The following is a 72089-nucleotide window of genomic DNA, read 5'->3' as shown; positions in this document are numbered from 1 at the left end:
CAACTAACATTTTCTGTCACTAAACTCTTCATACCAAAAATCTTTTCTGAGATCGCGTAAGATGGCCTCTACGAATCGACCAAGTTCCTCTAACTCCGAAGACAGCGTGACAGGAGCACACCAACCAATCAACTACCGTGGTTACTGGAGAAAATGGGGGTGGGTTCGCGACATACTCACCCTATGGAGAAGGGAAGAAGGTACTCCATATCATGAACCGAATCTACCACCTAAACTTGGAGTACTTGACCCGCTAACCGGCGAACCCGTTCGCAACACCGTTTATACCCTTTTTGCAAGAATTTTTCATCTTGAGACTACCATTAATGGAACTAGAGAAGATATCCGACCTTTACCTCACACTGATAACTAACCAGGGTTAGTAGAAGAAGTTAGAGAACTCCGATCTCGAGTATTAACTTTAGAGAGCACGGTACACAATTTGCAAGCACCAGCAATATCACCAACACCAGTAACATCACCAGCTTCAGCACCAACAGTACTAGTACCATCAATAACCCAAGTTTCAACAATCCATGCCTCACCATCTCATTCTGTACCTCGAGTATAATCATCGTTCTACGAATCGTTCTACATCAATTACCTTCGTTCGACATGACGATTATGTAATCTTTAATGTTTTAGAGATTATATATTCTCGTTCTAACGGTAAATTAAATGAGATTAATATCATATCAACTCATTAAATCTATATTACATCTGAAGAAAATATATATGTAAGTATATTTTCATAAAGATTGTAATTAAAAATTCTTTCGTACAAACTGTTAATGGTAAAAATATTTTAATGGGTAGGTAATACCAGAGGAATATTTAAGATTTCACATTAATAAGTTACACTGTACATTCTTTGAAGCTGATTCAACAGTCATTTACTATCCTACTTACATTCACCGATATACAAATCCGTTCACCACAGAATAACCATATTCATCCAATTTCATATTTGGATTTTGATTTATCAGAATTCAACAAGTGGCATAATGAAGAAAACATTTGACAAAATAAAATTTGTTAGAAACAAACAAATTAACAATGAGGAATTTTGTTAAGAATCCACGCTAACTGTTCCTAGCTAATTGTTCCTAGCTAACTGATTACATTTTATTTATCGCAATTTACATTCTCGCAATATTACTTATCGTCATTTAATTTCTGTTATTTACTTTACGCACTTTATTTATCGTTATTTAATTTCTGTTATTTATTTTTACGCACTTTAAATATCGGGACACGTATACAAGGTTTTGACATATCATATCGACGCATCTATATATATTATTTGGAATAACCATAGACACTCTATATGCAGTAATGCGGGAGTTAGCTATACAGGGTTGAGGTTGATTCTACAATAATATATATAGTTTGAGTTGTGATCGAGTCTGAGACATATACGGGTCACGAAACGTATTAATTAATTCAAATATTATATATTAAACTATATATGAATTATTGAATTGCTAAATGTGGACTATCAACTGAGGACTACCAACATTGAACAATTAAAATGAATTAAAATATTGATTATAACATATGAAACTAAACAATTCTTCAAGTTTGCCACTTGATTTCATCTTAAACCTCATTCGTATCTTGACGATTACAATTTGCGTTCAAACCTTTCATGATTCTTGAAAACACCTTAATCGAGAGGATGAATCAACCGTACTTCATCTACAGAAGAAAAGATTGATGCATATAGTTATGCACCTGAAAAACTCTCGGAAACTGAGTAAACGTTTAACACATATCTGTGGTAGTTACTTTAGCGTTGTTGTTACCCAAAATAACTTTACAATCCCTTTTCAAGATAGCCAATTTTGTCACAGCTCCAGCAAGCTAAATTTTGACTTTTCGTTCGAAACAACCTTGTTATAACTTTGATATCTATGTGTGCTCTTTATTGTTACCGGGAAACCTTTTATATTTCACCATATTACCATCAGCGTTTAATTATCTAAAAACACAATTCTCTTGAAGCCACCTTGGATTGATAACCGACGATTCAGTTATGGCTGCATTAAATGCAGAGGAAGTAGTAAAATGGTAGATGGCTTAAATGGCCAAGAGTTTGATGATAAAGAAATGGAGTGTCGGGAACGCTTGATAGAAAGTTTGATATTGAAAAACGGATTGAGCTGACCATGAAGGAGACTAAGGACAAATACAAAGACCAAACCCTATATTCAAAGAATCCAGGTAACTCTGGATCCGTCGAAATCTTTAGAGAATATCTTGCTCTGAAGTCATGTTAAAATCTTGCGGAAAATCTTTTCATCAACCTTCGAACTTAGAAATTCCAAAAATCATCATAAATATCTTCGATATTTCTGAGGATATCTTCATAAATATTCTTGTCCAAAATTATCTACCTCTTCGTGCTATCTGTATTCCATTATATTGAAAACTTCTGTAAAATCTAAGTATAAATTATGAATGAATTGTGAAGAAGTGTTGGGAACTGAAGCATGAGTTGGTATAATATAATGCGCTTGGCCAACGTGATTATATTACAGTAAGTCATGCTGAGTTTCTAATGTAACGTGATGATGATTCTCAAATCTTATCCTCATCATGTGCCATGTTACATAACTCTTTCATTCTACTAAATTTCTAAGCATATCACGGAAATATTTCTTTGATATTCCCGTTCTTCCGTAATTCCAACAGTCTGCTAATAAATCGTGCTATTACATTTACTTCCGATTAGAAGATTTCCTTAAATTTCTTGAATTTCGGAAATCAACCGTGACTACGTCAAAAGTTAAATCTCTATCTCAATCTTTTGTGACAGCTTCACTCGTACGCTTCACATAACTGAATCGTTTTATCTATATTAATCAATAATGATAAAACTCTATTTATCAACTCATATTCGTTAGGAAAACATTTTTATTGTTAGCTATGACGACCTCGATCAAATTTCGGGATGAAATTTCTTTAACGGGTAGGTACTGTCACGACCCGGAAAATTTCGACTAATTTTTAATCAAACTCTCGATACGATTTAATATTTTTGACGCGATAAGAAAAATCTGTTAGGTTGGATCTCAAATTTTGAACTGTTTCATATATTCATTTGACCTTCGACTGTTCTCGACGATTCACGAACAACTATTTATAAATATATATATATATATATATATATATATATATATATATATATATATATATATATATATATATATATATATATATATATATATATATATATATATATATATATATGATAATAATTTGAAATATTAATTGATATAATATATGATTTAATTTTAAGAAATAAATATGTAAAATTATATGCAATGTAATGAAAACTACTATTATAAATATATAGATATGTATATATATGTATATCTAAATGTTTCTTGTAAATATATCAAATTATATTAAATCTAATTGTTTAAAAATATATAATATATTTATTTTAGTAGTTAAAACTTGCTAGTTAAAACTGTTCGCATATAGAAAGAGAATATATTAAAAGTAATTGATCTCGAGCCTAATTAGTAATCGTCAGTGACACTCGGTTGACGTTTCGTTAGTTTTAATATAAATATAGTACATGTTTATGAAAGATTAAAATAAAAATTGGAGTGTAAATTGATTACGAAGATTCTAAATTTGTTAAAAATATTTTTATCCTTTTAGTTTAAATTTTAGTACTCCGTACATATAAATTGGTACATAAAATAAATAATTTTTGAACCTTTATGATCAGGTTTCAAACAGGTAATGAGTGAAATAATTAAATATATTTAATCTAAAAGTTTGGGATTTTTAGGAACACTTTTATATGACAACTGTTTAACAATGGACACGATATAGTACCCGTAAACACCGTCGGTGGATTAGTCCCAGGCTTCTTTACTGTTCTTCTTAAATTAACATGTTTTAAATTTAATATTATTTTAATCATTATTATATTACATAAATATAAATTCTTTATATATATATATATATATATATATATATATATATATATATATATATATATATATATATATATATATATATATATATATATATATATATATATATATATATATATATATATATATAAGATCATAAGCATATAGACATAAGTATACATTTCCATCTCAAACTTTCTTCACCTTCCTTCAGACACCACCACACGCCACCCACAACCACCAAACATTACCGCAGGCCACCACCTGCATACCATCGCCACCACCTTACACCCTCCAACTTCGGCAATCACCACCCTCTTCATCATATAATTAACTACCATCGATAACCCTCTTCACTTTGAAAACCACTATCACTTCGAACATCATCTGAAACCGTCACCAGTATACCCTACTATTGATCAGTAGCAGGTCGAAGACCACACAGTCACACACACACACTCGAAAGACTACTGCTGCAGTTCTACATATCAATCATGATTTAAACAAGTTATAAACCAAACACGATGTATGCTACATCTATTTTTTTTTTTTGATTTATGTCTCTATTCGATCAGACCCTATAAACCATCACCTAACATTCAGTTTATGTTTTGTTCGAGTTACATCACTACTACAGCATAATTTATATTTTTCTTTCTCTTCTTCATTCCTTTCGAACTGCTCCTGCTGCAGCCATTTTTCTGTTTAAACCGCTGGGATCAACCACCCAAAACAGCCACGCACCACCATTAAACACCACCTCCCTTCTTTCTCTCTTCTATCTCTCTTCTCACTATTCTTTTTGTTGAACCGTGAACTGCTACAGCTTATTTTAATTTTTTTCTTTTTCTCCTGTTTCTTATTTAAAACACACAAGACCACCATCTTGAACAATGTTCTACGGTTCTAACTGTTACCCTTCAATCACCAAACCAAATACCGCTACCTGTGTTGTCTGTTTTCTGTTAAATCACAACTGGAACAAAAGCTATTGCTATAATGATGTATCACGATAATAATGATACTCGATAGGGAAGATGATGAATAGTAGATACAATCATGATTAACAGTGATGACGAAACTGGAATGGTGATATGTCACGTGATGAATGAAGAAGAAGATTCTTGATGACGAGTTTCAATTACTGCAACTGTTTTCCCGTATTTCTTTCGAATAGCACAACAACCCGTTTATATATCTTCTGTTGCTACAGTAATGACTAGATAAATTGATGATGGTGATTGTGATGATAAGAACGATGATGATATAAGGGAGATAATGATAAGATCGATGTGAAGATGTATGATGATGATAATAATTTTGATGATGTATTGATGATGAAACCGAAACCCTACAATATCATCGGTTACGGAGTATTATTTACAGCATATATTTTTTTTTTTTGTTATTGGATTTTTAAAACTTTTCAATTGTGATTAATCCATTAAGTAAACTAAGCCCAACCTTCGAAGGCCACGAAGAATTTCTGTTGGATCAGACTGTGTTATTGGACTTTTGAGGCAACTTGGACCATTTCCATTCGGGCTTTACTTGGGCTTAGCCTATTATTAAGATTAACCAATATGTACAAGATCGAAACTATCCATTTCGGTTACTGTTGCTCGGTTTTTGTGTTTGTCCGTTACCGAGCTGAAGCCATGACCACACTCGATCAATCGATCTCTCGTTCATTTTCTCAAGGGTATAAACTATAATCAAATCTTTTATTATTAATATTATTATTATTATTATTATTATTATTATTATTATTATTATTATTATTATTATTATTATTATTATTATTATTATTATTATTAAAATTATCATTTATTATTAAAGATAATATTTTTATTAAAATTTTCATTACTAATAAAGTTATCATTTTTATTAAAAACTATCATTTTATTTATCATTATTAGTATTATTATTGTTTTATCATTTTTATTATTACTATTATTATTTTTAGTATTATTATAATTATTATTTTTAGCAAACAAATGTTATCTATATAAAAATATATTACAAAACAACTAATACTACATACTAATATGTTTTTTTAACTAATATATTACCAATTATATTGATAAAACTTTAATTAAATTATATATCATATATTTATTATAAGTATAATTATATTTAAAGATACTAATTGTAATAAATTATGAAACATAAGTAAACTTAGTTGATTAAATGGAATATGTGTTAATATATATGCAACTAATATAGGTTTGTGAATCCGAGGTCAAACCTACACTTGTTAAATGACGTCATATGTATTTTTACTACAAAATACAGTATGGTGAGTTTCATTTGCTCCCTTTTTAATTGCTTTTGCAATATATATTTTTGGGCTGAGAATACATGCGCTGCTTTTATAAATGTTTACGAAATAGACACAAGTACTTAAAAATATATTCTACGTTGAGTTGTACCACTGGCATACTTCCCTGTAGCTTGTTAACTACTATTTACATGGGTATTGTAAACGCGAATCCCGTTGATAGATCTATCGGGCCTGACAACCCCAATCGGACTGGACGACCAGTATTCAACAGTTGCACAGTACTTCATTTTGTAGGCTACACTTGGTACAGTGTAGTGAGATTTCATAATAAAGGGAATATGCGACGTTGATTAATAGTTAAGTATGGTTACCAAGTGCTCAACCACTTAGAATGCTTTACATACACTTGCGAGTGTATTATGTTTATGATTATGAAATCTTGTGGTCTATTAATATATTAAAAAGATTGTTATGATAAACCTATGAACTCACCAACCTTTTGGTTGACACTTTTAAGCATGTTTATCCTCAGGTATGAAAGAAATCTTCCACTGTGCATTTTGCTCATTTTAAAGATATTACTTGGAGTCGCACATGACATATTTAGGTGAAAGGATCCGAAACTAATCATCCGGACGTTGTCCATATTGATTACAAACGAATTACAATAGTTGATAACATTGCGAGGTACTTGCCCTCTATATGATACATCTTACAAACGTTGCATTTATTCTTAAAAGGCAATCTATAGTTACATCCAGAATTGACATAATCGCCTGACATTTCATAATATTCAAATGACATAAACCGCCATTTACTTAATAATAGTCTCTATGAACTTCAATGACTCGAATGCAACGCCTTATGATATAAGTCCTTAATAGCCTCAAGTAGTATCCTTAGTACGAGCTAATGCACAGCGGAAGACTTAATTCATACCTGAGAATAACATGCTTTAAAATGTCAACATAAAGTTGGTGAGATATAGGTTTAATGCCGGCAGCGATATATATATATATAGATCACAAGATTTCATATATAAACATTTTCATAAAAATATTCTAAGTGGTTGAGTACTTGGTAACCATACTTAACATTCAATCACGTCGCATATTCCCTTTATTATGAAATCTTACTACACCGTACCAAGTGTAGTCACGAAACGAAGTACTGTGCAACCGTTGAATACTGGTCGTCCAGTCCGGTTGGGGTTGTCAGGCCCGATAGATCTATAAATAGGATTCGCGTTTACAATACCGCTGTAAATATTAGTTACCAAGCTACAGGGAAGTATGCCAGTGGTACAACTCAACGTAGAATATATTTTTCAGTTACTTGTGTCCATATCGTAAAACATAAAATACATGTATTCTCATCCCGAAATATTTAGAGTTTAAAAGTGGGACTATATACTCACAGTTGTCTTGAAGATATAAATATTTTGACTTGGTCTTCCGGTTGATATCACGAACCTATCCATATATAATATATCAATATATTTTCATTTTTAAACAATCGTCACATATATATACTTGTTATACTTTTAATACTTTTAATAATTCCTTAGTCCGTAGTTAGCAGTCCGATGTTAGTAATTCAATTTTAATGGTTCATTTTAAGGTGTTTAATAAACCCCCAATGAAATGAATAAAACCCCCATCGTATATGTATTGGTCGAGATTAATCTTGACCCACGGTACCGGTGTTGTCAAATGACGTGTTGCGTACATAAAGTACCGGTGTTGTCAAATGACGTGTTGCGTACAATCATGGGATCTTATGATTAATCTTCTCGTATTGTTTACGGGTGATCCTGAACCATATAAAATTGAATTATGAGTACATATATATAAAATATCATGTTATCTTAGAAAGATGTGATTTATTTAATTTCTCCCAATTATTTTCGTGGCTAAACTAGTCTTGGATAACCGATTTTGTTTCGGTCATAGTTTCTTCGTTACAACTCCGTTTTTGTTGATTCAACTTGCCATCTCCTTGGATCGAGTCCCTCTTTAAGACTATGAACTGTAAATACCTTAGTTTGTATTCAAAATCACACGGCATAGGTGAAACTTTAGTGAAACTTATGAAGTTAAACATTTTTGTTACAAAAATATCATTTAATGACCATTTTTCTAAAAATACCTATACTTTGAATTAAATCATGAAATTTTTATGTGTTAACATATTTATAGTAAAAATCATTTTTCCAGAAAATAAACCTCCAATTCAAAGTTTAAGATGGTTTTTAATTATCCAACCCAAAACAGTCCCCGGTTGCACTCCGACGTCGTAAAAACAGTTTTTAAGGTATTATTTGAAAAACCAAGTTTTACCTTGTTAAATTAGCATATATTTAAGTTATATTACAGGTTTTGAAGTATTTTAAAAGTTAAGTTAGAAGGATCTATTTAGTTTGCAAACAAGTTTGAAAACTTTCAAACTATGTTCTTGTTGTTAAAATTTTATACCACAAAATAAGATAGCTATATATATATGAATCGAATAAGGTTATGAACATAGTTACTACCTCAAGTTCCTTGGACAAGGTTGCTGTAAAAGAGGAGTAAGAACCTAGAACCAAAAGGGTGATGGAAGTGGATGAAAGATTGGAAGTAAGTTTGTGTTCTTGGAAGGATTTCTTGAAGTGTTTTTGTATGGTTTTCTTATGGTGATTAAGTAAGGTTTTTGAAGCTAAATGATGGGAAAAATGCTTGTAGATGATCAAGTATGAAGTTAAGAGTATTTTGAGAGAGAAATGGGAGTGTAAGTATGAGAAAATGGGGTGAAGAAATGGTGTGCATGCATAAAAACGTTTTTAGTATATAAAGAAAAAAATGATACCTAACTTTGTTTTCTTGCTAAATAATTCATGCTACTTGACAAATGGTTGGTTCCACATGTTTCTTAATCATTTAAGGCTGCTAAGGAGCAGATTTTTATTGGTATATACCAATAGTAAATACATCTAGAAGCTGCGTATGATACGGGTACATATACCCTAAATATACGTGTAGAAATCTTTGAGAAAACGGAACGAGGATTCAAATATAGCTATCTTTTGTGAATATACTTATATTGTTTTATGTATTTAAGTCCTTAAAAGTGATTAAATACATTACTTATACGTTATATGTATAAACATTATAAGTCATAAGTATTTATATCAAATAACGTTATGTATGGTTATTGTTTTGAAAACTTAAGTTAGTAGTTTCAAAATATACTTATAACTTATTGTTATTAATACAAAATGAGATATTAAAACATCCATAAACCATGTTAAATATGTATATATACATATATATACACAAACGTATAATTATTATATGTTATATAGTTCGTGATATCATCGGTCAAACTAGACGGTCAAACGTTGTGTAAAACTCTTTTTGAAAACATAAGTCTCAACAATTTGGATTGCTTATCATGTTGGTAAGGTTTAATTTATGTAAATATTAATCTTATAAGTATAGAACGATCGAAAAAGTGCGGGTCAACTTTAGGGTTTTTGCTTATCGTGTCGGAACCATATAGAGATTAGAGTTTAAATTTGGTCGGAAATTTCCGGGTCGTTACAGTACCCATCCGTTAAAGAAATTTCGTCCTCGAAATTTGGTAGAGGTTGTCATAAATAACAATAGGAATGTTTTCATGACGAATATGAGGTAATAATGAAATTTTATCATTATTGAAAGATTTAGATAAAACGATTTGGTTATGTGAGACGCACGAGCGAAGCTATCACAAAAGAGTGAAATGAGTAAATATAGAATTGTTATAACCGATGACATGATTATGATCGATTTCCGGGATTTAAGGGTTTTAAAGAAAATCTTATGTAATAAGATTTAGTTTTGCGGCGATCAGGATCTTCTTTGATTTAACGCGGCAATCTGTTTTGATTTCTTTGTCGAATATTTCACTATAAATTTACCTCCTTCCCTTTCTTTCTTCCCACATCTTCTATTCTTTCTCTTTAGTTCCTACTTTAAGACATTCGCTAATATGCTCCATCCCATTCTAACCCTTGTTATATTTCTAACTTTCATATCTTTCATTCTTCTTTTTCATCTATCACCAGAAGAATCTATTCTCTTTTATCCTTTCCTTGGAATTATAATGTTTTTAATTCTCCCGTGCCTTTACGTTGCAATACGTATTGATATGCACGGTTTGTAGTTTCGGGGTTGTTGTTAGGTTTTATACCTTCCCTTATATTCCGATGTTCCTACTCCCGTCCCTTAAAATCATTGTCATCCACAGTTAATGCTCTCTCTTATTTGCTGTGGTTTATGTTCCTATTTCTATTCTGAGGTTTTGTCCCTTCATTTCTTCTTCCCGTCCTCGAGCCAAGCGAACAATGGTCCGAAATTCTTAGGTAGGAAATTTGGAATGAACCTAGCTATTGGTTTTAGAATGAAATTGTAATGGCACGATCTTGATTCGTTAAATTACTCGAATATTCCGAAAAAATAGAACTATCAAGGTGATACGTTCTAATATGTTTGGAGACTTGATAGAAGGTAAGAGCCGTGTAACATGGCACATGATGACGGTACTGTGAATCGTCACATTCCATTAGAAACTTAACATGATTTACTGTAATATAATGAAGTTGATCAAGTTTCATTATATTATACTAATTCATGCATCAGTTCCCAACACTACTTTAAAACATTCATATTTTAAACTTGGAGGTTTCAAAATTTAGAAATTGACACAGTTTCTTTTATGTTGTAATGCAGATATTACGGAGAGATAAATATTCTCAGATAAGAATAGTTGTGAAAATATCTCCAGAAATATGGAGAATATGTATAACGGAAGATATGAAGATATCTTATAATATCTAAGATAAGATGATGATGAAGAATATCATCGGGAGAGGTTTAGAATAAGGGGTAGGGTTTTTACTAATGGTTTCAGCAGGCACTGAATCGTTTGAATCCTTTGAAAGCAGATTCAGTTCTTGTTATTTATCCACAACCTCTTTCATACTTTGCTCAAACCGTTTTCCGGTTCCAACTCTTCTCTTTCTCTGAGTTTTATCGACACACTGTGCTTCATCATCAAACTTTTGACTGTTTAAAATCGTTTACAATTTTCGCTGCTTCATCAGCATTTAAAGAACTACTTCATAATTCAGGGTGTTTTTCAGAAACTTCACCTTCGGAGTATGCAATCCTTAGGAATAGACGTTATAGGTATGACTGAGAAGTTTTGCGAGATTTTTAAAATACTAATTGCGGATTCTGCCAAAAAGATGACAAGCTGCTGGTACATGATGTCGTGGAATATGAAAGGTTCTCCGGTAACAATGGTGAAAGGACAAGGTATATATATCGAGGTTATAATAAGAGTGGTCCTACTGAGAAATCAAAGTGGAGCTGTGACAAAATTGACTTATATTGAAAAGAGAAATGTAAGGTTGTTTTTGCCAATGAATGATAAGGAATTTGACGCGGATAAGTTTTAACGATAACTTCGGTTTTGAAAGTTTCAGGTGTATAACTGTATGCATAAATCTTTCTTCCGTAAACGAGGTGCGGCTGGTTCAACTTCTCGATTGAAGTGTTTTCAAGAATCATGAAAGATTTGAACGAGGATTATAATTGTCGAAGTACAAATGAGGTTTAGGATGAAATCAAATGGCAAACTTGAAGAATTATTTAGTTTCATATGTTATAATCAATATTTTAATTTAATTCATTTTAATTGTCCAAAGTTAGCAGTCCAATAGTCCGATGGTTCAATGATTCATATATAATTTAATATATAATATTCGAATTAAATAATACGTATCGTGACCCGTATACCGGTCTCGGTGTCGATCACAACTCAAAGTATATATATATTTTGAAATCAACTCCGACCCTGTATAGCCAACTCCCGCCTTCACATATAGAGTGTCTACGGTTGTTCCGAAATATATATATAGATGGGTCGATATGATAAGTCGAAACCTTGCATACGTGTCCCGTTATTTAAAGTGCGCAAAAGTAAATAACAGAAATTAAATGATGATAAATAAAATTGCGAGAATGTAAATTGCGATAAATTAAATGTTAATCAGTTAACTGGGAACAGTTAGCCGGAACAGTTAGCGTGAAATCCTATCACAATTTCAATTAATTAATTCGTTTGTTTCTAACACTTTTTATTTTTGTCCAATGTTTTCTTCATTATGCCACTTGTTGGATTCTGATAGATCAAAATCCAAATATGAAATTTGAATAGAAATGGTTATTCTGTGGTGAACGGATACGTATATCGGTAGTTGTAAGTAGGATAGTAAATGACCGTTGAATCAGATTTAGAGAATGTACAACGTAACTTATTAATGTGAATTCTAAATATTCCTCGGGTACTACCCACCCGTTAAAATATTTTCATCATTAACAGTTTGTACGAAAGAATTTTTAATTACAATCTTTATAAAAATATACTTGCATATATATTTTCTTCAGATGTAATCATAGATTCAATGAGTCAATGAAGTATTAAACTCATTTGATTTATCGTTAATACTAGATTACATAACTTCTAAAGCATTAGAGATTACATAATCGCCAGGTCGAACGAAGATAAATGAGGTAAAATGATACGTAAAGCGAAGATAATCGATGTAGAACGATATATAGAACGAAGATCATACTCGAAGTTCCGATGAGGTTTTTGAGGTATGTGATGTTGATATCCGAGATACAGTTTGTGATGTTGAGATTTTGGGGGTGACAAGAGTACTGTCGGCGTTGTTGATAGTGATACAGATTATGCTGCTGGTGCTGCTGCTGGTGTTTGTAACCTTCGCACCGTATTTTCTAAAGCCACTACCCGAGCGCGAAGCTCGTTGACTTCTTCTATTATACCGGGATGATTGACAGTTGGAACGAGCGAATGAACAAGATTCGAAATATGGGATAGTATGTAGTCATGACGAGATACTCTAGAAATGAGCGAGAAAATGGTGTTTCGAATAGGTTCGCCGGTAAGTGCTTCAGGTTCATCGTTAAGAGGACAATTTGGTGGATGGAATGGATCACCTTCTTCTTGCCTCCAGAAATTTAGTATATTACGAACCCATCCCCAATTCATCCAGAATAGATGATGGGAAATTGGTTGATCCATTCCGGTAACGCTGTTCTCGGAGCTCGAATGGAAATCCATATCGGCGAAGCTATCGAAGTCGGAGGAATTTGAGCTGGATGAAGAATCCATCTTGTATGGTCGGAGAAATGAATTTTTGGTTTGGAATAGATTATAGGAGTTGGGTTTGGTACTCTTCAATACATAATTTACATATGTATATATAATATCAAAATCCCATGAATTACGGAGAATCTTTGAAATACGTCAGGCAATGTCTATAGTAACAGATACGCTAGGATATGAATTTTGTCTATACACTATCGATGCACTAAATGCAGTAAGACGTGTCTAGACTTAAGAATGATAAGCAGGCAGTTCCCTAAGGATGATAAGCAGATGATTTCCGACTAGGATTGATAAGCAAAACTTTTGACAGGCAGACACGGTCAAAGTCCAGACTCACTTAATGTATCCTAACAACTACTAGTTAGACACACTAATGCAAGGCCTGGTTCGCTAAGACCAACGCTCTGATACCAACTGAAAGGATCCGAAACTAATCATCCGGACGTTGTCCATATTGATTACAAACGAATTACAATAGTTGATAACATTGCGAGGTACTTGCCCTCTATATGATACATCTTACAAACGTTGCATTTATTCTTAAAAGGCAATCTATAGTTACATCCAGAATTGACATAATCGCCTGACATTTCATAATATTCAAATGACATAAACCGCCATTTACTTAATAATAGTCTCTATGAACTTCAATGACTCGAATGCAACGCCTTATGATATAAGTCCTTAATAGCCTCAAGTAGTATCCTTAGTACGAGCTAATGCACAGCGGAAGACTTAATTCATACCTGAGAATAACATGCTTTAAAATGTCAACATAAAGTTGGTGAGATATAGGTTTAATGCCGGCAGCGATATATATATATATAGACCACAAGATTTCATATATAAACATTTTCATAAAAATATTCTAAGTGGTTGAGCACTTGGTAACCATACTTAACATTCAATCACGTCGCATATTCCCTTTATTATGAAATCTTACTACACCGTACCAAGTGTAGTCACGAAACGAAGTACTGTGCAACCGTTGAATACTGGTCGTCCAGTCCGGTTGGGGTTGTCAGGCCCGATAGATCTATAAACAGGATTCGCGTTTACAATACCGCTGTAAATATTAGTTACCAAGCTACAGGGAAGTATGCCAGTGGTACAACTCAACGTAGAATATATTTTTCAGTTACTTGTGTCCATATCGTAAAACATAAAATACATGTATTCTCATCCCGAAATATTTAGAGTTTAAAAGTGGGACTATATACTCACAGTTGTCTTGAAGATATAAATATTTTGACTTGGTCTTCCGGTTGATATCACGAACCTATCCATATATAATATATCAATATATTTTCATTTTTAAACAATCGTCACATATATATACTTGTTATACTTTTAATACTTTTAATAATTCCTTAGTCCGTAGTTAGCAGTCCGATGTTAGTAATTCAATTTTAATGGTTCATTTTAAGGTGTTTAATAAACCCCCAATGAAATGAATAAAACCCCCATCGTATATGTATTGGTCGAGATTAATCTTGACCCACGGTACCGGTGTTGTCAAATGACGTGTTGCGTACATAAAGTACCGGTGTTGTCAAATGACGTGTTGCGTACAATCATGGGATCTTATGATTAATCTTCTCGTATTGTTTACGGGTGATCCTGAACCATATAAAATTGAATTATGAGTACATATATATAAAATATCATGTTATCTTAGAAAGATGTGATTTATTTAATTTCTCCCAATTATTTTCGTGGCTAAACTAGTCTTGGATAACCGATTTTGTTTCGGTCATAGTTTCTTCGTTACAACTCCGTTTTTGTTGATTCAACTTGCCATCTCCTTGGATCGAGTCCCTCTTTAAGACTATGAACTGTAAATACCTTAGTTTGTATTCAAAATCACACGGCATAGGTGAAACTTTAGTGAAACTTATGAAGTTAAACATTTTTGTTACAAAAATATCATTTAATGACCATTTTTCTAAAAATACCTATACTTTGAATTAAATCATGAAATTTTTATGTGTTAACATATTTATAGTAAAAATCATTTTTCCAGAAAATAAACCTCCAATTCAAAGTTTAAGAAGGTTTTTAATTATCCAACCCAAAACAGTCCCCGGTTGCACTCCGACGTCGTAAAAACAGTTTTTAAGGTATTATTTGAAAAACCAAGTTTTACCTTGTTAAATTAGCATATATTTAAGTTATATTACAGGTCTTGAAGTATTTTAAAAGTTAAGTTAGAAGGATCTATTTAGTTTGCAAACAAGTTTGAAAACTTTCAAACTATGTTCTTGTTGTTAAAATTTTATACCACAAAATAAGATAGCTATATATATATATGAATCGAATAAGGTTATGAACATAGTTACTACCTCAAGTTCCTTGGACAAGGTTGCTGTAAAAGAGGAGTAAGAACCTAGAACCAAAAGGGTGATGGAAGTGGATGAAAGATTGGAAGTAAGTTTGTGTTCTTGGAAGGATTTCTTGAAGTGTTTTTGTATGGTTTTCTTATGGTGATTAAGTAAGGTTTTTGAAGCTAAATGATGGGGAAAATGCTTGTAGATGATCAAGTATGAAGTTAAGAGTATTTTGAGAGAGAAATGGGAGTGTAAGTATGAGAAAATGGGGTGAAGAAATGGTGTGCATGCATAAAAACGTTTTTAGTATATAAAGAAAAAAATGATACCTAACTTTGTTTTCTTGCTAAATAATTCATGCTACTTGACAAATGGTTGGTTCCACATGTTTCTTAATCATTTAAGGCTGCTAAGGAGCAGATTTTTATTGGTATATACCAATAGTAAATACATCTAGAAGCTGCGTATGATACGGGTACATATACCCTAAATATACGTGTAGAAATCTTTGAGAAAACGGAACGAGGATTCAAATATAGCTATCTTTTGTGAATATACTTATATTGTTTTATGTATTTAAGTCCTTAAAAGTGATTAAATACATTACTTATACGTTATATGTATAAACATTATAAGTCATAAGTATTTATATCAAATAACGTTATGTATGGTTATTGTTTTGAAAACTTAAGTTAGTAGTTTCAAAATATACTTATAACTTATTGTTATTAATACAAAATGAGATATTAAAACATCCATAAACCATGTTAAATATGTATATATACATATATATACACAAACGTATAATTATTATATGTTATATAGTTCGTGATATCATCGGTCAAACTAGACGGTCAAACGTTGTGTAAAACTCTTTTTGAAAACATAAGTCTCAACAATTTGGATTGCTTATCATGTTGGTAAGGTTTAATTTATGTAAATATTAATCTTATAAGTATAGAACGATCGAAAAAGTGCGGGTCAACTTTAGGGTTTTTGCTTATCGTGTCGGAACCATATAGAGATTAGAGTTTAAATTTGGTCGGAAATTTCCGGGTCGTTACATTAGGTCAGTACCTCGCAATGGGACCAGATGTTGATGACTTCGTCCAGGTGGATAAGGACGGGTCTTTACAATGTTGCATGTTAGCCGCTTTTTCTAAATCACGAAGTCCTATATTCGGATATATTGAGTCAAAATAATTTCTTAACCCGTTGCGTAAAATAGCATTTGGGTTCCCCGCAATATATGCGTCAAAGAAACACATCGTAACTTATGGATTTCTCAATGTGATATACCCCATCTTTCGAATGAAAGCCTTTTATAAATCAAGGCATTCTTGGAACGTTCTTCGAATGTCTTACAAACTGATCTCACCTTAAATAGTTGTGCCGAGGAATTCTGACCGACTCTAGACAAGATTTCATCAATCATGTCTCTGGGTAGGTCTCTTAAAATATTGGGTTGTCTATCCATTTTGTGTTTTTATACTGTAAAATAGACAAGAGTTAGATTCATAAAAAAATACTTATTAATACAAGCAATTTTTACATATATCATAAAGCATAAGCACACTATATTACATATATTACACCACACGAATACAACTATCTTATTCCTACTCGCTCGTTTCTTCTTCTTTGGTTTTGGTTCGTTTTGCCAAGTTTCTAGGGATATATGATGTTCCCCTAATACGAGCCGTCGTTTTCCACATTGGTTTAGAAAAACCTATTGGTTTAGAGGTTCCCGGGTTATTGTCACAACTTAAGAAATACGGGTGTTGACGATACATATAAAGTTCATCGTGTTTGGAATAAAATTTCTCTATTTTTATGCCATTTCCCTTATTGTTCTCTTTTGCCTTATTAAATTGTGTTGGGGTAATTTCTATAACATCATCGGAATCCTTGTCGGGATCCGATTCATCGGAGAATTGGTAATCCTCCCAATACATTGCTTCCTTGGCGGAAACACCATTGACCATAATTAACTTTGGTCGGTTGGTTGAGGATTTTTTTCTACTTAACCGTTTTATTATTTCCCCCACTGGTTCTATTTCTTCTTCCGGTTCCGATTCTTCTTTCGGTTCCGATTCTTCTTCCGGTTCCGACTCTTCTTCCGGTTCCTCTTCGGGAACTTGTGAATCAGTCCACGAATCATTCCAATTTACATTTGACTCTTCATTATTATTAGGTGAGTCAATGGGACTTGTTCTAGAGGTAGATATCTATCACATAATATCAAACACGTTAAGAGATTAATATATCACATAATATTCACATGTTAAAAATATATAGTTTTCAACAAAAATGTTAAGCAATCATTTTTAAAGAAAACACGGTCGAAGTCTAGACTCATTAATGCATCCTAACAAACTCGATAAGACACACTAATGCAAATTTTCTGGTTCTCTAAGACCAACGCTTGGATACCAACTGAAATGTTCCGTTCATATTGATTATAAACGTTCCATATTAATTGATTTCGTTGCGAGGTTTTGACCTCTATATGAGACGTTTTTCAAAGACTGCATTCATTTTTAAAACAACCATAACCTTTATTTTATCAATAAAGGTTTCAAAAGCATTAAGTAGATTATCAAATAATGATAATCTAAAATATACTGTTTACACACGACCATTACATAATGGTTCACAATAGAAATATATTACATTGACATATGTTTCTTGAATGCAGTTTTTACATAATATCATACAAACATGGACTCCAAATCTTGTCCTTATTTTAGTATGCAACAGCGGAAGCTCTTAATATTCACCTGAGAATAAACATGCTTTAAACGTCAACAAAAATGTTGGTGAGTTATAGGTTTAACCTATATATATCAAATCGTAACAATAGACCACAAGATTTAATATTTCAATATACATCCCATACATAGAGATAAAAATCATTCATATGGTGAACACCTGGTAACCGACATTAACAAGATGCATATATAAGAATATCCCCATCATTCCGGGACACCCTTCGGATATGATATAAATTTCGAAGTACTAAAGCATCTGGTACTTTGGATGGGGTTTGTTAGGCCCAATAGATCTATCTTTAGGATTCGCGTCCATTAGGGTGTCTGTTCCCTAATTCTTAGATTACCAGACTTAATAAAAAGGGGCATATTCGATTTCGATAATTCAACCATATAATGTAGTTTCACGTACTTGTGTCTATTTTGTAAATCATTTATAAAACCTGCATGTATTCTCATCCCAAAAATATTAGATTTTAAAAGTGGGACTATAACTCACTTTCACAGAATTTTACTTCGTCGGAAAGTAAGACTTGGCCACTGGTCGATTCACAAACCTATAACAAATATGTACATATATATCAAAGTATATTCAAAATATATTTACAACACTTTTAATACATTTTGATATTTTAAGTTTATTAAGTCAGCTGTCCTCGTTAGTAACCTACAACTAGTTGTCCAACGTTAGATGTACAGAAAAAATTGATATATATTATCTTGAATCAATCCACGACCCAGTGTATACACGTCTCAGACTAGATCACAACTCAAAGTATATATATTTTTGGAATCAACCTCAACCCTGTATAGCTAACTCCCACATTACTGCATATAGAGTGTCTATGGTTGTTCCAAATAATATATACACATGGGTCGATATGATATGTCAAAACATTTGTATACGTGTCTATGGTATCCCAAGATTACATAATATATTAGAATACATGTATAATACAATATAAGTTAGCTAGGATATGATTAATATAGATTTGTTATCAATTTTCACGTTGCTACAACAAGAAAAATTATCCAATCTTGTTTTACCCATAACTTCTTCATTTTAAATCCGTTTTGAGTGAATCAAATTGCTATGGTTTCATATTGAACTCTATTTTATGAATCTAAACAGAAAAAGTATAGATTTATAGTAGGAAATATAAGTTACAAGTTGTTTTTGTAAAGGTAGTCATTTCAGTCGAAAGAACGACGTCTAGATGACCATTTTAGAAAACATACTTCCACTTTGAGTTTAACCATGATTTTTGGATATAGTTTCACGTTCATAAGAAAAATCATTTTCCTAGAAGAACAACTTTTAAATCAAAGTTTATCATAGTTTTTAATTAACTAACCCAAAACAGCCCGCGGTGTTACTACGACAGCGTATGTCCGGTTTTACAGTGTTCTTCCTGTTTCCAGGTTTTAAATCATTAAGTTAGCATATCATATAGATGTAGAACATGTGTTTAGTTGATTTTAAAAGACAAGTTAGAAGGATTAACTTTTGTTTGCGAACAAGTTTAGAATTAACTAAACTATGTTCTAGTGATTACAAGTTTAAACCTTCGAATAAGATAGCTTTATATGTATGAATCGAATGATGTTATGATCATCATTACTACCTCAAGTTTTCTGGATAAAGCTACTAGAAATGAGAAAAATGGATCTAGCTTCAAAGGATCCTTGGATGGCTTGAAAGTTCTTGAAGCAGAATCATGACACGAAAACAAGTTCAAGTAAGATTTCCACTCGAAATAAGATTGTTATAGTTATAGAAATTGAATCAAAGTTTGAATATGAGTATTACCTTGTATTAGAAAGATATCTTACTGTAAATAATAAAGATTTCTTGAGGTTGGATGATCACTCTACAAGATTGGAAGTAAGCTAGCAAACTTGAAAGTATTCTTGATTTTATGAAACTAGAACTTGTAGAATTTATGAAGAACACTTAGAACTTGAAGATGGAACTTGAGAGAGATCACTTAGATGAAGAAAATTGAAGAATGAAAGTGTTTGTAGGTGTTTTTGGTTGTTGGTATATGGATTAGATATAAAGGATGTGTAATTTTGTTTTCATGTAAATAAGTCATGAATGATTACTCATATTTTTGTAATTTTATGAGATATTTCATGCTAGTTGCCAAATGATGGTTCCCACATGTGTTAGGTGACTCACATGGGCTGCTAAGAGCTGATCATTGGAGTGTATATACAAATAGTACATACATCTAAAAGCTGTGTATTGTACGAGTACAAATACGGGAGCATACGAATAGAATTGTTGATGAAACTGAACGAGGATGTAATTGGAAGCATTTTTGTTAAGTAGAAGTATTTTGATAAGTGTTTTGAAGTATTTCAAAAGTTTATGAATACATATTAAAACACTACATGTTTATACATTTTAACTGAGTCGTTAAGTCATCGTTAGTCGTTACATGTAAATGTTGATTTGAAACCTTTAAGTTAACGATCATGTTAAATATTGTTAACCCAATGTTTATTATATCTAATGAGATGTTATATTATTAAATTATCATGATATTATGATATATTAATATATCTTAGTATGATATATACATTAAAATATCGTTACAACGATAATTGTTACATATAAGTCTCGTTTCGTAATTCTTGAGTTAGTAGTCTTGTTTTTACATATGTAGTTCATTGTTAACACACTTAATGATATATTTAAATATCATTTTATCATGTTAAATATAGTGTATCCATATCTTAATATGATACATATGTATTTAGTAGACGTTATCATAACGATAATTGTTATGTATATATCATTTCAAGTTTCTTAACTTAGTATTCTCATTTCTTATGTATATCACACATTGTTAATATACTTAGTGAGATACTTACTCATCATAATCTCATGTCAACCATATATATATGTCTATATATACCACAACATGTAGTTTTTACAAATTTATAACGTTCGTGAATCGCCGGTCAACTTGGGTGATCAATTGTCTATATGAAACTTATTTCATTTAATCAAGTCTTAACAAGTTTGATTGCTTAACATGTTGGAAACATTTAATCATGTAAATATCAATTTCATTTAATATATAAAAACATGGAAAAGTTCGGGTCACTACAGTACCTACCCGTTAAATAAATTTCGTCCCGAAATTTTAAGCTGTTGAAAGTGTTGACGAATCTTCTGGAAATAGATGCGGGTATTTCTTCTTCATCTGATCTTCATGCTCCCAGGTGAACTCGGGTCCTCTACGAGCATTACATCAAACCTTAACAATTGGTATCTTGTTTTGTTTAAGTCTCTTAACCTCACGATCCATTATTTCGACGGGTTCTTCAATGAATTGAAGTTTTTCATTGATTTGGATTTCGACCAACGGAATAGTGAGATCTTCTTTAGCAAAACATTTCTTCAAATTCGAGACGTGGAAAGTGTTATGTACATTCGCAAGTTGTTGAGGTAACTCAAGTCGGTAAGCTACTGGTCCGACACGATCAATAATCTTGAATGGTCCAATATACCTTGAATTTAATTTCCCCCGTTTACCAAATCGAACAACACCTTTCCAAGGTGCAACCTTAAGCATGACCATTTCTCCAATTTCAAATTCTATTTCTTTTCTTTTAATGTCGGTGTAGCTCTTTTGTCGACTATGGGCGATTTTCAACCGTTGTTGAATTTGGATGATCTTCTCGGTAGTTTCTTGTATTATCTCCGGACCCGTAATCTGTCTATCCCCTACTTCACTCCAACAAATCGAAGACCTGCACTTTCTACCATAAAGTGCTTCAAACGGCGCCATCTCAATGCTTGAATGATAGCTGTTGTTATAGGAAAATTCTGCTAACGGTAGATGTCAATCCCAACTATTTCCGAAATCAATAACACATGCTCGTAGCATGTCTTCAAGCATCTGTATCGTCCTTTTGCTCTACCCATCAGTTTGTGGATGATAGGCAGTACTCATGTCTAGGCGAGTTCCTAATGCTTGCTGTAATGCCTGCCAGAATCTTGAAATAAATCTGCCATCCCTATCAGAGATAATAGAGATTGGTATTCCATGTCTGGAGATGACTTCCTTCAAATACAGTCGTGCTAACTTCTCCATCTTGTCATCTTCTCTTATTGGCAGAAAGTGTGCTGACTTGGTGAGACGATCAACTATTACCCAAATAGTATCATAACCACTTGCAGTCCTTGGCAATTTAGTAATGAAATCCATGGTAATGTTTTCCCATTTCCATTCCGGGATTTCAGGTTGTTGTAGATGGTTTCTGATGTTCAGCTTTGACCTTAGAACACGTCAAACATTCTCCTACATATTTAGCAATATCGACTTTCATACCTGTAATGACCCGGAAATTTTCGATCAAATTTAAACCTTAATCTTTATATGTTCCCGACACGATAAGCAAAATCTGTAATGTTGAGTCTAGAAAGTTTGAAATCTATATTCGGATAATCAGTTACCCTTTGACCAAGCCTGACGATTCACGAACATTTATGTGTATATACAATATATACTTATTAATTGATAACGTTAACAAGGTATTAGATATGTAATATTTGGTTTTGATATAAGATTACTATAGTTATCGGTGAGAGTAAAAGATAATAGAATTTTATAAATATCTGAAACCACTTTTGTCGAATTATTAACGAGTCATTTCAATAAGAATAAAGATTTTTAACGCTATCTTAAAAGTTAGAATTTTTTTTTAGAAACCTTTTGACAAATTGTAAATGTTAACGGTCCGTGATTTTAATAAAAATAAATATTTAAATAAAACGTGTTCATTAAATATATATTTATGTATTTTACGAAATGACTAAATATAATATTTAACTAAATATAAAACGTTTTGAAATTAAATATACTTGGTTAATTAATGAGAGTGTGATTTATATAAGTAAATGACCACAACACTCAAAAGATTAAGTTACACTTTGAGTGGGTTAGTTTTTAATTAATTTAAGTCTAGTTATTGATAAAGGTACATATCACAAAACGTTTAATTTAAAATAAAATATTTTGACAAACATCGAGACTTTGATTTATAGAAGGAAATGACCACAACGCTCAATTTTATAGGTTACATTTTTCATAAAGTAAATCTTTGATAAATAAATCAAATTATTATTAAAGGTACACGTCACGTAACGTAAAAGGCTAGTTTTCTAAACGTACGAAAGTGCGCTCGAAAAAACAAAAGTGGTACATGAGTCGTGAGACCACGGCCGTGTCATTTTTGTAAAAATTATATTTTTACCATGGGCGTAAATATAATATAATATTTAATTAATTCTAAAGATTAAATATAATATATATTAAATAATATAAAACTATATCATGTATGTATAACATAAGTGTCGGCAACCATATTTTGTGATTTATGAGCAAGCATGCGAGCGTAAAAAAAAAAAAAAAAAAAAAAAAAAAAAAAAAAAAAACTTCTTTAAATACCCGAACTCCTCTTTCCCAAATTCATTTCATCAATCTCTCATCTCAACTTCTCTTATATTACTCCGTATCACTTCTTTATTTATTTATTAATTTTATTATTAAGATAATTAATATTATTATTATTAGTATTAGTATTAGTATTATTAGGAGTAATATTACTAGTATTATACATAAAATATTACGACAAGAGGTACGCGCGAGCTATTTCCAAACACGTTTTGAGAGCGGGATAGAGTTAAGGAAATTATGGGTTATAGCTATGGAGGTGATGAGTATGATTCATGGGTATGCTCATGAGGTCAAATTTAGTGTTTGTCATCCCCGTTGTGTCTACATACTTTCCTGCAATATTGAACCTCAATATTGATACGTGAACACTCATAACTTAACTTTTATTTATTATTAGTGTATCCATGACTAGTGCTCGAGTATTTAGGATTATGCATGCTTGTATATTTATTTTTGTCAAAATATATTTTAGGATAGAATCTGAATTAGTTACTCATGCTATTGAGATAAGGTATATGATATGCATGTTTTTGGAAAGCTGGCGAAAAATCATAAACTTTTCATTTAGAGATCGAATTGGTTTGATGAACGGATTAGAAGTTATAGTCAATTGAATTTTTTTTTTTAAATGATTATTTTTTTTATTATTACGTCATTGTTAAAATCATCGTAATTATTATTTGATTATTATCATCATTATCATTATTATTATTATTATTATTATTATTATTATTATTATTATTATTATTATTATTATTATTATTATTATTATTATTATTATTATTAATTAATTAAAAATAATTAATATATTTATCAAAAACTATCAAATTATTATTTTGATCATTATTATTATTAAAACTATCAATTTATTATCATTAACATTAAAATTATTATTTTTATTAAAAGTATTATTTTTAATGGAAATATTATTATTATTATTATAAAATGTTAACTTATCATTTTAGTATATTTTTATATAAAATTTTATTTAGTAATAAATGAATTATATTATTATTTACTCTAATAAATTTTGTAAAAATATTTAAAAATATAAAATAACGATATTTAAGCATGTTGCATATTAGTCTCGAGCATTAGGATTGAGGTACACTACGACTTGACCTTAATTGTTAAACAGATATTAACCAATATATAAATATATATAATTAATTTAGGTTCGTGAATCCGAGGCCAACATTATACGTGTTCAATGATGTTATATGTATTTTTACTACAGAATACAGTATGGTGAGTATATAGTCCCATTTAAACTCTAAATATTTTGGAATGAGAATACATGCATTTTATGATTTACGTTATGGACACAAGTGATCAAAAATAAATTCTATGTTGAGTTGTACCATGGCATATTTCTTTATACTTGGTAGCTAATATTTACATGAGGAATGTAAACGCGAATCCTGTTGATAGATCTATCGGGCCTGACAACCCCAACCGGGCTGGACGACCAATTTTCAACGGTTGCACAGTACTTCGTTTCTGTATACTACACTTGGTACGGTGTAGCAATTATTTAAGAATATGCTGCGATGATTTAAATGTTAAGTATGGTTACCAAGTGCTCAACTACTTTTTCATACACTTGCGAGTGTATTATGTTTAAAATATGAAATCTTGTGGTCCATAGTTATAACGCTGCTAGCAACAAACCTATATCTCACCAACTTTATGTTGACGATTTAAAGCATGTTATTCTCAGGTACGAATTAAGTCTTCCGCTGTGCATGTGCTCATGTTAAGGACATTACTTGGAGTCGATCATCGCAATGGGACCAAATGTTAAGGACTTCGTCCGGATGGATTAGTAGCAGTCCTTTCAGTTGGTATCAGAGCGGTGGTCTTAGCGAACCAGGTCTTGCATTAGTGTGTCTGACTAGTAGTTGTTAGGATACATTAATGAATCTGGACTTCGACCATGTCTACATATCAAAAGTTTTGCTTATCATATCTAGTCGGAAATCATCTGTTTATTATCCTTAGAAAATTACCTGCTTATCATTCTTAAGTCTAGACACGTCTTACGGCATTTAGTGCATCGATAGTGTATATACAAAATTCATATCTTAGCGTATCTGATAATTCATATCTTAGCGCATCTGTAGACTTGCGTGACATATGCCGTAGGTTCCTCTGTAGTCTACGAAATCTTTAGTATTATATATATAGATATTCTATATAGCTAGAATATCATCCGATATCCGACAATCATTTCACATCGAAGATCCCTTCCATCCACCAAATTGCCCTCTTGGTGATGAACCTGAAGCACTTACCGGCGAACCTATTCGAAACACCATCTTCTCTCTCATTTCTAGAGTATCCCATCACGATTACATACTATCCCATATTTCGAATCTTATTCATCCGCTCGCTCCAACTGCCAATCATCCCGGTGTACTAACAGAAGTTAACGAACTACGCGCTCGCGTGACGGCTTTGGAGAACATGGTGCGAAGGATGCAAACACCAGCAGCAGCACCAGCAGCATAATCCGTACCACCACCACCAACGCTGATAGTACCCTTATCACCCCAACCACAACCGCGTCGTAAACTTCAACATCACAATCTGTACCTCGGATATCAACCTCACACGCCTCAATAACCCCATCTGTACTTCGAATATGATCTTCGTTCTACATATCATTCTACATCGATTATCTTCGCTTTACATATCGTTCTACCTCATTTATCTTCGTTCGACATGACGATTATGTAATCTCTAATGTTTTAGAGATCATGTAATCTAGTAATAAAGATAAATCAAATGAGTTTAATATCCTATTAACTCATTAAATTCATAATTACATCCGAAGAAAATATATATGCAAGTATATTTTCATAAAGATTGTAATTAAAAATTCTTTCGTACAAACTATTAATGATGAAAATATTTTAACGGGTAGGTAGTACCCGAGGAATATTTAGATTTCACATTAATAAGTTACACTGTACATTCTTCGAATCTGATTCAACGGTCATTTACTATCCTACTTACAACTACCGATATACGTATTCGTTCACCACAGAACAACCATTTTCATTCAAATTATATATTTGGATTTTGACCTATCGGAATCCAAAAAGTGGCATAACGAAGAAAACACTGGACAAAATAAAAAGTGTTAGAAACAAACAAATTAACTACGATAAATTTTGTTAAGAATTCACGGTAACCGTTCCTAGCTAACTGTTCCCAGCTAACTGTTAATTCCGTGTTACATTTATTTATCGCAATTTACATTCTCGCAATTTTATTTATCGTCATTTAATTTCTGTTATTCGGGACACATGTACACAATACGTCGGATTAATTCTGAGACAATACGTTGTACACGGGTCATGATATATATTTATTTATTTTACGCACTTTATATAACGGGACACGTATACAAGGTTTCGACTTATCATATCGACCCATCTATATATATATTTCGGAACAACCATAGACACTCTATATGTGAATGTTGGAGTTGGCTATACAGGGTTGAGGTTGATTCCAAAATATATATACAGTTTGAGTTGTGATCAATACTGAGACCGGTACATGGGTCACGATATGTATTAATTAATTCGAATATTATATATTAAATTATATATGAGTATATTGGACTATTGGACTATTGGACTGCTAACTTTGGACAATTAAAATGAATTAAAATATTGATTATAACATATGAAACTAAACAATTCTTCAAGTTTGCCACTTGATTTAATCTTAAACCTCATTTGTACCTCGACAGTTACAATTCGCGTTCAAATCTTTTCATGATTCTTGAAAATACCTCAACCGAGAAGTTGAACCAACCGCACCTCGTCTATAGAGGAAAAGATCTTTGCATATATTTATGCACCTGAAAAACTCTCGAACCCAAATTCATAGTTTAACATGTACCTGTGTTGAATCCTTTACCATTTATTAGGAAAAGCAATCTTACAATTTCTTTTCAAAGAAGCCAGTTTTGTTACAGCTCCAGCAAGTTAACTTCGAATTCTCAGTAAAACTAGTCTTATTATAACCTCGATATATATACGTTGTCTTTTCGCCGTCGTTACCGGAGAACCTTTTATATTCCACGACATCATCAGCAGATGTACCAGCAGCTCGTCATCTCTTTGGCGGAATCCGCAATCAGTATTTTGAAAATCTCGCAGAACCTCTTCAGTTATACCTATAACATCTATCTCTAAGAATTTCATACTTCGAATGTGAAGTTTCTGAAAAACACCCTGAACTGCGAACTAGATCTTGAAATGCTGATGAAACAGCAAAAACTGTCAACGACTTTAACAGTCAAAAGTTTGACGAAAAAGTACAGTGGGTTGGTAAAGCTCAGAAAAAGAGAAAGTTGGGAACTGGAAAACGGATTGAGCAAAGTATGAAAGAGGCTGTAGATAAATCACAAGAATCCAAATGATTCAGTGCCTGCTGAAACCGTTAGTAAGAACCCTACTCCTTATTCTAAACCAGTTCAGATGATATTCTTCACCATCATCTTATCTTAAATATTATAAGAAATCTTCGTATTTTCCATCATAAATATTCTCCATATTTCTGGAGATATTCTCATAATTATTCTTATCTGAGATCATTTATCACTCCGTAATATCTACATAAAAGAAACTATGTTAGTTTCTAAATTCTGAAACCTCCGAGTTTAAAATATGAATGTTTTGAAGTAATGTTGGGAACTGATGCATGAATTAGTATAATATAATGACACTTGATCAATGTCATTATATTACAGTAAGTCATGTTGAGTTTCTAATGGAATGTGATGATTCACAGTACCATCATCATGTGCCATGTTACACGGCTCTTACATTCTATCTAAATTCTAAAAATATCAAGAAAATATTTCTTGATGATTCGGTCTTTTCCAGGGTATTCTGGTAATTTAACAAATCAAAATCATACTATTACCATTTCTTTCTTAAAGCATTAGCTATGTTTACTCCGAATTTCATACCTACGAATTCCGGACCATTACTCGCTTGACTTGAAGTCGGGAGGAGAAAACAAAAGTATGAAGCTCCGAAAAATAATGAAGAATATAAATCTCGATAATAACCCCAAAATTACAAACCCTGTATATCAATGCAAATAGCAATATAGAGACACGGGAGAACTAGAAACACTATAAACGCAAGAGTATAGTAGAAGTAAATAGATTCTTCTGGCGGTAGATGAAAAAGAAGAATTATAGATACGAAAGTTAGGAGTATATCAAGAATCAGGACTGGATGGAGCATATTGATGAATGCTTTAAAGTATGAATCAAGCGAGAAAGAATAGAAGGTGTGAGTTGTGAAAAAAAATAAGGAAATGAAGGATGTGGATTTATAGTGAAATATCCGACAGAGAAATCGAAACAGATTACCGCATTAAATCAAAGAAGATCCTGATCGCCGAAGAACCAAATCTTATTACGTAAAGATTTTCTTTAAATCCCTTAAATTCCGGAAATCAATAGTAGCCACGTCATCGATTAAAATGATTCCATATTTACTCATTTCACTCTTTTGTGTTAGCTTCACTCGTGCGCTTCACATAATCGAATCGTTTTATCTAAACCTCTCAATAATGATAAAACTCCATTATTGCCTCATATACGTCATGAAAACATTCTTATTGTTATCCATGACAACCTCTATCAAATTTCGGGGACGAAATTTCTTTAACGGGTAGGTACTGTAATGACCCGGAAATTTCCGATCAAATTTAAACCTTAATCTTTATATGTTCCCGACACGATAAGCAAAATCTGTAATGTTGAGTCTAGAAAGTTTGAAATCTATATTCGGATAATCAGTTACCCTTTGACCAAGCCTGACGATTCACGAACATTTATGTGTATATACAATATATACTTATTAATTGATAACGTTAACAAGGTATTAGATATGTAATATTTGGTTTTGATATAAGATTACTATAGTTATCGGTGAGAGTAAAAGATAATAGAATTTTATAAATATCTGAAACCACTTTTGTCGAATTATTAACGAGTCATTTCAATAAGAATAAAGATTTTTAACGCTATCTTAAAAGTTAGAATTTTTTTTTAGAAACCTTTTGACAAATTGTAAATGTTAACGGTCCGTGATTTTAATAAAAATAAATATTTAAATAAAACGTGTTCATTAAATATATATTTATGTATTTTACGAAATGACTAAATATAAAACGTTTTGAAATTAAATATACTTGGTTAATTAATGAGAGTGTGATTTATATAAGTAAATGACCACAACACTCAAAAGATTAAGTTACACTTTGAGTGGGTTAGTTTTTAATTAATTTAAGTCTAGTTATTGATAAAGGTACATGTCACAAAATGTTTAATTTAAAATAAAATATTTTGACAAACATCGAGACTTTGATTTATAGAAGGAAATGACCACAACGCTCAATTTTATAGGTTACATTTTTCATAAAGTAAATCTTTGATAAATAAATCAAATTATTATTAAAGGTACACGTCACGTAACGTAAAAGGCTAGTTTTCTAAACGTACGAAAGTGCGCTCGAAAAAACAAAAGTGGTACATGAGTCGTGAGACCACGGCCGTGTCATTTTTGTAAAAATTATATTTTTACCATGGGCGTAAATATAATATAATATTTAATTAATTCTAAAGATTAAATATAATATATATTAAATAATATAAAACTATATCATGTATGTATAACATAAGTGTCGGCAACCATATTTTGTGATTTATGAGCAAGCATGCGAGCGTAAAAAAAAAAAATAAAAAAAAAAAAAAAAAAACTTCTTTAAATACCCGAACTCCTCTTTCCCAAATTCATTTCATCAATCTCTCATCTCAACTTCTCTTATATTACTCCGTATCACTTCTTTATTTATTTATTAATTTTATTATTAAGATTATTAATATTATTATTATTAGTATTAGTATTAGTATTATTAGGAGTAATATTACTAGTATTATACATAAAATATTACGACAAGAGGTACGCGCGAGCTATTTCCAAACACGTTTTGAGAGCGGGATAGAGTTAAGGAAATTATGGGTTATAGCTATGGAGGTGATGAGTATGATTCATGGGTATGCTCATGAGGTCAAATTTAGTGTTTGTCATCCCCGTTGTGTCTACATACTTTCCTGCAATATTGAACCTCAATATTGATACGTGAACACTCATAACTTAACTTTTATTTATTATTAGTGTATCCATGACTAGTGCTCGAGTATTTAGGATTATGCATGCTTGTATATTTATTTTTGTCAAAATATATTTTAGAATAGAATCTGAATTAGTTACTCATGCTATTGAGATAAGGTATATGATATGCATGTTTTTGGAAAGCTGGCGAAAAATCAAAAACTTTTCATTTAGAGATCGAATTGGTTTGATGAACGGATTAGAAGTTATAGTCAATTGAATTTTTTTTTTTAAATGATTATTTTTTTTATTATTACGTCATTGTTAAAATCATCGTAATTATTATTTGATTATTATCATCATTATCATTATTATTATTATTATTATTATTATTATTATTATTATTATTATTATTATTATTATTATTATTATTATTATTAATAATTAAAAATAATTAATATATTTATCAAAAACTATCAAATTATTATTTTGATCATTATTATTATTAAAACTATCAATTTATTATCATTAACATTAAAATTATTATTTTTATTAAAAGTATTATTTTTAATGGAAATATTATTATTATTATTATAAAATGTTAACTTATCATTTTAGTATATTTTTATATAAAATTTTATTTAGTAATAAATGAATTATATTATTATTTACTCTAATAAATTTTGTAAAAATATTTAAAAATATAAAATAACGATATTTAAGCATGTTGCATATTAGTCTCGAGCATTAGGATTGAGGTACACTACGACTTGACCTTAATTGTTAAACAGATATTAACCAATATATAAATATATATAATTAATTTAGGTTCGTGAATCCGAGGCCAACATTATACGTGTTCAATGATGTTATATGTATTTTACTACAGAATACAGTATGGTGAGTATATAGTCCCATTTAAACTCTAAATATTTTGGGATGAGAATACATGCATTTTATGATTTACGTTATGGACACAAGTGATCAAAAATAAATTCTATGTTGAGTTGTACCATGGCATATTTCTTTATACTTGGTAGCTAATATTTACATGAGGAATGTAAACGCGAATCCTGTTGATAGATCTATTGGGCCTGACAACCCCAACCGGGCTGGACGACCAATTTTCAACGGTTGCACAGTACTTCGTTTCTGTATACTACACTTGATACGGTGTAGCGATTATTTAAGAATATGCTGCGATGATTTAAATGTTAAGTATGGTTACCAAGTGCTCAACTACTTTTTCATACACTTGCGAGTGTATTATGTTTAAAATATGAAATCTTGTGGTCCATAGTTATAACGCTGCTAGCAACAAACCTATATCTCACCAACTTTATGTTGACGATTTAAAGCATGTTATTATCAGGTACGAATTAAGTCTTCCGCTGTGCATGTGCTCATGTTAAGGACATTACTTGGAGTCGATCATCGCAATGGGACCAAATGTTAAGGACTTCGTCCGGATGGATTAGTAGCAGTCCTTTCAATACCTGGCCACCAAAAATGTTTCTTAAGATCCTTGTACATCTTCCCCGTTCCAGGATGTATTGAGCATCTGGTTTTATGAGCTTCTATAAGTACCATTTCTCTCATATCTCCAAATTTTGGTACCCAAATTCTTTCAGCCCTATACCGGGTTCTGTCTTCCCGAATATTAAGATGCTTCTCCGATCCTTTGGGTATTTCATCCTTTAAATTTCCCTCTTTTAAAACTCCTTGTTGCGCCTCCTTTATTTGAGTAGTAAGGTTAGTGTAAATCATTATATTCATAGATTTTACTCGAATGGGTTCTCTGTCCTTTCTGCTCAAGGCGTCGGCTACCACATTTGCCTTCCCCGGGTGGTAACGAATCTCAAAGTCGTAATCATTCAACAATTCAATCCACCTACGCTACCTCATATTAAGTTATTTCTGATTAAATATGTGTTGAAGACTTTTGTGGTCGGTATATATAATACTTTTGACCCCATATAAGTAGTGCCTCCAAGTCTTTAATGCAAAAACAACCACGCCTAATTCCAAATCATGCGTCGTATAATTTTACTCGCGAATCTTCAATTGTCTAGACGCATAAGCAATCACCTTCGTCCGTTGCATTAATACACAACCGAGACCTTGCTTTGATGCGTCACAATAAATCACAAAATCATCATTCCCTTCAGGCAATGACAATATAGGTGCCGTAGTTAGCTTTTTCTTCAATAATTGAAACGCCTTCTCTTGTTCATCCTTCCATTCAAATTTCTTCCCTTTATGCGTTAATGCAGACAAGGGTTTTGCTATTTTGGAGAAATCTTGGATGAATCTTCTGTAGTAACCAGCCAATCCTAAAAATTGACGTATATGCTTCGGAGTTTTTGGGGTTTCCCACTTTTCAATGGTTTCGATCTTTGCCGGGTCCACCTGGATACCTTCTTTGTTCACTATGTGACCGAGGAATTGAACTTCTTCCAACCAAAATGCACACTTTGAAAACTTAGCGTACAGTTTTTCTTTCCTCAATACTTCTATCACTTTTCTCAAATGTTCTTCGTGCTCTTGCTCATTCTTTGAGTAAATAAGTATGTCATCGATGAAAACAATGACAAACTTGTCAAGATATGGCCCACACACTCGGTTCATAAGGTCCATGAACACAGCTGGTGCGTTAGTCAATCCAAACGGCATAACCATAAACTCGTAATGACCATAACGCGTCCTAAAAGCAGTTTTTGGAATATCATCCTCCTTTACTCGCATTTGATGATATCCAGAACGTAAATCGATCTTCGAATAAATCGACGAGCCTTGTAGTTGATCAAATAAGTCGTCAATTCTAGGCAGTGGATAACGGTTTTTGATGGTAAGTTTGTTCAACTCTCTGTAGTCAATACACAACCTAAATGTACCATCCTTCTTCTTGACAAACAAAACAGGAGCTCCCCATGGTGATGTGCTTGGTCAAATGAAACCACGTTCTAATAGTTCTTGCAGTTGGCTTTGCAGTTCTTTCATCTCGCTGGGTGCGAGTCTATAAGGAGCACGAGCTATTGGTGCAGCTCCTGGTACAAGATCTATTTGAAATTCAACAGATCGATGTGGAGGTAGTCCCGGTAATTCTTTCGGAAATACATCGGGAAATTCTTTTGCGACGGGAACATCATTGATGCTCTTTTCTTCAGTTTGTACTTTCTCGACGTGTGCTAGAAAAGCATAGCAACCTTTTCTTATTAGTTTTTGTGCCTTCAAATTACTAATAAGATGTAGCTTCGTGTTGCCCTTTTCTACGTACACCATTAAGGGTTCTCCTTCTTCTCGTACAATACGAATTGCATTTTTATAACATACGATCTCTTAGATTCCTATATCTTTCCAAGTTATACTTTGACTTCAAAAATGTGCTAGAACATCATATGTATATTAACGATTACAATCTGTGTTCAAACCCTCCGAAATTCCTGAAGACACTTCAAATAATGAACAATCGAGATGATGATCTAACCACATGTTACCCACAGTTATGTACCTGAAAAAACTATAAAACCAAAGTCATAGTTTAACACGTATCCGTGTCAGACCCTTTGGCATTTATTAGCTAAAATGACTTTTCAATTCCTTTCCAAAGTAGTCAGTTTTGTCACAGCTCCAGCAAGTCAACTTCGACTTTTCAGTCGAAACAACCTTATTATAACCTTGATATATACGTTGCCCTTTCGCCATCGTTACCGGGAAACCATTTATGTTCCATCACATTAGCAATAAACTTACCAACAACTTCACTGATTTTTGATTTTTAGAAAAATCATTATAATTATCAAAACCCCATCATTTACCTATCTGCATCTTGTAACGAGAATTGCCATACGAATCATTGGGAATTAGCAATCAGTATTTTAAAATCTTGCAGCATGTCGACGCCAACAGTTATACATATAACGTCTATCTCCTGGACTTACATACTGCGAATGTGAAGTTTCTGAAAAACACCTTAAACTGCGAACTAGTTCTCAAAATTTTGAAAAATGCTGATGAAGCAGCAAGAACTGTAAATGACCTTAACAGTAAAAAGTTTGATGATAAAGAATAGTGGGTTAGCAAAGCTCAGAAAAAGAGAAGGTTTGGAACTGGAAAACGGATTGAGCAAAGTATGAAGGAGGCTGTGGACAAATCACAAGGACAAAAACTACCTTCAAAGAATCCAAATGATTCAGTATCTGCTGAAATCCTTAACAAATACCTTGCTCCTTGCTCTAAAACCCTTGCAGACAATATTCTTCATCATCCTCTTATCTTAAATATTCTAAGATATCATCGTATCTTCCGTTATAAATATCCTCCATATTTCTGAAGATATTTTCATAACTATTCTTATCTGAAATCATTTATCCCCTCGCGTTATCTGTATCACATCATAAAGGAAACTGTTTTAGTTTCTAAATTCTGAAACCGTTGAGTATAAAGTATGAATGTTTTGAAGTAGTGTTGGGAACTGAAACATGAGTTAGTATAATATAATGACGCTTGATCAACGTGATTATATTACAGTAAGTCATGCTGAGTTTCTAAATGGAACGTGATGATTCACAGATCATAACATCATCATGTGCCATGTTATACGACTCTTGTATTCTATTTAACCTCTAAAATATCAAGAAAATATTTCTTGATGATTAGGTCTTTTCCAGGGTATTCTGGTAATTTAACAAATCAAGACCGTGCCATTACCATTTCCTTCTTAGAACATTAACAATGTTCATTCCGAAATTTATATCTGCGAATTCTGAACCATTACAAACGATGCTTAATCGCAAGAAGAAGAAACAAAAGGACAAAGCTCCAAAATTGGAGTATAAATCACAGCAAATAGGAGGGAGTATTAACTGTGGATGACAATGATTCTAGAAGACAGAAGCAGGGACTTTTAAGTATAAGGGAAGATATAAAACCCAACAATAACCCAGAAATTTCAAACCATATATATCGATGCATATAGCAATATAAAGACACGGGAGAACTAAAAACACTATAAAACCAAGAGTATAGTAGGAGTAAATAGATTCTTCCGGCGGCAGATGAAAAAGAAGAATGACGGATATGAAAGTTAGGAGTATATCAAGAATCAGAACTGGATGGAGCATATTAGCGAATGCTATAAAGTATGAATAGAGGGAGAAAGAATAAAAGGTGTGAGTTATGGAAATAAAGAAACGAAGGGGGTGGATATATAGTAAAGTATCCGACAGAGCAATCAAAACAGATTATCGCACTTAATCAAAGTGGATCCTAACTTCCTTAATTACCGAAGAACCAAATCTTATTACGAAGATTTTCTCTAAATTCCTTGAATTCCGAAAATCAACCGTGACTATGTCATTGGTTAAAAAGAACGTGCATTTACTCAATTCATTCTTTTGTGATAACTTCACTCGTACTCTTTACAAAAATCAAATTGCTTTATCTATATTACTTGATGATAATAAAAATCTAATTTCCAACTCGTATACGTCATGAAAACATACTTATTGTCAGCCATGACCATCCCATTCAAATTTCAGGACGAAATTTCTTTAACGGGTAGGTACTGTGACAACCCGAAAATTTCAAACCAAATTTGAACTTTATCTTTATATTATTCCGACACGATAAGCAAAGTTTGTTAAGTTAAATCTTAAGAATTTTAAACTGTGTTCATACATTCATTATAACCTCGACCAAATTCTGACGATTCACGAACCGTTATATATAAATATATATGTATATATATGTATATATATATTATAACTTGAGAATATTAATAAAGTATTAAACGTATAATACTTTACACGAACGTATTTGTTTCAATATGTTTATCGATGGAATTAGAAGATAATATCAAATGATTGATTTATCAGATACATTGTGATATGATTACGGGTCCATGTTATGAGGTCCACTGTGATTTAAGAAATCTATTCTTTTTGACAACATTCGAAAAATGGTAAAGTGATTTATAAGTAAAAACTTGGAGTGTAAATAACTTAGATGTTGGATATCGACAAGTTAAGTAACTCGAAATTTTTCATTAAGATGATTTCATACGTTTATTTAACCTTTGGACTTTATCCCATGCTTCACCAACAGACTGTAATTTAAAAACTTGAAACCTATTATGAATATATATGATTCTACTTTTCTAAAACGTTTTATGATATAATGATTTCCATTATTTTAACCTTTAAACAAAATGATTCTTAAATATATTTAGTTTTGGAAAACAAAATTATCATATTTATTTGATTTAGTTTCAAACGTACAAAAACGTTTTCAGTTTAAAAAGAACTTTATTATTAAAACGTATATAACTATCTAGAACCACTTTTGACAACTCATTACTTAACCAGTATGACAAAGATAACGATATTTATATTTTATTTTATTAAATATATATAACGATTTAAATTAATATTATATATATTTATACGCGTATTATACGTACATAGTTTTATACTTTTACTATATTTAAACTTTACCGACAAAGATAACGATATTTATATTTTATTTTATTAAATATATATAACGATTTAAATTAATATTATATATATATATATATATATACATATATATATATATATATATATATATATATATATATATATATATATATATATATATATATATATATATATTATATGCGTATTATACGTACATAGTTTTATACTTTTACTATACTTAAACTTTACCTTTACTTTATTTTTACTTTACTTTAACTTTAATAATTCACTTTAATAATTCATACTTTAATAATTCACTTTATTAATTCATACTTTAATAATTCATTTTAATAATTCATACTTTAATAATTCACTTTAATAATTCATACTTTAATAATTCACTTTAATAATTCAAAAATTTATTACAAATAGAATTCAATAGGTTTCATTATTTCATAGAAACTTGAAAATATTTTTATCTAAACTCTCTCAATCGATTTACATATATATATTTACTCCGTATTATTTCAAGATATTATTAGTATACATAAAATATTACGACGGAGTGCTGTCCGAGTGATTTCGAAATTATTTTTCGAGCGGGATAGAGCTAAGGAAATTATGGGTTATAGCTATGGAGGTTATGGGTATGGTTTGGGAGTATTGCTCGTGAGTCAAACTAGTGTTTATCATCCCCGTTGCGTCTACGAACTTTTCCTGTAATATTGAATCTCAATATTGATACGTGAGCCCTCATAACTTAACTTTTATATATTATTAGTGTATCCCTGACTAGTGCTCGAGTATATAGGATTATGCATGCTTATACGTTCGTTATTGTCATTAGATAGGTTATGTCGAATCTTGAATTGAATACATATGCTATTAAGATAAGGTATATGATATGCATGTCGTTGGAAAGCTAGCGAAAAATTGAGAACTTTTCATTTAGATATCGAATGGTTTCGATGAACGGTTTAGAAGTTATAGTCAATTGAATTTTTGTAAAAATGATTATTATTATCTTCGTTATTATCATCGTTATAATCTAATTATTATTATTATTATTATTATTATTATTATTATTATTATTATTATTATTATTATTATTATTATTATCATTGTCGTTATTAATAAAAGATATTATTGTTATTTTTATTATTATTATTATCGTTAAGGTTATAATTATTATTATTATTATTATTATTATTATTATTATTATTATTATTATTATTATTATTATTATTATTATTATTATTATTATTAATATTATCATTCAAATAGTTATTAGTATTATCATTAATATTATTGTTATTAGTATTATTATAATTAAAACTAATATTAGTAACATTTAAGTATTATGATTACTATTATTATTATTATTATTAATATGAACGCGATATAAAAGATGACTAAAAGCTATTAAACGAAGCGATTAGGAAATAATGAGTATGAGTATCATGATGAAATTAAGATATTGATTTAAAGGAAAAATATCGTTTTCATTATTTTACTATTATTATTATTAAAAGTATTATTAATGTTAAAACTATCATTTTTACTAAAATTATTATTTTTAATACAAATATCATTGTTAACATGAAACATTATTATTATTATCATTTTAGTACTATTATTAATAAAAAATTATCATTTTATCATTTTTAGAAAATATAATTATTGTTATTTTTATTAGTAGAATAATAATAATTATTACAATATAATACAACTTTTACTTATTATTATTATTATTATTATTATTATTATTATCAATATTATTTTATCAAATAAATATGTGATACAAAGATATTTTATTACGTATAATATAATTACATTAATAATACCTATCATATTATTTTTATGATATTAAATGAACTTTATAAATTTTATTACTTAAGATATATAAAAGTATATTTTTATTATATAAATTTTAATATAAAATTTTATTTATTAAAAGAACTATATTATTTACTTTAATAAAATCTATTAAAAATATTTAAATATATAAAATGACTATATTTAAACTATATAATAATCTTGTATAAATTTTGGAAGACATTTTGATCAATATGACTTTTGTTGACTTTTGCATATTTAGTCTCGAGCATTAAGATTATGATACACTATGACTTGACCTAAATTGTTAGACAGATATTGATCAAACATATAAATATATATGATTAACATAGGTTCGTGAATCCAAGGCCAACCTTGCACTTGTTCAATGACCTCATATGCATTTTTACTACAAAATACAGTATTGTGATTTTCATTTGCTCCCTTTTTAAATGCTTTTGCAATATATATTTTTGGGCTGAGAATACATGCACTGCTTTTATAAATGTTTGACGAAACAGACACAAGTAATCAAAACTACATTGTATGGTTGGATTATTAAACCGAATATCGCCCCTTCAAGTCTGGTAACCTAAGAATTAGGGAAATGGCCCCTAATTGACGCGAATCCTAAAGATAGATCTATGGGCCTAACAAACCCTATTCTGGAATATGGAATGCTTTAGTACTTCGATTTAAATGGTGATTGCAATTGCCAATATTTATGGCATACTTGCGAGTATGCGGGGGATATTCTATATGCATTATGTTAATGTCGGTTACCAGGTGTTCATCATACGAATGATTTTTATTACACTTGCGAGTGTAATGTTATTTATGAAAAATGAGAATCTTGTGGTCTATTAAAATTATGGAATTGATGGATTATGATAAACTAATGAACTCACCAACCTTTTGGTTGACACTTTAAAGCATGTTTATTCTCAGTTATTAAGGAAATCTTCCGCTGTGCATTAGCTCATTTTAAGGATATTACTTGGTCATTCATGACATATTTCGAAAGACGTTGCATTTGAGTCATTGAGTTCATCAAGATTATTATTAAGTCAATTATAGTTGGATGTATTATGAAATGGTATGCATGCCGTCAGCTTTAGATGTAAAGAAAGTTTGTCTTTTAAAAACGAATTCAATGTTTGTAAAATGTATTATATAGAGGTCAAATACCTCGCGATGTAATCAACTATTGTGAATCATTTATAATGTATATGAACGGGTCCTTTCAAAATATATGTAAGAAATTGATGTAAAGTAATGAATGAAAGTAAATTGTCAAGATTAATATTATTTAGTACGGAGTAGTAGATATTTTTGTAAGTGAACAATTATTTTGGATCTCATATCTCATATACATATTAATGGATAACTCTTTTAGATGGAAAGAGTAATTCGAATAAAATGAAAACATCTCCACAAAATACGCAAGATTGTCGACTTCACTAATGATCTTTTGACATAACATGAACTTTGACGTAGTATACATGTCTGTTTGATGTCATGATCAAAGTTAGCCTCTTGATTTTCTATATCAAGATTACAAACGTTTAAACAATTTCGGCATACATTCAAAGTACAAATGTTTAAGAGATGTTTGCAAACAGTGATGAATCCAGAAAAATTCAGTTGGTTCATATTTTTTTCAAAAATAATTATATTTAAAGGAATTTTTAGTGGTTGTTTAACTCTAAAAAACTATAAAATTTAAAAATATATATGGGTCCTTTAATTAAATTTGTTTGTGTTCTATACAAATTGAAATGCACATTTAAAAACAGTTTCAAAATAGTGGGGTTACCAAATAGTGAGTTAGCTACTCTAGAAACAATGAAACATGGGAAGTTACCGACTTAACTGTTGGAAAGAAAGCCATAAGTTGTCACTAGATTTATAAATCTAAACTAAAAGCAGATTGTTCAATAGACAGAAAGAAAGCTAGACTTGTTGTTGATGGTAATAGACAAAGAAAGGGAATAGATTATGCAAAAACATTCGCTCTAGTGTCCAAAATGATGACTATAAGATCTTTATTAGCTGTTGCTACAATGTATGACTGGAAATTGTTTCAAATAGATGTGTATAATGCTTTCCTACATGGTGATTTAATGGGAAGAAGTGTACACATAAATGCCATTAGGTTATGTAGAAGAGGGGGAGTTAGTTCAAAATGGAAGAACAGAAAATGGTAAAGCGTACAGGTTTAGAAAAATTCTTGTATGGTCTCAAACAAGCCCAAGGCAGTGTTTAGAAAGTTATCCATTGAATTGTTGTCATTCGGCTATAAACAGTCTAAAGCAGATTATTATTTGTTCACAAAAAGGTATGATCAATAATTTACTACCATTCTTGTTTATGTAGATGCTTTGTTCATAACTGACAATAGTTCTGCTCACATTTCTCCTTTAAAGGATTAGTTAAATCTACTTTTCTTTTGAAAGACTTGGGGACTTTGAGTTACTCTTTGGGGTTAAGAGTATCTAAATCAGATCATGACATTTTATACCACAAAGATAATATACTTTTGATTTATTAAAAGAAGCTGGTGTGCAAAATTTGAAACCTTATAAATTACCTATGGATCAGAATATTAAACTTAGTGCAGACTCCTTTATCATATCATGTACAATATAGAGGATTGATTGGAAAATTGATATATCTCATAATCACAAGGCCTGAAATATGTTATACAATGCAGTTATTAAGTCAGTTTATGTCGAATCCTAGTTAAGTGCACATGTAGGCAGTTAAACATCTTCTTAAATATTTTCTTTCAGCTCCAGCTCAGTGTATCATTTTAGCTAATAAATTTGTAATTCAATTGAAGGCCTACCGTGACTCAGATTGGGTAAATTGTCCTATGTCAAGAAGGTTAACAACAGGATACTGTATATTGTTAGGTGATTCACCAATATCTTGGAAGTCAAATAAACAAAGTTTTATTTCCATATCATCAACAGAAGCTGAATACCATTCCATGGCGTTAACTTGTTTTGAGATCACTTGGCTAGTCATATTGTTAGAAGATTTGGGTCTTAATGATTCATGGCCAGTAGAACCGTTCTTTGATAATCAAGCAGCAATCCACATACCTTTCAATCTCGTGTTTCATGCCAGAACAAAGCATATAGAAGTGGATTGTTATTACATTCAGGATCAAGTAAAATCTGGTGTTGTTAGTACTCAAAATGTGAATAGTAAAATCTGGTGCGATTAATATTCAATATGTGAATAGTAAATCAAGTAAAATATGGGTGCCTTTAAACTCTAAATTTGGGGGAGTTTCAGAGTGAAGAACAGAAGTGTTGGTGTCCAAAATTATATAAACAAAAGTACATGTGCTCTAAGTGTAAATAAAGTACATGGACCATAAACTACTCACATAAAGTTTGAGGGTAGAAAATGTAAATAGTTTGTTAATTGTAATTAGATATTTCTATGTGAAAAAAGCTTTGAAAACATGGAACAAAGACCCTAAGATTAAGTACGGAGTGGCTAAGAAAAGTCTGTTGGAACGGCTGGAGGTCATCGATGCGCATCTAATCTCGAAACGAGCAACTAAACAATCTGATTACTAAACGGGTGTGTCAAAAGTGTGTGCAGTAGTGCTTAATTTGAATTTCAACTTTTAAATTTAGAAAACCTTTGTTTTACTTTTAACACCCTAATGAGCAACAAGACCCAATCAGATGTAGTATTTTAGGTTATCGTCCCAAGAGAGCGTAGATGCGTTATAAGTTGTTTTTATTCTTTAGTCTAACTCTTATTAAAGAATTAGAAATATATATTTATGTTTTTGGTTGTTGTTTAAATTTTGAATATTATCTCTTAGGAAAGAGACAATTGAAGGTACGTTCTTAATAAATTAAATAATAAAATATTAAGCAAGAAATAAAGATTAAAATAAACAATTATACACAAAAGCAGTTACATGGACAAATAACTTGTACGGGAATCATATTAGACAAGTTTCATAACTTATATTAACACATGAAAAAATAATAATCATAGACCAATTATTATCCCTAATCAGGTTAAGACAGGCATTGCATATCATTCAATAAGCAGGACTTAAAGCATATGCTAGATATGTGATGTGCATAACTAACATCTTGATTCTTCATGTTTAATTCAATTACATAATACATATTAACTTTATGATGCGAATCAACATGCAAATAGACTGACAAATTGTATAAGCTAGTAAACACCAAGTAGATCAACTCAAGTTACTAGCTGAAAGTCAATTACTACTAAGTTTTCATGCAATCATTAACTAAACATATCCAAACAAAGGATCTTCGATCAAGCATAACAATATCAAACTCTATTATATAAGCGTATTTTAATTTAAACAAATTTATCACTATTATGTTGTTTAACCTAGTTGCATGCAATTCAATTTAACAAGTTTGATGGACTAGATCTAAACAAGTAGCATGAATCGAATAATAGATCATCGGATTAAGTATTAATCAATCCTAAAATCATGTTATCTAATCATTAAGCATGGCAATCAAGTATATTAAAACATAACAGATTCAAAATAGTTCAAACATCATTATAGAAACTCGACCATACAGATATGAAAAAGAACCAGAAATTGTACGGATATAAGCACGAAGCCGGCTGCTTTGTCCCAATCAAGCCAGCGGCTTGGATTGGTGAAGTCGGCGGCTTCATCTGATTTCCAGACAAAGTTTAGTTTTCGTCCAAGTAACCACTACGAATGTTTAGTTCATAATGGTAGACGAACATAAACAATTAAAGTAAAAAAAACAGAATAAACAGTAATATAAAGATAGGATCATACCTTTAAAAGGTAGATGAAAGAAACTTGGATTAATAACTTTGATAATCTTGATTACATTGAAAAGTAAAGCCTAATCTAAGAGTTTTCATGATTTTGAGAAAACCCTAAAAGAAAAACGAAACTGATATATCTAAAACTGATACAGGTGACCCCTATTAATACTTTTTAGAAACGGTGGCCAAGCTGGCGGCTTCATTGGAAAGCCGGCGGCTTCATTGGGAAGTCGGCAGCTTCTGTGGGTCGGTGAATTATTCTGCAAGTTTAACTTGATCAGTAAGCACAAAACCCGTAACCGTCAAAGTTAAGCCGGCGGCTTTGATAACAGGTCGGCGGCTTCAAAGATCCGGAAATCTTTTTGATTTTGTTTCCATTTTTAACTTGAACTTGGTCAGCAAGATGATAAACCGTGTAATCCAGGCCGGCGGCTTCAGTTTGAAGCCAACGGCTTTAACTTCATTTGCTTGGTCAACAAGTTCATCAAATTCTGCAATCAATTCTGGAACATTCTGGAATATCCAGCCCAAGCCAGCGGCTTCCTTGTATCCATGCCGGCGGATTCATAGCCTTTTCTGCATATTTTTTGCCTGTTTTTGATCCTGTTTGAAACATAACTTCAATAAAATCATTAGAATTACCCTTTTTCCCTTTTTACCCATTTTAGTGTGTTTTAGGATTAAAATGACTTTAAAATACTAAGATAACTCCTTGAAATGTTATCAAAATACTGTTTAATTTAGGAGTTATCAGTAACTGTTTACAAGATTTGAGCATCATTGAAAAAAAGGAAGCAGATTGTGCAGTTCAAAAAAGTAGAAGAATGGTGCATTGTTTAGGTGATGAAAATTCTTCATTTTTTCATGCGTCGTTAAATAGAAAACGGATAAAAGTTCAAATTGCGGGTGTTATGCATAATGGTGATTGGATCTCTTCTCCATCTCACCTTAAAGAAGTTTTTTTTTTCAACTTCTTTGTTCACAAGTTTTTGCCTATTGATCATGATAACATAGCTACTTCAAGTACGCATATTCGTATACTTTCTCAGTCAAACACTTCGAGGATTTGTATTGATGCCTCAAATGAGGAGATTAAAAGTGCAGTTTGGTTTTGTGGGAGTGACTAATCTCCCGAGCCTGGGGGGTTTCTTTTAAATTTGTGAAACACTTTTGGAATATTTTTAAAGAGGATATTACATGCATGTTCGCCAATTCCTCGTTTCATGTATTATACCGATAGGATGTAAATCGTATTTTTTTCTCTTTGATTCCAAAAAAAGAGAACTCCATTCATGTTCATGATTTTAGGCCGATTAGCTTGATTGGGATCCAATACAAAATATATAGCAAAGTTCCTTGCTAATAGATTGTCCTTAGTTATTGATGACATCATTGGTCCGGAGCAAGATCTTTTATTAAAGGAAGACAAATTTTAGATGGTGTTTTATCGATCAATGAAGTGGTTAGCTGGTGCAAAAAAGAGAGACAAAGGCTATGCTTTTCAAGGGTATTTTGATAAGGCGTTTGATTCCATCCATTAGGATTACATTTGGTCTATGATGCAATTCATGGGGTTTCAAAATAGATGGTTTGCTTGGATTCGGGCTTGACTATCTTCCTTGAAAGCTTCTTTATTGCTTAACGGAAGTCCTTCATCTGAATTTTCGATTGGGCGGGAATTACATCAGGGGGGTCCTCTATCGCCTTTTATTTTTATTATTGGAATGGAGGGATTACAAAGTGCAATCCATGATGCCACTAATGCAGCCTTGTACAACCCTATTCGGATTGGTTCTATTGATAACCATCGTAATATTTCGCTTTCTATGTATGTCGATGATGTGATGTTTATGGGAGAATGGTTCACTTCCAATGCCACGAATCTTCTTACTATGCTAAACTATTTTTTTGCGGTTTCCGGTCTTAAGATAGATCCTCAGAAGTCATTACTTTACGGTGTAGGCCGGGGTGCATCAAAGTGAAGTTGATATTTTAGCTTCTTCTTAAGGATGATTGGCATCGTCTCCTCCGTTTCATCACTTGGGGCTTCTGGTTGGTTATAATATGAAACGTGTTAGTAATTGGGCGCCCATTATTGAAAAGACTAAAAAACGTCTCTCCTCATGGAAGGCAAATATGTTGTCTATAGGTTGTAGGCTCACTTTAATTAAGTCAGTTTTGGGAGCAATGGGAACTTACTATTTTTCCATGTTTAAAGCCCCGGCTAACGTCATCAAGAAATTTGAGTCTTTACGTGCTTTTTTCTTTTGGGGCGACAAAGATAATGATAGAAAGATTCAGTAGGTTAAGTGGCGTTCTTAATCCTTTGGAGAATGGAGGGCTTGTATTGCTAGTCTTTCTTCTCTTAACCTTACGCTATTGTATAAATGGAGCTGGAGATTTGTTTTGAATTTTAATTATTCCTCGATATCATTAAAATCATTCATGGTGAAAAAGATGGAACTAGCATGCTCTCAGCCATTCCTGGAGTGTGGTGTGACATTGTAAGTGCATTGATCAGATTCACGAATCTCATTCACTGATATCAAACTGGTTACGCATCCGTGTGGGTGATGGTAGGCTTGCCAAATTCTGGTTCGATCCATGGGTTGATCACATGATTATGGCTATCAGATTCCCAATGGCTCTAGAAAACAATAAACATTCTTTGGTTGTTGATCGAGTTTTTCAATTGGGTTGGATCTGGAATTGGCGTCGGCCAACCAGATGTGGGATCGAACAATCCCAATTCTATGAACTTATATCCTTACTTTCTCAGTTATCTATTTCACAAGACCGTGATAGTTGGATTTGGACGGCTGTCTCCAATAATACATTCTCGGTTTCAAGTACAAGACGTTTGATTGATAACAGTAATATTGCTCCTATTTCATGTCCTATTAATTGGGTCAAGGTTGTTCCTATAAAAATAAACATATTTATTTGGCGTTTGAAATTGTTTCGTCTTCCTACATGGAGCTCACTTGTTTACCTCTTGTGACGCCTCTTCTAAAATTTGGATGCTTATAAGTAGATGAATTGGTTTTAACATTCCTACATGGAGCTCTATGGATAGCATGTGGTTATGGATCGATGGTGACCCGATCAATGAAACAAAGCACAACATTCTAAAAGTTAGCATATTCTCTACGCTTTGGAGCATTTGGAGACTAAGGAATATCATTCTCTTCAAAGACTCTACTTTTCGAAAATGTCACGTCTTCGATAGCATTGAGGTGTTGGGTTTTAATTGGTTCTTTTCTAGATTTCATAAATCTAGGATAAATTGGACAAATTGATTGCAAGACCCTTTGTATGTTTTGTAATTCTTGTATGTGTTTTCTAGCTCCTTGCAAGTTTATTTTTATTAATAAAATCTTCCGTCGTTCAAAAAAAATTGTAATTACATGGTTAAAAATTCTGTTAGGGCCTATTGTTATTTGTAAATTCTTGTAATTAATTGTCTGGAATGAAATGTATGTGTTTTTCGTTCCCAATTCATAATCCTCGTTATCAATTGCTTTATAGTACGTTCTCTAAAAGTGAGTTTATATAATTAGAAGATTTTTAAAGACATCTTGTAGGGTTTTCATTAAGACACAAAAATGTATTGTACATTTTAATAATCATCGGTTTAATGTCAACGCTTAATTCTGTGTGTACAACAATTTCATACGCATTAACGACAACCCTAAAAACCGTTGTTTTAAAAAAGGTCTATACTATTATACGTAGTTTATGTTTATATGTTCCAAAGATTAGTGTTGTTTAATGTAGAAGGTATTTATAGTTATATCCAAAAATACATGAAAGATATCTTTTGTCTTTCTTGATATCTGAAGAAAGGTATGAAAGTTCAAAACATTAAACTTAATAATTTGATCATGGTACAGATAATTTCATTGAATACATCTTTGAATAAGGGGAAAAAAATGAAATCTTCAACTCATCTACTCATCTACATAGACAGATCAAAACAAAAATCTTCTTAATTTGATTATGGTACAAATAATTTCAATGAATACATACATCTTTGAATAATAATGGGAAAAAATATAAAATCTTCGACTCATCTACATAGCTTTCACAACATTTCTTCTTACATCATGCCACCAACTAAACCACAAATCACAACTCCAATGGCTGCAGAAACTAAAAGTACCGACGCTTCAATACGCGAAGAAAATGAGGGTGATGGTCCTGACGGTATTCCTCCAAACACGGTCGGATACGAAGGTGCTGAGTCATCCAATGCGTCACTTGGACTGTAAGAAGGTGGTAGCGAACCGTCATTAGCATACACAGTAATTTGAAGTTTTTGAGATTTTTCACAATGGCCCGAAACACCACTAGTGAAGTAAAAAACACCAGGTGTAGTGATGTTGAATAACGAATTGCCGTCGTTCATGGACAAGATTGGATCTTTTAGGTTGCAAGTCTTGTAAGAATCCTTTGTTACTTGAATCACTGAATCTTGACTTGGTGGGTACAAGAACACTGTAAAAAGACACAAGTTTTTAGTCCAAGATTTACCATCTTGTTATGTAAAAACGACAAATTAGTTATCAAGATTTACTGTAAAAAGTTTTGAATTTATGTCGTAGATGGTTTTGAACAGAAGAACTTACATAGAGAGTCGCCGATTTTGAAGTTGAGTTTTGTAGGCCAATTGGTGTAAACTTTTGGATCTTCGGATGTGGGTATGTTCCAAGATTGAAGATTTCCAACTTGGTATTTATACGCGAATACATTCGTTTGTATCAACACGAAGAACATAATCGCAAATGATAACTGAATATCCATATCTCCCTGTTTTTCTTGGTATAAGATTGTCAACCTTATGGAGAGTGAAAGCACAGGCTTTAAGGAAAGTGAGATTTGTAAATCTATTTAAGGAAGACAAAACCAAAGAAAAGTACTAAAGTAACCCTCTTTGTATACTTATAATTATATTATATAACTATTATATTCATACTAAACACTAATGGGGAACAAGGTTTTTTTTTTTTTTTACTAAAGATCTATCTTGAGAGGTGCACTAATGGTAGATCTGTGAAGGAAGCTACAGAATGTGAACTTGCAGCCAATAATTAAGTGTAAATAAATGATGAAAGAGACATCAATGATTAAAAAAAAAAAAAAAAACACATTATAACGTGGGACAGTTGGTTTACAGAATAAACACAAGACTGGATGCACCTCAACATGGAGGGAATGCAAAGTTGCACAAGAAGTTATGGAAAAACATGTGCATCTGCTATTTACAGTTAACCAACATTCATTATTCTTTATTTCTTACTAGGCTCGAACAGATGACCTTGACCATAATTTATAACATCGTGTTACGTGTAGACTAGGCGTTATAAGACTTGAGAAAGAGTATAGCGGATTTGGATTTGTATACATTATATGTGCATAAGCACTTGGCTGTTTTTACAATAATCGCTATGCGGTTTATAAACAAAATGTATGGATTTTTTATTTTCTTGACCAGTTTTGACTTGAGTATATATCAGAAGAGTAAACTATGCAAACCATTGAAATCAAACACCAAGGGGCCTAAAATATTCAGTTATTTGAGCATGGCGATCAACATGTCTAATTGATCTCTAATTGCGATTAAAATGTTAAAGCTCTTATTCATGGGATACATAAAATAAGAGCATATAAAGGGTAGGAAATTATAGTACACCAGAATACCTTATAGTCCTTTATCCTTGTTCTATAATGATCAATGATAAGTAATAAGTAATAATAATAATAATACTCCGTAATATACAAAAATCTTACAAGAAGCCTCAACTCCTAACATCTACAAGTCATTTTCAGGCATACATAACAGGTTGGGGCTCCGAATCAAACAAATTACACACAAAAATCTCATCCGGTTATAATGCCAGCTAAGACATCGGTCTTGCCCCGTGCAAATATCGTGTAAACCAGCCGAATAGCATCAAGCCATGTATCCAGATATTCCCATGAGTCTGCAATCTGAAGTATAAATGAATCAAACTTGTGTTATTTAATGTTTACACAAAAAAAGATTCACTCGAACAAGTGTTGACCATATCTATACAAAACTATCCTTCCAAAAGCAAGAAAATTCAAATTTCAATTTCAATTTGCAAAAAAGAAAATGAGAAATACCAAGTAAGTGGGCCCATGAACGGTGTCAATGCAGATGGATGGACCAGGAGGCAAAGTAAGATCAGCACAGGGTGATACCGAGACAATGTCTGGTATTTCGATCTTAATGACTGCTTTACCATTACTTGTTTTATCTCCAGATGATACCATGTGTCGTTGCTCATCATCATGGAACTGTTAAACAAATTGGTGCATAATGTCAGTCAGTACATGATGTGTGACCCAACTAATCATTTTTGTAAGTCCTTCACATATTCCTTTAAGCAAAGCGTCACATCCACAAAATGTCCAATATTAAAGCTAACATGTCTTAATACTTGTATATATATATATTCCTAATAAAATTCAACTATAGTCCATTGTAATTGTAACTTATAGTACATTTAAAAAAGAAAAGAAAAAAAAAATAAAGTGCAATCAAGTACACGAACATAATGTGTTTCAGCTTTCATGGTTAATTATGATGAGGAGCGAATTATTTTTGCCTTCCCAAAAAAAAAAAAAAAATAAAAAAATAAATAAATAAATAAATAAATAAATAAATAAAATTATGAAAGATATGAAGAGATGATGGTACCTGTTGAAGTCCTTCATGGTTTAAAACAAATTGTGTGCGTTTCCAATCACCGTGTGGAGCAATTGGATTTCCGACTGGTGGTGCGGTAAGATATCCAACCTTTAGATAAGGTAGAGGCAGCTACCAATATACAAGTGTATCATTAAATAATGCAATCAGAAATATCCACGTATCAGATTCATAATAATCAAGTTGAGACAAATACTGATTTAGTTAAAGTATTCAAGCTAGTTATGTATAATAACGGTGATTACAAATTTATGTGTTTATTGATTTATTACTAACCATGGATCGCACAAGCTTCAAGGCGCTGGTGTAAACCTGTAATATTAATCTTTAATTAAATTGATATCATGCACTAACATGTTTATAGTTAAGGAAAAGGAAGAACGTTTTGATACAAACCGAGTAACTTGGCTTCAACGCATGAGCAGCAGCAATGTAAATAGCTGATTGACTGTATAATTCGTTGGGAGAAACATCATGTCCTCCCATTGTTCCTCCAACTCTTGATGTGTCTTCTGCTAATCCATACTACAGAGACAGGTAAGATCATGTCAATTCATGCCAAATATATAAAAAAAAATTAAACAAGACTGCGTAATTACTAACACAAGTTTTCACCTTTCAACAAAAAAAAATATTCCTTTTTGTTGTAACACAACATATAATCTATGTATTGCTATTAGTAAGGTTTTGATCCAAATCCTAAGAAGTTATTATATGCATTCAAATAAAAAACAAGACCCTTTTAACCCCTTTCATTTGTACTAAGGGTTTTTCTGTTTACCCGTATGAGATAAAAGATAACTCAAATCAACCATAACAGCATTCCTGATTAATCATAATTTGCATGGTTGTAAGAGTCAGCCGACTAATCCCAAACTAGTAGGGATTTTAAATTAGTTCGTCCCGACTAGGACAAGTCAGTCATAAATCATCGGTCAACGGGTCAAAATCGGTCATAAGTTGGATTTAGTTGGTCAAAGTATCAGTCAAAAGTTGAATTAAGGAACAAGACAGATAGCCAACTGACCAAAACAGTGCCTAGGTTGTAGATGGCCCTATGAAAATCAAATTGCAACTGTATCGCTGCGCGGAACTGCAATGTAGAAAAACGTGTCATTAAGAGACGATAAACGTTAACAGGTACAAAATGCTAATATGCTTCTACCTTACTAATTGCACTTTTAACTATAGTCTGCTTTTCTCGTGCAGGAACGATTGCACTCAGTTCCTGAAATTCAAAAAATGTTATTACTACAAAAGTCAATATACGGAGATAAATAAATCAGGCGTCTAAAAGCTGTAAAGAAGTTTTAAAACTGAATATTGTTGTCTATTATTGAGTTTAAGCAACTAGAAGCGCGCACCTGTAGAGCAAGACCCCAGTTGTTAAGAGCCTGAAAAGAATTATGTCATTAAGTCATAACCATGCATAGGAATTGTGCTATTTGATCAGATAATAAATAAACAATAGATAAAACAGATAAGAATAATAATGGTATTAATAAGATTATTAAGAGTTACCTGGGGACTGTTCCAATTTAACTGAACAGCTTTTTCATAATTATTTGTAGCCTGTGACATCATGAAAACAGAAGTCACATCGCATACAATTCACGTTATACAGAAACTGTTTTTAGCAGAAATCTATCACGATTTGAAGGTCTAACCTGTTTCCATAGTTCTTCAGCCTCCTTTGTACGCCCACGCATTTTGGCCCGATCAGATATGGCTATAGCCCAGTTATAATAAGCCTGAAATTATAAAACATCAGCATGCTATGATGTCACAATAGGCATATTTTATCATCATAACTATATAATAAGACTACAATAAAACAACATGAGATATTCTGACATGTGAGTAATTAATTTTATGATTTTATTTTTATTTTTTTTGAAAGGCAAGGCCCCAAAGTGATGTTGGTGAGAATTGAACCTGGGTCTCCTTTGGAGATTCCCAAGCACCCTATCACTCAACCACCCCTTTGGGGTTAATTATTAATTTTACGATTAATGATCAGTATAATACAGTATAGGGATTAAGACACGTACATCATGCAGTGTTGGGTTTAAACAGGTGGCCTCATTATACTTTTTGCAAGCCTCATCAAGTAAAGCATCTTTGGATGGTGAACTAGTATCTGAGTTAACATTATCTGCACTTTCCTGAAGGTGGATCAAAAGATGAGAAATGGTTAGTTATATCAAGAATTACAAAAAACTCATGTTCCTCCATACGAAATTCATTAAAATAGCACAAGGTTATAACATGGTTTAGATCCCTTCATTTAGCTACAACCATTTGATATTGACAGTACCTGGTATGATTTTATATTATAATCACTCATGTCACAGTAAAGGGGTAGGGCTGTAAATGAGCCGAGCTACTCTAGAGCTACCCGAGCTCCACCCTAAAAGCCCGTTTCGGGGCTGAGCTTAAATGAGCTAAACCCCGAGCATGAACATATTAAGATTGTTTAATGAACGAACTCAAACAAACTCATGAGCCTAAACGAGCCTTTAATATATATACATTATTTGTTATCATTTAAAAATATAACATAAATATATAATATATAATACATAATATAATATAATATAATAATATAATAATAACTAAGTAAAGATTTGACATTCTAAATTCAAACTTTGTCATGAGAGAAACTGACAACTATCAAAACTATATAAAACTATATAGAACTATGGCAACAGTACGAATATCGATCAAAGAAATAAAGAAATATGTTATTATTGTATGAGGTTAGAATTTTCAGTAAATCGGAAGTCGACATTAGAGGAGAGGGGCATATATTGAAAAAAATTGGATGGTATCATCAGCTTTCCTTAACAATTAGTCACTAACCAACCATTTGAAAATGTGCCTGGCCAGTAATTATCATTTTAAAAATTATAAAACAAAGCCAGAAATTGGGTACCTACAACACGCATCTATACATCTGTAAATATTACATGGTTGCATAGGTTACCTGAAGAACCAGTGCCCAGTTATAAAGTGCATCGTAATCATCTGGATTTCTCTCTATAGCACTTGCATACCTGAAAACAGAACACAAAATACAAACAAGTTAATAAAATGTAGACAGCCTAAAAGCCATTAACTATAAAATCCAAAAAGAACTTTGTCAGACACAAAAGTCCAATGGATCATTCTAGGCTAGCTATAAATATTTCTGAAAACTGGGAAGATATAATTTTGATAGCATTAGAAAGGAAATTATGAAGAAATTGAAACTACAATTACAACATTATTGGATACTGTATAACAGTAAATAAAGTAGTATTAACAGGAAGGGTTTTTGCAAATTTATTAGATAAAAATTCCTTTTATACGATTATATGTGCTTTACAGCCTTTAATATTGCTCATCCGATACTTGCAGTTTTGCAAAAAGATTTGTGGTACTTAAAATAAAGCCTACATAATCCATTTTTGGTGGATGTAAATAAATAAGTATGCTATTGTGAAATGGCAACCACGTATAATCAGTTCATAACTCATGAGTAACTAGACAGAAATTGAAATAAAAAGAAACTAGCTTGTTCAGCCACATCGATTAAAACAACCAACAAGATCAAATAATATATAAACCAAAATGATATTGTTCAATACCAAATATCATATTCCTAAATTAAGCAAGGATGACACTATCACCTGCACTAAATTCTAGTAAAGCACAATGGACCCTAAGCGAGCAATCACTAATTATACGTGTTTCCAAACACAAAAGTTCATCCTACAATATTTATGTCAATTCACTGTGACTAAATAAGATAATGGACATGGTATGCATATCTCAAATGTGGGACACAAGTGTACACTTAATAAAATCTGATATAAACATAAAGAAAGAAAAATACGTGTACCTTTTTGCGGCAAATGTAAGAATCCGTTGCCTTGACCGACCTTCCTCATCAGAACTAGTGATACTATTGATTAAATCCATGGCAGCAGTATTCTTTTCTGTATGTTGTTGCGTGTTTTCTTGACTGGAGAAGTTCAAATACATAACCATGAGTATATAAACACTTCTTACTCGAAAAGAAAATACATCAGAATATGAGAGAGTGAACAGAAATGTGTGTTTGTGCAAGCTACCAATTGCATGTAACGAACAGAAAACAGTGTATTTATATGGCAGATACAACCTTTTAGTTTAATCCAGGCAGCACACAAAGTACAATAATACAAGTTGAGAAATGTCTTAGACAATCATTTATGTTCAAGACTAGGGAACACTATGGATATGGGTAAATAATGGAATGGATTGAGTTTAGAGTATGCCTACAGTTGTGGGTTTCATAGCCAATTTTAAGAGCCTAATAAAACCATTAAACCAAACACTCCTATTAAAAATGACGTCACTCTCTCATTTCCATATCCATAACCCAATACTAACAAAATATGAGCAGCAGGTCTACTTGTTTACATGCTGGTTGTAAAAGCATACAGCAAATCAGTTAAAGAGATCAGTAACCCGTACAGTTAGTATTTCCACAAAAGAAAAACTTCACATGATAGTTTAGTTGCTAGAAAAGGGCTATTTGTGAGCGTTAACAGAGGGATTTTGAGGCCTTCAGACTCAGTGACTTCAAAACTTCAAACTCAACCTCCATATTAAATCTTCAAGCAGTTCATGGCTTTCAAAGATCATGTACAACAGTGCATATCAATCTCTTTCCGATTAGCACGAAAAATTGTTCATTTCAAAGTTATGTTCATTCCACCAGGCTCTTATGCTTTCAATATTCCTAAAGTTTACTGTTTATACTTCACATAGAGCAATGATATTCTTCCTAACATCACTTATACTCTTTCACAACCAAATCTCATAATCCAAATTTACTTTAAGCATAGTTCTAGCAGCTCAAAGAGAGGTATAATATTAAATTTCAATTAGCTATAATCAATTGCAAATTAGGGCTTCTTACAGCTCGATATTACTCAAGCAACAACTAACAGAATAATAATTTAATTACAAATTAACAGTATAAAAATCAAAATTTAAAACCAAACCTATAAACAGGCGTAGCAGCAGTAGTAGCAGAAGCAATAGATTCAGAATCATCTCCATTCTTCAATTCATTCAATAATTCTCTCATTGTAAAAGTTCGGTTCCCTTCGTCTTTCTGGAGCTCCGGATTATCCGTTGATTCAACAATCGGATCTTTATCGGATACTTGTTGTTGTTGTTGTTGTTCGAGATTCGGATCTTTCACCTCAGGAGCAATATCATCATCAACTGGTTGAATCGGGTGGTCAATTGACTGTTCGGATTGATTGATATCGGAATGTTGTTCAGATGCAACGTCGCCGTTTTGTAATTCAGACTTTTGATCGGTTTCGGACATTGTTATAATTCGATCTGTTGTTTAAGCTGATGATGTTAGAGATCTAGTTGCAGTGGATTGAAGTTTTGCTGCAGTTAAAGTTATGGGGAAGCTACGAAATATTTGTAACTTGTATATGAACTTTATATAAATTGCTACTTTTCTAAGAAGACTTTACATCTATGGTCCTAAGGGCACACGGTGTCCGAGAGTCACTTTCGCCGTCCCCTAAACCGACGGTGAGATCGACGGTCGGTTGACACCGACACGGCGTCGATCTCGGCGTCGGTGGTCAAGGTCGAGCCTGCGACGGTAGGCTATTCGACGTTGCTTTGAATTGAATTTTAAAAACTAGCCGTTTAATTAACGGCTAGTTTTCATATTTTCTTTTTCTATAAATATTACACCATTTTCTCATTTTACTCCACACAACTCTATCCTTTTATTACCTTTTCTCTTCAATTTTTAACTTATCACTCTTTTTTTATTATATTATTAATCACAAAATATCGTCTTCTTCGAGTTCTTTCCACGACTCTTTCACAAACATACACTAAACCTACTTGATGACACGTCGTTATATACAAGCACATGATCGTTTGATGGCCGATTATTTTGACGGGGTTGCAAATATACGGATGATAATTTTAAACGACGATTTCGAATGCGGCGACGTGTTATTCTTAGAATTATGAATGATAATCTAAGCTACTCTGCAAATTCATTTTCGTATTATTTTTGATGGTTTCATTGAAGACAAGATTCACGTGGTAAGTGGAGTATTATTACGCATTTAAAAGATCACAGCCGCACTATGTCAGCTATCATACGGTTATACACCGGATGCTTTGGATGAGTATCTGCAAATATCTGAACGAGTTAGACGGGAATCTCTACACAACTTTTGTGTGTGTATCATTGATTTATATGCGAATTTCTACTTAAGAGAGCCTACTTTGCACGAGAGGTGCGACGTTCGTGCAAGAAGAACAAGGGAGTTACGTGATAGAGAAGTGCATGAAGGCTTACGATCTGATTTGGTTGAACATTTATGGAATCTTCGAGAGGACTTATGAATTTTGTGGGACGACTTATTACGTTATCTAGTTTATTTTATGAATGTTTTGAATAAATGTAATCTAGTTTATTTTATGAATTTTAATAAATGTAATGTAGTTTATTTTATGAATTTCAATTTAGTATTTTGCTTTTATTATATGAAATTAATGAAATTAATTTAAATAAGATATAAAACTCAGATAAAAAAATGGACACTGTAATGGATACTAAAATGGACACTGAAATGGATACTGTGAACACATCCACCTTACACACTGTTAGTAAATTTCAAGGTCCATTTTAGACACTGAAATAGACCTTGGTGCAAGGACACGGACGCCCTGTGCTCTAAATAACTTTGTTTCCATGTTCTAAGAATTTATGATCCAATAATTCATGTAAAATGGTTAGAATAAAATTATTTTTTTTCATTAATTTATGTTTATACATTTAACAACGTCATACGAATACGGAATTATCTTCCAAGTAATGTTTTTAGTGTATAAACACATGATAAGTCATATCAATCAAAAAGTAAATGCCAAATCATTTAAGTACATCATGAGCGCCTAAGTGGGCACCTAAGTGGATGTAAGAGCTAAAGTGCTAAACAAGAATAGTTGATTCCATATTTTCAGGATTGTACGGGTTTATTTACCAAAAATAGTGTGGTTGGCTATACCAACGCATATTCTTACATAACCTCGTATTTCTAACGCGGGTAGTCATAGTATTGGTAGATCGTGTGGTCATATCATTTGTAATGTAACGTATGAAGTATCGTTGTTGATCTATATATAAGTTACGGAAGTCGGTGTAGAACTCTACACATGTTTCAGATTATTATCAGATCTCGTGTTTTGGTGAACCGTTTGGGTCATAATTCATAAATCCTTCGTTTATTAAATATAAGATTTTTTTAACAACAACCCTAATCGATAAGGTTTTTAAAACCCTTGTACATAACTAAAAATCATTATATGACCATTATCTCTTGATATTACTGATTTGGTACCCATTAAAGATGATGATTGTATATACATATGGCCAAGGTGAAAGTATTCGACTCATAATCTTATGTGTATCGGTTGATTGTGGCTGAGGGTTTTGAAGACTTTAAGATTCAATTCGTGGGACGCTATGAAAGGACCCGTTCATACCGATTATAAACGATTCACATTAGTTAGTTCCATTGCGAGGTATTGACCTCTATATGATACGTTTTGTAAACATTGCATTCATTTATAAAAGACAAAAACTTTCATTTCAACGAAAGTTAACAGGTATGCATACCATTTCAAAATACATCCACTCTATACCAATGATATAACTATATTTCCCAATTTATAAATGACTAATCTGTCATTTATTTAATAACAATCTTTTTGAACTCGAATGACTTGAATGCAACATCTTTTGAAATATGCCATGAATGACTCCAAGTAATATCTTTAAAATGAGCAAATGCACAGCGGAAGATATCTTTCATACCTGAGAATAAACATGCTTAAAAGTGTCAACCAAAAGGTTGGTGAGTTCATTAGTTTATCATAATTAATTATTTCCATAATTTTAATAGACCACAAGATTTCATTTTTTTCATAATCAACATACATGCATTTCGCAATCTGTATAAAAATCATTCATATGATGAACACCTAGTAACCAACATTAACATAATGCATATAGAATATCCCCTGCATACCGTCACATCGCAATCAGTATGCCATATATATACCGGCAATCGCAATCAGTATATATATAAATCGATAAAGCGGTTCATATCTCTGACTGGGGCGTGTCAAAGCCCATACATCTATCTTTAGGATTCGCGTCAATTATGGGCCATTTCCCTAATTCTTAGGCTACCAAGCTAAAAGGGGCGATATTTGGTCTAATAATCCAACCATAGAATGTAGTTTTGAGTACTTGTATCTATTTCGTCAAACATTTATAAAACAACGCATTTAGTCTCAGCCCAAAAATATATATTGCAAAAGCATTTAAAAAGGGAGCAAATGAAACTCACGATACGATATTTTGTAGTAAAATACGGAACTGAAAAAATGCAGGGTTGGCCTCGAATTCACGAACCTATATCAAGTATATATATAAACACATATAATATTAATCAACTAAGTTTATATATATTTTATAATGTATTAAGTTTAATATCTTTATATATAATTATATTAATACTTATAATATGTCAATATATATATATATATATATATATATATATATATATATATATATATATATATATATATATATATATATATATATATATTTTAATGTATGTTATAATAATAATATATTAGTTAATATATTAAAACATAATATTTTGTAATATTAGTATACTTATGTTATATGTAATAAATATATTTTATATACATAATATTTGTGGTAATAAAAATAATAATACTGATAGTAACATTATTAATAATAATAATGATAACTATAATAATAATAATAATAATAATAATAAATATAATAATAATAATAATAATAATAATAATAATAATAATGTTAAAAATAATAATACTAATAATAATAATAATGATAATAATAATAATGGTAAATATAATAATAATAATAATAAAAACAATAATAATAATGGTAAAAAATGATAATTCTAATAATAATAATGATAATTTTAATAATAATGATAATTTCAATGATAATTTTAATAATAATGATAATTTTAATAATAATGATAATTTTAATAATAATGTTAATTTTTAATAATAATAATAATAATAATAATAATAATAATAATAATAATAATAATAATAATAATAATAATAATAATAATAATAATAATAATAATTATACCATAATAATCATCATCATCATGTGACCATCACCATTGTTGTAACGACCCGTCAAAATCGCTATTGACGCGGCACGTTAATCATTGATTCCACAGTGAGGTTTTGACCTCTATATGATACGTTTTGATAAAATATTGCATTCATTAAAATAAGTGACTTTCTAAACATAGAAAGTTATAAACATGTGGGCGAGTGCTTAGGTATAAGCAAAACCCCGAAATACATAAGTCTTTAATTTACAGGTTGACATCACAGTCCAATTATTTATTACACAACGCAGTTTTATTTTGAATGCAATAAACTTTGTACAAAGCATGAGAGACTCCATGCAGGCAACAAGCACATCACAGCGGAAGCATTCTAAGGACCTGAGAATAAAACATGCTAAAAAGTCAACACGAATGTTGGTGAGTTATAGGTTTAATTGCTCGAGTCATAAACATGTATAAAGATAGACCACAAGATTTCATCAAAAGTTTATCAATAGATTCTACGTAACAGAGCACCTTGGTAACTAAACTTAACGCTATAGTGATAATTACCCCATTCGTTTTAATACACGCAAACCAACGTGTCTTAAACTCAAATAACATACGTCCGTTAAAAGGCTAGCGCTCTAGCTCGGACGGGGATGTCAAGCCCTATGGATCCATATACAATTATTCGCGCCCACCAGTCCATATCCTATGTACTGGCAGCTACTAGTTACCAAAGCTAAGGGATTTCCGGTTTAACTCAGTGTAGAATTTAGTATGTACTTGTGTCTTATCGCGTTTAAAATAAATTGCATGTATTCTCAGCCCAAAAATATTTAAAGTATTTAAAAAGTGAGACTATAAACTCACAGTTCAATATTGAAACTCAATATTGTAGGCAAATTGCGTAAATGTAATGATGGTAGACGACTGTATGGTTGACCTTGGATTCAAGAACAATACTCCGAACAATACCCAATATTTCCTTAGCTTAAAACGGTTTGAAACCCGAATTAAAAATACCCTCGAAAATACTTTATTATTATTAAACTTAAAATTAAAATTATAATTATAATTATATATATAAAAGAATCAGAGAGATAAAAGTGTGATACTTCGTTCGAGCAAACTGACCTTTTATAATACTTTTGCATTTACTGTAGCTCATGCGATCGCATGAGTTTTCAGTGTTTTTGCCATGCGATCGCATGGCCGCCTTTTCTGTTTTTGTTTGCTAGTTCGTCGACATCAAATAGTGTTTACTGTAGAAAATAGTGTTCACTGTAGCAAATCACTGTAGCAAACTCGTTTTGACTGTAGCACTGTAGCAAAATACGGTTTCACTGTAGCAAATAGTGTTTTACTGTAGCAAATTGTGTTTTACTGTAGCAAAGTAATTTTTACTGTAGCAAATAGGGTTTTACTGTAGGAGAGTCGTTTTTACTTGTATATATATATATATATATATATATATATACATACATACATATAATTGTTCATGAATCGTCGAGAGTAATCAAAGGTAATTGTATATATGAAACAGTTCTAAAATTTTGAGACTCAATCTAACAGACTTTGTTTAGCGTGTTAAAATAATAAATCGTATAGAGAATTGGTTTAAATAAGTCAAAAATTTTCGGGTCATCACAGTACCTCCCCCTTAAAGAAAATTTCGTCCCGAAATTTTGAGTAGTACCTGTTTCATGAGCGATATCAGTGAACAAATGTGGATACTTTTGCTTCATCTGATCTTCACGTTCCCAAGTAAACTCGGGTCCTCGTCTTGCGTTCCAACGAACCCTAACTATCGGTATTTTGCTTTGTTTTAATTGTTTGACCTCACGGTCCATGATTTCAACAGGTTCTTCGATAAAATGAAGTTTATCATTGATTTGTATTTCGTCAAAAGGAATTACGACATCCTCTTCAGCTAAACATTTCTTCAAATTTGACACGTGAAATGTGTTGTGAACACTTCTAAGTTCTTGCGGTAGCTTTAATCGATAAGCAACTGTTCCAATTCTTTCGGTGATTTCAAAGGGTCCTACGTACCTAGGACTTAGCTTTCCTCGTTTACCGAATCGTACAACGCCTTTCCAGGGTGACACTTTCAACATGACTTTGTCGCCCACTTGAAATTCTAGCAGTTTTCTTCTTACATCAGCATAACTCTTTTGGCGACTCATGGCCGTTTTCAATCGTTGTTGTATTTGAATGATCTTTTCGGTGGTTTCGTGAATAATTTCTGGTCCAGTAAGTTGTCTTTCTCCTACTTCACTCCAACATATAGGAGATCTGCACTTTCTACCGTAAAGTGCTTCAAATGGCGCTGCGTTGATGCTCGTATGATAGCTGTTATTGTATGAAAATTCTGCCAACGGTAAGTGTCGATCCCAACTGGTTCCAAAGTCAATCACGCATGCCCGTAACATGTCTTCCAATGTTTGTATTGTTCTTTCACTTTGACCATCTGTCTGTGGGTGATAAGCGGTGCTCATATCTAATCGAGTTCCCAATGCTTTTTGTAATGACTGCCAGAAACGTGATGTGAATCGGGTGTCGCGATCAGATATGATAGAGATGGGTACACCATGCCTGGAAACTACTTCCTTCAAATATAGGCGTGCTAATTTCTCCATACTGTCTGTCTCCTTTATTGGTAGAAAGTGAGCTGATTTAGTTAGACGATCAACTATCACCCAAATAGTATCATGACTACTTGCAGTCCTTGGCAATTTTGTAATGAAATCCATAGTTATTCTTTCCCATTTCCACTGCAGAATTTCTGGTTGTTGCAGTAATCCTGACGGCTTTTGGTGCTCAGCTTTGACCTTTGCACACGTCAAACATTTGCTTACATAAGTAGCAATTTCTGTCTTCATATTAGGCCACCAATAAAACTTCTTGAGATCGTGGTACATTTTCCCGTTTCCTGGGTGAATTGAGTACCTCGTTTTGTGTGCTTCATCTAGTACTAGTTGCCTTAGATTACCATGTTTTGGTACCCATATCCTATCAGCAAAATACAGAGTTCCATCGGCTTTTACTTCAAGCTGTTTTTCTAACCCTCTGCTCATTTCGCCTTTTTCATTTTCTTCTTTTAAAGCCTCTAACTGTGCTGCTTGAATTTGCTTTGTGAGATCAGTACGAATTGTAATATTCAAAGCTCGGACCCTAAGAGGTTTTACTCTTTCTTTTCGACTTAGGGCATCAGCTACAACATTAGCCTTTCCGGGGTGGTAACGGATTTCACAATCGTAATCGTTTAACAACTCTACCCAGTGACGTTGCCTCATATTGAGTTGTTTTTGATCAAAAATATGCTGAAGACTCTTATGGTCGGTGTACACTGTACACTTGGTGCCATATAGATAGTGTCTCCATATTTTGAGTGCAAAAACTACTGCTCCAAGTTCCAAATCGTGCGTCGTATAGTTCTTTTCATGAATTTTTAGTTGTCGTGAGGCGTATGCGATGACTTTTGTGCGTTGCATTAATACACATCCTAAACCTTGGCGTGAAGCATCACAATAGATCACGAAATCATCATTTCCTTCCGGTAATGACAAAATGGGTGCAGACGTTAACTTCTTCTTTAATAACTGGAATGAGGATTCCTGTTCTGTGGACCAATCATACTTCTTTCCCTTTTGAGTCAATGCAGTTAAGGGTTTGGCGATTCTAGAGAAATCTTGAATGAATCTTAAGGTAGTAACCAGCAAGACCTAAGAATTGGCGGATTTGTGTTGGAGTCTTCGGTGTTTCCCATTTACTAATGGCTTCGATCTTGGCGGGGTCAACTTTAATTCCATGTTTACTGACAACATGGCCCAAAAATTGTACTTCTTGTAACCAGAAATCACACTTCGAAAATTTTGCGTACAATTCTTCTTTCTTGAGTATCTCCAGTACCAGTCTTAAGTGTTGCTCATGTTCTTCCTTGTTCTTCGAGTAAATCAATATGTCGTCGATAAAAACAATGACAAATTTGTCTAAATACGGTCTACAGATGCGATTCATTAGATCCATGAATACTGCTGGAGCATTAGTTAATCCAAAAGGCATGACTAGAAACTCATAGTGACCGTAACGGGTTCTGAACGCGGTTTTAGGAACATCTTCTTCCTTCACTCTCAGTTGATGATATCCGGAGCGTAGATCAATCTTAGAATAAACACTTGATCCTTGGAATTGATCAAACAAATCATCAATCCTCGGTAATGGGTATCGATTCTTGATCGTTAATTTATTTAATTCTCGGTAATCTATGCACATTCTCATAGATCCATCCTTCTTCTTGACGAACAGAATAGGAGCACCCCAAGGTGAAAAACTAGGACGAATAAATCCACGGTCCGATAATTCTTGCAACTGGTCTTGTAATTCTTGCATTTCTGAAGGTGCAAGTCTATATGGAGATCGGGCTACAGGTGCAGCTCCTGGTATGAGATCAATCTGGAATTCTACACATCTGTGTGGAGGTAGCCCCGGTAATTCTTCTGGAAATACTCCGGGATATTCTCTTATAACCGGCATGTCATTAATGCTTCTTTCTTCAGTATCGTTCTTCTTTACATGTGCCAGAATAGCATAACAACCTTTTCTTATAAGTTTCTGGGCCTTCATACAGCTGATAAAGTTCAGCTTTAAGTTGCTCTTCTCCCCATAAATCATTAATGACGTTTCATCCTTACGAGGGATACGAATTGCTTTCTCAGCACAAACAACTTCCGCTCTTGTTTTGGACATCCAGTCCATGCCAACGATTACGTCAAAACTTCCTAATTCTACGGGTATCAAATCGATTTTGAAGGTTTCACCAGCGAGATTCATTTCGCAACCATGGCAAATTTTATCGGCTTTTATCAGTTTACCATTAGCTAATTCAATAGTATATTTATCGTCTAGAGGTAATGATGCACATTTTAGTTTAAAACTAAAGTCTTTACACATATAACTTCTATCAGCACCCGTATCAAACATAATAGAAGCTAGTTGATTATTAACGGTAAACGTACCCGTGACAAGATTAGGATCCTCACGTGCTTTACTGGCACTAACATTAAATGCCCTCCCACGTGCGGTTTCTTTGTTCTTCTCCTTATCAGGGCATTGATTTATAAAGTGACCAGACTTCCCGCATCCAAAACATTTCTTGACATCGGTCAGTTTTGTCTTTACTTCAGAAACGGTGGCATAACAATCTTTCGCCACATGTCCTTTCTTGTTGCACTTATCACAGACCACTTGACAATAACCTGCATGATGTGTGTAACATCTTTTGCAGAACGGATGGGGTCCCTTATAGTTTGGACTTGCAGTTGCCCCATCTTGTTTACCTTTAAAAGTTTCTTGTTTCTTCAGGTGAGTACTTTTGCCCTTATAGTCTTCCCATTTCCTCTTTCCTTCAGTTGTCTTGACTTCGGTAATTGGTGCCTTAATCGAACTCTCTGTGATCTGGTCCATGAGTTGGTGTGCCATTGTCATGGCTTCCTGCATCGTATTCGGTTTGGACGATGTAACATTTCCTTTGATATTGATCGATAAACAGTCAATATACATTTCTATCTTTCGTTTCTCGTTTGGCACCAATTCGGGACACAACAAGGCTAGTTCCATGAAAAACTTTTCATAGGTATTGAGATTCGCGCCGATAACCTTCAGATTACGTAACTCAGATTCCATTTTTCTGATCTCGTTTCGAGGACAGTACTCCTCGATTAGCATCTTTTTCAGTTCTTCCCAAGAGATATCATATGCCGTATCTATTCCTTCTGCTTTAGCATAATTGTTCCACCAAGTAAGTGCACCATCTTGCAACGTGCACGAAGCATACTTTGACTTGTCTCCGTTCGCACAATTACTGATTTTGAAAACGGACTCCATCTTTTCAAACCATCGGGTTAGACCGACTGGTCCCTCGGTTCCACTAAACGTCTGTGGTTTGCATCCTTGAAAAGTTTTGTATGAGCATCCGTTTCGTGAGTTTGTGTTTACGGCTGCTGCTTTGGCTGCTGCTTCGGCTGTTGCTTTTGCTGCTTCGGTTGCAGCAATTCTTTCATTCACACGTTTCTCAACTAGTTGCTCAAACTCAGCATCCGACATTTGAGACATGTTTCTTCAATAAACACAACATATATAATTTAATCATATAGAATATTATAGGTAAAATGAGTTGTCAATAGTTAATCGTAGCATATTAATAATATGAACCAATTATTATAAAAGCCTTTTCTTCTTATTAGCATTTTATAATTATTTCTAGGGTATTACCTACCCGTTAAGTTCATACATAATAGCTAGTACAAGGAATTAACTACTAAAATCCTAATAATATTCCACTATGAAAAATTATAGCGAGTTACTACATTATTATGTAATAATAATAATAAGAAGTAGTAATAATACAAATAATCATTCCATGCATTTATTATTAATAAACCAAAATAATACAATACCATACAATACTGATATTTTACATATGCTTATTTTACATAACAAGATAGAGTAGCACACATAAGCAATAAAATAGCGCATGGAAGATTTATGGTTGCGAGGTCGTTTATTCAGAACTATCAGAAACTTCTTCCCATTTGGTTCTCTCTGCCAATTGTTTGTGTGCACATGGTCCGACAGACATTCTGGCAGTGTATTTTATTTTTAGTTGGGGTTTTGAGGTACCCGTTACCTCAGTGGGTTTAATACAATAAGGGTGGTTACGGATCGAATGGTCCTATTCTTTTTTAATAATTAAGGACATTTTATTATTGTGGTTGTTTTTATTATCTATAGCAAGTTGGAAGTTCTCCTTAGTGATCTCTTTTATTTCATTAGCGAAATCCTCCTCCTTACTGATCTCGTCTGATGACGAACTGTCTGAGTCATGTGTAGGAGAATATGATGACGAACTGCAAGAATATGTACCGGTGGTCATGAACCGAAATCTGCCAGGCGTAATCGGCACAACCCGCCCGTCGGCGGTATATCTGGACCAATGTCCATATTTGTTTAGAAATGGACGATCCTCGTTTACTCCAGGGATCATGGGTCCATGCCAACGATACTGTGGCTCCGGAAAACTAAAGCTGGGTGGAGCTGGAACCTCCTCTGGGTTTACCGGGAGTTGAGATTCCCCGGCTAACACAATTTCTTCTTTAATAGGTATTGGAACGCCCTTTTCAGTTGTGGATAGAATAGATTCAGTGTCCGATTCCGAGTCGTACAAAATAATAGGATTAGAGGAAGTCATCTATCACATAATTGAAACAACAATTACGTTAGCATATAAATATATCACATATAATGTTTTTGACCAAATAATAAGCAAAAATAAGTAAAAACAGATATGGTCATAGTCCAGACTCACTAATGCATCATAACAATTACCAGTTAAACACACTAATGTAATTTTTGGTTCCCTATGACCTCAAGCTCGGATACCAACTGTAACGACCCGTCAAAATCGCTATTGACGCGACACGTTAATCATTGATTCCACAGTGAGGTTTTGACCTCTATATGATACGTTTTGATAAAATATTGCATTCATTAAAATAAGTGACTTTCTAAACATAGAAAGTTATAAACATGTGGGCGAGTGCTTAGGTATAAGCAAAACCCCGAAATACATAAGTCTTTAATTTACAGGTTGACATCACAGTCCAATTATTTATTACACAACGCAGTTTTATTTTGAATGCAATAAACTTTGTACAAAGCATGAGAGACTCCATGCAGGCAACAAGCACATCACAGCGGAAGCATTCTAAGGACCTGAGAATAAAACATGCTAAAAAGTCAACACGAATGTTGGTGAGTTATAGGTTTAATTGCTCGAGTCATAAACATGTATAAAGATAGACCACAAGATTTCATCAAAAGTTTATCAATAGATTCTACGTAACAGAGCACCTTGGAAACTAAACTTAACGCTATAGTGATAATTACCCCATTCGTTTTAATACACGCAAACCAACGTGTCTTAAACTCAAATAACATACGTCCGTTAAAAGGCTAGCGCTCTAGCTCGGACGGGGATGTCAAGCCCTATGGATCCATATACAATTATTCGCGCCCACCAGTCCATATCCTATGTACTTGCAGCTACTAGTTACCAAAGCTAAGGGATTTCCGGTTTAACTCAGTGTAGAATTTAGTATGTACTTGTGTCTTATCGCGTTTAAAATAAATTGCATGTATTCTCAGCCCAAAAATATTTAAAGTATTTAAAAAGGGAGACTATAAACTCACAGTTCAATATTGAAACTCAATATTGTAGGCAAATTGCGTAAACGTAATGATGGTACACGACTGTATGGTTGACCTTGGATTCAAGAACAATACTCCGAACAATACCCAATATTTCCTTAGCTTAAAACGGTTTGAAACCCGAATTAAAAATACCCTCGAAAATACTTTATTATTATTAAACTTAAAATTAAAATTATAATTATAATTATATATATAAAAGAATCAGAGAGATAAAAGTGTGATACTTCGTTCGAGCAAACTGACCTTTTATAATACTTTTGCATTTACTGTAGCTCATGCGATCGCATGAGTTTTCAGTGTTTTTGCCATGCGATCGCATGGCCGACTTTTCTGTTTTTGTTTGCTAGTTCGTCGACATCAAATAGTGTTTACTGTAGCAAATAGTGTTTCACTGTAGCAAATCACTGTAGCAAACTCGTTTTCACTGTAGCACTGTAGCAAAATACGGTTTCACTGTAGCAAATAGTGTTTTACTGTAGCAAATTGTGTTTTACTGTAGCAAAGTAATTTTTACTGTAGCAAATAGGGTTTTACTGTAGGAAAGTCGTTTTTACTTGTACATATATATATATATATATACATACATATAATTGTTCATGAATCGTCGAGAGTAATCAAAGGTAATTGTATATATGAAACAGTTCTAAAATTTTGAGACTCAATCTAACAGACTTTGTTTAGCGTGTTAAAATAATAAATCGTATAGAGAATTGGTTTAAATAAGTCAAAAATTTTCGGGTCATCACAATTGTCGATACCATGCTATCACTAACATCATCATCATCATCATCATCATCATCATCATCATCGAATCGCCAACATCATCATCATGAATCGTAATCATCATCATACTCGTACATCGTTATCATTCTTCATCATAAAATCATAATCGTTTTTAACAACATAATCATCATCATCATCATCTTATTCTACTGTTTATCGTCTTCTTCCCTTATCATCTTCATAAAAACAGAAATGTACAGCAGCAAATCATGGTGGCGTATGGTTGTTCAAACAATAGTGAGGGTGTTTCTTCGAATGGCAGCAGCAAACAACAGGTGCTGATGGTTGTTCTCGAGCAGCTGTAGCAGTGAATATGGATTTAAAATAGTAGAAGCAGCAGTCTAACAGGAACACAGAAGCTGCAGCAAGAGGGTGTTTTGGGTGGCGAACATTAGCAAGAAGAAACAAAAGGACAGCTGCAGTAGCGTAACAGTGGTGTTGAGATGATTGAATGAAACAGAAAACGATGGTAGCAACAGCAGGTTTTGCAGTTTGCGGGTGGTGGTTTGTGGTTTACAATGAGAAATAAAAAGAAAATGAATAAAGGTGGTGGTGGCGTGAGAGTAGAGGTTGAACATAACCAAAAACTTAAGCGTAGCAGTAGCAGCTAACAGGTGGCTCGAATAGCAGTGGTCGATGGTGGTTCTTTGATGTGTGCGAGGTGTGCTAGGAAATAGTATTATTTTTACAACGAAATACTATTAAATACGATACAATTTTACACAAGATATTTATTTATTTATAGAATGGATATACCTAAACCTTGCTACAACACTTATAGGCAGTGTACCTAATCGTACAGTAGTGTAGTTTTTAGTAAGTCCGGTTCGTTCCACAGGGATCTTTTAAACAAGCTTAACGCTATATTAGTTTTAACTTATAATTGTAAAAATACAAAAATATATATAAGTAGTATTATTATTATAAAGGGGGTTTTTACCGTTTAATGACCGGTTTGTCGATTTTAAAACTTTAGTCGCAGTTAAAACCTAATGTAAAATATAAATATAACTTAATTTAAAGCGTAAAGTAAATAACGATAATGAAATTGTGATAAATAAAAATGACAATAAATAAAAGTGCGATAATTAAAAGTGCAATTAAATATGAAATAAAATAATTATGCTTATTTAAACTTCCATAATCATGATGTTTGACGTGTTGATTTTTAGTTTATTCCCATGGGTTAATTGTCCTTTGTCCTGGATTATTCGATATGTCTATACGGATTTGTCCATAATAGTCCATCAGTCATAATCATAAAGTGCGAAAGTCTTCGTCAAATTATTCTTATTCCCGAAGTTAAATATTCCAACTAATTGGGGATTCGAATTGTAACAAGGTCTTAGTACTTTGTTTAATGAATACACCAGGTTATCGACTGCGTGTAGTCCAAGGTTTTACTACTTTGTTAACAATTACACCAATTACCCTTGAATGTAATCCACCCCTGTTTCAACAAGTCTATTAACTATTAATCCAGTTCAGTGTCCGGTAAAATGAACAATTATTGGTATTTATAGATATCCCGCCCACCGTACCCAGTCAAGCGTATGTGGTTATATATAAATACGTCAAATTATAAGTCTATATATTAAATCAACGAGGTATCATTTAGTTAATATAAAACCCATTAATAGCCCATAGTCTAATTTCCACAAGTGTCGTTCTTTTATCCAAACCCCAATTATGGTACAAAGTCCAATTACCCAATTTTAATATTTAGCCCAACATCACGATTACTTTGGAATTAAATAAGCATAATAATAACTTTGCTACGAGACATTAAATTAAAAATAACATTAACCATAACTTACAGTGATTAAAAATAGCGTTGCGTTACACGGACAGAATTTCGACTTATACCCTTACAACATTCGCTAACATACCCTTATTATTAGAATTTAAAATTAAAATTAAAATTATAATATATATATATATATATATATATATATATATATATATATATATATATATATATATATATATATATATATATATATATGTGATAGATAGAGAGATGGATGAAGGATATATGATCAACCAAAACTGCGATTTTATAGGGGTGTGGCCTGCCACCTACTGCCATGCGATCGCATGGAATTTGTTCTTCCAGGCCATGCGATCGCATGGCCAGCTTTTCCAGGTCACATGTCTTTGTTTGCATTCTGCCGACGATTTATATAAATATATATAATATATAAATAATTTTAAGAATTATTTAAATATTATATTATATTTATGTGCATAGTTGACTTGTAATTTTTAGTCCGTTTCATCGAGCGTTGAGAGATGACTCCGGTCCCGGTTTCGGTTTTTCGAACATCCTTGCGTACAATTTAATATCTTGTATTTTGCATTTCGCGTCTTGTACTCTTGTAATTTTGAGACGTTTCTCATCAATAATTGGAACCACTTTGATTGTACTTTGTACTTTTGAGATTTTTGGTCGTTTGCGTCTTCAATTCGTCGAATCTGTCTTTTGTCTTCACCTTTTATTATTTAAACGAATATTACTTGTACGTAGAACAATTGCAACTACAAGCTTGTCTTTCTTGAGGGATAATGCTATTAAATATATGTTCGTTTTTAGCATTATCAAATATTCTCACACTTGAGCGTTGCTTGTCCTCAAGCAATATAGTCTTGAAATAAAAATACTAGAATCACTTATTTATTCTTCACACTTTGTACATCAGTGATTTTTATACGGCGGTATGAACAATGGTAGTAACGATGTGGTTTACAGTCCCACATGACTATAAAAATTTAGATCCTTTAAGGAAATTGGATCTTTATGAAAACATTTGATCTT

At 32.3% G+C, this 72089-nt stretch overlaps 3 protein-coding genes across 3 annotated transcripts; 1 reads left to right on the top strand and 2 right to left on the bottom strand.

Moving 5' to 3' along the window:
• The first annotated feature begins 45996 nt into the window (after positions 1-45996).
• Positions 45997-47273, top strand: LOC139902061 (uncharacterized). The gene is made up of 2 exons (XM_071884719.1): positions 45997-46250; positions 46853-47273. The coding sequence occupies exons 1-2, from the start codon at positions 45997-45999 to the stop codon at positions 47271-47273; spliced, it is 675 nt and encodes a 224-aa protein (XP_071740820.1).
• A 1053-nt stretch (positions 47274-48326) lies between these two features.
• LOC139898591 (early nodulin-like protein 8) lies at positions 48327-49120 on the bottom strand. The gene is made up of 2 exons (XM_071881346.1): positions 48901-49120; positions 48327-48769 (listed from the first exon to the last, which is right to left on the bottom strand). Exons 1-2 carry the CDS (start codon positions 49073-49075, stop codon positions 48372-48374), a joined length of 573 nt encoding a protein of 190 aa, XP_071737447.1. The 5' UTR covers positions 49076-49120; the 3' UTR covers positions 48327-48371.
• An 844-nt stretch (positions 49121-49964) lies between these two features.
• LOC139898590 (protein HLB1-like) lies at positions 49965-56452 on the bottom strand. The gene is made up of 14 exons (XM_071881345.1): positions 56039-56452; positions 54889-55011; positions 53998-54061; positions 53057-53176; positions 52673-52756; positions 52527-52577; positions 52370-52399; positions 52171-52233; positions 52033-52098; positions 51402-51530; positions 51282-51317; positions 50997-51116; positions 50420-50593; positions 49965-50263 (listed from the first exon to the last, which is right to left on the bottom strand). The coding sequence occupies exons 1-14, from the start codon at positions 56371-56373 to the stop codon at positions 50153-50155; spliced, it is 1506 nt and encodes a 501-aa protein (XP_071737446.1). The 5' UTR covers positions 56374-56452; the 3' UTR covers positions 49965-50152.
• Between the last annotated feature and the right edge of the window lie 15637 nt (positions 56453-72089).

Source organism: Rutidosis leptorrhynchoides, chromosome 3, assembly GCF_046630445.1.
Source record: "Rutidosis leptorrhynchoides isolate AG116_Rl617_1_P2 chromosome 3, CSIRO_AGI_Rlap_v1, whole genome shotgun sequence".
In the NCBI taxonomy this organism is placed as follows: Eukaryota; Viridiplantae; Streptophyta; class Magnoliopsida; order Asterales; family Asteraceae; genus Rutidosis; species Rutidosis leptorrhynchoides.
The sequence above is the reverse complement of the archived record's forward strand: the minus strand, read 5'-3'. Positions and strand labels throughout refer to the sequence as shown.

Excerpts from the sequence above, each read along its gene's own strand:
- LOC139898590 (XM_071881345.1), bottom strand. The coding sequence starts at position 56,373 with ATGTCCGAAACCGATCAAAAGTCTGAATTACAAAACGGCGACGTTGCA. Across the intron at positions 54,062-54,888 it reads CTTACATTTGCCGCAAAAAG|GTATGCAAGTGCTATAGAGA; the intron begins GTACACGTATTT and ends TTCTGTTTTCAG. Across the intron at positions 52,099-52,170 it reads TTAAAAGTGCAATTAGTAAG|TTCCGCGCAGCGATACAGTT; the intron begins GTAGAAGCATAT and ends TCTACATTGCAG.
- LOC139898591 (XM_071881346.1), bottom strand. The coding sequence starts at position 49,075 with ATGGATATTCAGTTATCATTTGCGATTATGTTCTTCGTGTTGATACAA. Across the intron at positions 48,770-48,900 it reads CAAAATCGGCGACTCTCTAT|TGTTCTTGTACCCACCAAGT; the intron begins GTAAGTTCTTCT and ends GTCTTTTTACAG.
- LOC139902061 (XM_071884719.1), top strand. The coding sequence starts at position 45,997 with ATGGAGGGATTACAAAGTGCAATCCATGATGCCACTAATGCAGCCTTG. Across the intron at positions 46,251-46,852 it reads GTAGGCCGGGGTGCATCAAA|GCTTGCCAAATTCTGGTTCG; the intron begins GTGAAGTTGATA and ends GGGTGATGGTAG.